At 41.6% G+C, this 57,623-nt stretch overlaps 1 protein-coding gene across 2 annotated transcripts; it reads left to right on the plus strand.

Annotated features, from left to right (window-relative positions):
• Positions 1–28,402: 28,402 nt before the first annotated feature.
• On the plus strand, positions 28,403–56,767 carry layna (layilin a). Of its 2 annotated transcripts, none has more exons than XM_052039954.1 (7): positions 28,403–28,620; positions 45,913–46,210; positions 47,247–47,404; positions 48,338–48,424; positions 51,546–51,623; positions 54,477–54,579; positions 55,504–56,767. In XM_052039954.1, exons 1-7 carry the CDS (start codon positions 28,548–28,550, stop codon positions 55,832–55,834), a joined length of 1,128 nt encoding a protein of 375 aa, XP_051895914.1. In that variant the 5' UTR covers positions 28,403–28,547; the 3' UTR covers positions 55,835–56,767. The 2 variants fall into 2 exon arrangements, with proteins under 2 accessions (XP_051895914.1, XP_051895915.1); XM_052039955.1 differs by having other exon boundaries at positions 55,508–55,769.
• Positions 56,768–57,623: the final 856 nt, after the last annotated feature.

Raw genomic sequence — 57,623 nt, forward strand, 5'->3', positions numbered from 1 at the left:
AAGTGCACGTGGGACTGTGAGACCAAGTCCCAGAAGAAATTTGTAGTTTCAAGAACTGAGGGGACAAAACTGAATGTGATAAATGTTGGAGTATCAATAATATGGAAAGGTATCTCATATTGACTGATTGAGATGAATGTGATAGGTTGATGCCTTCATATACCGATTATGTTCCAGTTTTGAAGTGGAATTTTATAGTCACGATAAATCAGATATATATTGAAAAAACAAATAAGATTAAATACATTGCAAGATTAGCTGTTTGGATCAAAATGATCACAAATTTATACACAAAATTTCTAAATATTTCAAAATTTTCAGGTTTGAACTGAATTACTTTCTGCATTAGCTGATCTCAGTAAAAATTAAAAATCAGCATAAATAAAGTGTTGACTGGAATCAGAAATAATTTAATTGAGGGATTTAGATTACATTATAAACCATAAAATGGGAATTTGTTATGAGGCCTTTTATTCACTTTCAACCATATATTGTTTAAAATAGTACATGCTTTTTGTTTATTATAGGGACAAGTATAATAGCTAAAAATGGGATGAAATTATCTGACTAGAGCAGTTTGAAAGGCTAAAAGGGTGAATTATGTATATGAAAGGAAATTACACAACATCTATCTACATTGAATATTCCTAGCAAAGTTTTATTTAATTTGACTTATTATTTCAATAATTTGAACAGTTTAAACACTATGAGCAGCACAGTGGCACAGCTAGTAGAGCTACTGCCTCACAGCTCCATGACCCGGGTTCATTCCCGACATTTGGTGCTGTCTGTGTGGAATTTGTATGTTCTATGTGTCACCATATAAGTTTCCTCTGGGTGCTCCAGCTTTCTCCCACATCCCAAAAGAATTTTGTTGATAGGTGAGTTGGTTACTGTAAATTGCACTTAGTTTGTGGGTATGCAGTAGAATCAGGGGAGAGTTGATGGAAAAATGGGGGAAAATAAAATGAGATTAGTATAGGATTAACGTAAAAGGGTGCTTGATGGTTGACACGGTCTCAGCCAGCTTTAGTACCTGTTTCTGTGCTGTTTGATCCTATGACTCTTTGACTGTTTATAATTATATGGCTTTATGTCACACATTACCAGCTCCCATTCCCAATTATGCCTTCGGAAATAAAGTAGAGATTAAATCAAACACATCTTAGAAATCTGATTGTGGAGGAAAGTGTGTTTATGCTATTGAATTTCTGGGCCCTTGACACTAGATGTAAAAGAGGAATTCCTGGTGATCATATTACAGAGTCAATCTGACTGATGTATGATGTAACGTACCTCTAGTCTGATAAATGTTTTGTGGCTTGCAGGTGATTAAGGGAAATTGTCATCATCTGGAACCCAAATCATTTCAATGAGAGTAAATAAGAATCTAATGTGTTAACTTGACTCCAGTGTTTTCAGTCTTGTATTACATCAGTAGATTGTAGTTTTGTAATCATAATCAGGTTGGCATCCCTGGGCACTACTAAAGATAAATTGACAGCCCTGCTCTCCTTTGGATAAGGTCTTAAACTGTGTTGTCTGACTGTGTGGATCATACATTTCCTAGTGTTTAGCTGAACCGTGATCTCTCAAACCACAACAAATTAATTGGTCATTCATCACTATGATTCTGGAATATGCCTCACCAACATCAGTCACTGATATTTGAAAGTTATCGATTGTGTGAAGTATTGAGCTAAGATGCTGAATGGATAGAAGGATTTATTAATTACCTCAGACTGCCAAAAACTGTAAGTGTTATTAATTATTGAGTAAGGGAGATAAAGATATTGCCTATGCAATTATTTCCTGACATAGGGGATAAAGACAGGAATGATCTTTCATATTGCTGTTTGTAATATATAGTAATGATTTGGACGTGGATGTAGGAGGCATGATCAGAAAGTTCGCAGATGACACGAAGATTGGTGGGGTTGTTGACAGTGTGGCAGGTAGTCTTAGGCTGCAGGGTGATATTGATGTGTGGTGAAATAGGCCAAGAAATGGCAGATGGAATTTAATCTTGATAAATGTGAGGTGATGTACTTTGGGAGCACTAATGCAGCTAGGACATACACCGTGGTAAGGTCCTAGGGAGTACTGAGGAACAGAGGGATCTTGGTGCAAGTCCAAAGATCGTTGAAGGTGGCAGCACAGGTAGATAACATGGTTAAGAAGGAATATGGGATACTGACCTTCATTAGTTGGGACATTGCATACAAGAGCAGAGAAGTTATGGTCTAACTTTATAAAACACTGTTCAGACCTCAGCAGGAGTACTGTGTGCAGTTCTGGTTACTGAACTATAGGAAGGATATGATCTCTGGAGAGGATGCAGAGGGGATTCACTGGGATGTTGCTGGGATGGTGCGTTTCTGTTATGGGAAGAGACTGGAGACGCTAGGTCTGTTTTCCCTTGAGTGGAGGAAGTTAAGAGGGAACATTATTGATGTATTTAAAGTTATGAGGAGTATAGATAGGGTAGTCTGCAGGAAACTTTTCCCTTTATCAGGGATGAATAAAACTAAAGGGGCAAGAGATTTTGAGGGGATCTGATTGGGACCTTTATCATCCAGACTATAGTGTATAACTGAAATGCACTGCTGGAGACATTGGTGGAAGTAGGATTGCTGGTTAAATCGCATAGGCATAGAAGGCTGTGGGCCAAGTACTGGTAGATGGGACTAATACAAATGGGTACCTACTGATTGCTGTGGATGTAGGGGTCGAATGGCCAGTTTCCATGCTAAATGACTCTAATATCCCTTCTTCTTGTAGGCAAAGAACGAAAGGAGATCTTAGAGTTAATCAAGAAACAAAGGGAGGAAAGAATACAGGTAAGAGAAATTACAGATTCTTCAGATGATGTAGTGTCTTTTTGGAATACATGAAATAGTATTCAAGATGCGGAAGCCAACCTACGTGTTGTACTGGACAGCTCTAGATAAATGCATGCTCACAGTATGTTGACCAAAATGGCATAAATGCACAACCATGAGTGCTGCTGCCTCACAGCTCCAGAGACCAGGGTTCATTTCTGACCTGGGATGGTCACTGTGCCGTGTTGGTACATCCTAAATTGTAAATTGGTTTAATATTGTCACATGTACCGAGGTACAGTGATAAACTTGTCTTGCATACCATTCATGCAGATAAATTCATTTATTGAGGTAGTACTCATTTGAGATCATCCCCTCTGTGATTATGTAGGTTTCCTCTAGGTGCTCCAATTTCTTTTCACATCGCAAAGACATGCTGGTAGCTTAATCACTTCAGTAAGTTAAACCCTTAGTTAATGGCAAAAAGACTTAAAGGAAATTGTTAGGTATGTGTGGGAGAGAATTAGTTGTGTGAATACAGCAAAATGAGAGGGGTAATGGAACTAATGGGGTCGCTTACCTGGGAACTAATGTGGACCTGATGGGCTGAATTACTTCCTGTGTTGTTATAAGCATAAGATAAGTATCCCAGTTTAATCACATCATCCCTATTTTGGAGATGCACAGGACTGCAGATGCTGGAATCAAAACAAAGTGCTGGAGGAACTCAGCAAGTCAAGCAGCATCTGCGGGGGAAGAGGAATTGTCGATGTTTTGGGTCAAGACCCTGCATTGGGACTGAGATTGGAGAGAGAAGATCGCTAGCATAAAGAGGAGAGGTTGAGGGGTGAGACAGGAGCCAGTAGCTGATAGGTGGACTGAGGAGGGATGAAGGATGACGGAAGATGAAGATGGAGATGGATGAGGGTGAGGGGTGGAGTTGGGAGACGGAGGCAGGTGGGACTCCTGTGAGTGACCTTTGACTTGTTGGAAGTGAAGGAATCACAAGAGAATTTCAGGATAAGAACAAGTTCTGCCAGGCAACTGAAAGTGTTGGTTGAGCGAAACTGGTTTGATCTTTGTTGCAGAGAGAATCGGAGGGCTTTAGGATCTTCCTGATGGGGGATGGAGGTGTAAAGACCGGACATCCATAGTAAAGATGAGGCACTGGGAGCCAGGGAATCAGAAGTTGTCACAATGGTGGCGGGCACGTGGGGTGTTCTGGATGTAAGTGAGAAAGGGAGACAGGACAGGGTCAAGGTATGAGGAGATGAATTCAGTGGGGCAAGAGCAGGCAGAAACCATGGGCCTACCAGGACAGATCTGTGACATTGCGGGATATGGTGACCTGCTGTTCGCTTGTGGGGTCATAGTCCAGGGGTAGGTACAAGGAGGTGTCCGAGAGCTACAGTCTGGTCCCTTCAAGCTAGTACAAGGTTTTTTATCCCTATTTTTGTTGACTTTTGCTGGATTTTAAAACTCTCCTCAATTTTTCTCTTGCTATGCATCAAAAGCAAAGAATTGAGAAGTCCATTCCTTCCTTTGCTGCACCCTGTTATTTAGTCATTTTTTCTGCCATCATTTGTTTGCACCAGAAGCAAAATATCCCATATTCACATATTCAGATAAACGATGGTGCAATCTGTTTTCATAATGTCAGCATTCTGTACAGGATCACTTACAATTAGAAGCAGCTAATATTAAAGTATACTTAAGAATTCTGAGCCCCTCCCTCCCCCAGTTTATCAGTACTCTTTGCAATTCAATTTTCAGTCTATTTGAAAATAATACACTGCTGGATTTAAAACCAATTCTTCTCTTGCTATTCATCAAAATCAAGGAAATAGCTAGAATGAGTGAATCCAGTATCTGTGACACAGATAAAGGGATTATTTAGCAACCATACCAGACTACATCAGTGAAATCAGGAGATTGCATGCATTATTATTTTATGATAAAAATATGTGGCAACATTCTAAAGTGGTCTTCGAACAAAATTCTGCTTGGATTGTGACTCATGACAACATGTCCATGTGAAATGGCATGGTAAAAGGTATCTTTTCTCAAGTTTGTACAGAGATAATAATCCTGGAGCTGATCTTGTCCATACATGGCCTGACAGTGCCTGGTACCATCACTTGGTGTTAATCAACCAAGCACCATATCTAATTTTTGGGTACGTTTTCATGGGAGGTTTTTGATTCAACAAAAACATAGTCATTCAGTTCAATAATCCTGATAAAAAGGTATACAACTAAGTCATAAAGATCTGAAGATACCACATGCAATCTCTGTCTATTTTGAATTGTCTGGTTTTATCCTGTATTCCAATAATTCTCTCAATACCTCTCGGGTAAACGAGGAAAAGAATAACCAGAGTGATTGCTCTTGAAGGCTGTTTAATAATTTGGTATTATTTGTAAAGGTGCAACCTATTATGTTGCCACTACAGTTGATTATCTGACAACTCATGCATGAGTGATAGTCATTTAAGAGCTGTTAGCTGCTCTAGACATTTACTCTATCATGAGTGGCAAATGCAGGTAAAAAAACTGAAGAAACAAAGATCCAAGTACTAATTTCTTGATCTGCGTGTTGGAATGAAAGATTAAATACAAGAGAGATAATCTTCAACAAAGAAGCAATTGCATTGAATTATGAGTTGCTCTGCAGGCACTGTCAGCACTTTTATTGAACACCAAGATTTAGTGGAGTGATTCAGAATCATGGTTTTAAAAAAATCCTGAGCAAAACAGTTACACTAGTGAAAAAATCAATGAATGTAATTTTCTTGAAGAAATGTTTGATTGTCTTTCTTAAAAATACAATTTTTCATTCAGCATTTACTTCATGTGTACCCTTTGCTGCTGCCTACAGCAAAATGTAGGCAATGTTGAAAATTTATACTATAGTCTACAGGAGTATTTTAACTCTCTCTCCTCTAAAGGCACTCATTGGCTAGAGAAAGCCCCTTCTGATTGAATATGAGGATACATAGCCCCTCCAGCTTGTTAAGTGCACTATCTACAGCCCATAAAGTTTATTTTTATGTTATGTAGCCCCATAACCAAGTAAATATTTTGGGATATACATAATACAACCCCAATAGCTGTAACAACATTGGGGTGCACACCTTACAGTCTACTCTGTTGTGAAAATTTTTCATATTTGACCTTCCTCAAAACTGCAAATGTTTAATGGATCCCTTTTGTTGTAAGTAGAAGAGGGTATACTCTATACCTTTCTTAAATCTGTATTAATATTTTGGGAGCTTGTCCTGTGACTGTAATTATATTCTGCAAACTATGACATCACCATTGCTGTGTGAATAGGTTTTAGTGATTTTCAACATAGTCCTTGTAGCCATGTGAATAAATTCAGTTTTTGTAATGCTTTCAATTAGATTGTCAGACAATCTGTTTCTGTAAAAGAGTTCATTTGTGAGTGCTTTGCTGGAAACCTTTCAGATGTAAACTTGACACACAGAAATGTTTTTAAAGCAAAATTCCATGTTTTCTCTTACTCCTGCTATTTTAGTTTTAAAGGCACTTTTTTACAGAAACATTTTGTTGTTTTCAGGATGAGCCCCCTCCCACCTTGGTCTCTTCCACCTCATTCAACACTAGTCCAAAACATCCTCACTCATACAATCTCATCACTTTTTCCAACTTTCAGTAGCTTCCTGTACCACAGTGCTCCTATTTGAAGATCTTCATCCTCACTTCTAATTGCTCTGTGAGCTCTCTCATGCAGATGGAGCCTTTTTCCTTCTTCCACCCTTTTGCTCTACCAGCTGTAATCTACTATGTATATCAGTCACAGTACATGCAGCCATCTTCAACTGAGCCAGCTTTTTTTCCCTGCACTATTCTGGATCTCTCCTTGCTTTCAAAAGCCTCTTAATGTCTGCAAATTTTCCAGTGCATTCTGGTAACTTTCCCTAATCAGCTTCCAACTTCTCTTCCAGTTTCACCTAATTATGAAGGACCTTTGAATATTTCTTTATAACTAAGAGAAAGCTAAAAATAGCAGGAGTGGGACATTTGGTCTTTCTGACCCCCTTGCTCATGAGTGAGCTACCTCAGAACTTTCTCTTCAGGCTTTACTATCTCAAAATCCATCCATCTCTGTCAGGAATAATATTCAATACCTACCTATCCACAGGGGTAGAAAATTCCAAATATTCACAACAATTTCAATGATGAAATTTCTCATTTTAGTCCTACAGGGTAAACGCCTTATTCTAGTTCTGAAGTCCCCTATCAGGATCAACATACTTCTGACAATCTCTGTTTTCAATAATTTTATATGGTTCCAATGAGGACATTACCTATCGTATTAAAATAAGCTGCATACCCTCAAGATTAGTAAGCACTTTTATCTAAAGTGCAACAAATCTCAGAACTCAAACCCCATCCTTTGATCTGTTAGTACCATTCTTTCTTGCACCATCCCTTTCTGTGCATTTTTTCCCATGTTTACTTATCAGTGTCTGTAAATGGGAAATGTGATCAACCTCCAAATAAAGTCACTTAAACTCCTATAGCTTGAATTTCATGTATCAGGATGCATCGTTCCATTTCTACATCCTGTGGGCCCATTTTGTCACATTGTCCCCATTCCCTAGGGCACAGGGGCACATCACCATATATCTTTGTGTCTATCTAGTTAAAATGAGTCTTTTCAAAAGCATCAGGTAATAAATTTAGCATCTTTTTCTTCAATCCTGATAATTAGTTTAGCATTAATAATTGTTTTACAAAATGTCCTCAAATGGAGTTAAAATGTGTATATATTTGAGTTGAGATGGCGTATATATTAGATACAAGCCAATTTTCAAGGTGATGCTGATTCCATCTCTGACATCAAGCCTCCAAACTTTTATTTTGAGTAACAATAATTTTTTTCTGTCTATCTTATTGATATTACAATGGTAGGTGTTCTTCTGAACTTTTTTTTTCTTCATCTTTACTGAATTGCTAATAGATTCTACTTCCTGTCATGCTGGCCTTCATCATTCAGGGCATTGAGTATAAAAGTTGGGTGTCATGGTATGGTTGTACAAGATGCTGGTGAGGTTACACTTGGAAATATTATGTTCCGTTTTGGTCATCCTGCCATAGGAAAGATGTTATTAAACTGGTAAGGATGTTGCCAGGACTTAAGGGAGAGGTTGGACAGGCTAGGACTTTATTCCTTGCAGCGTAGGAGGCTGAGAGGTGATCTTATAGAGGTGTATAAAATCATGAGGGGCATAGATAGGGTGAATGCACTCTGTTTTTTCTCAGGGTTGGGGAATCAAGAACTAGAGGGCATAGGTTTAAGGTGAGAGGGGAAAGTTTTAATAGGAACTTGAGGGGCAACTTTTTCTTTTACACAATGAGTGGTATGAATGTGGAATGAGCTGCCAGAGGAAGCAGTTGTGTTGTCGTGGATTACCAAGATTCAAGAAAGGCCAGGAGGCGCGGAGGATTCCTCAAGAATTTAAACTTCTATTTGCAAACAAAAGCTGTGACAGTCAGAGAGTCAGTCACCGATCGCGCTAGATTGCCCACCGACTGCCCGCTGAATTACAGCGCGCAGTCCCCCTTTATAGTACAAGAGTACGTGATTCCAAGCATCCAAGCCCAAATAGCAGAAAGTAAAAAACAGAACCAAATGGCCGCACAAAGTAAAATTAGATGCCTAGCGGACAAGACGTCAGATCTCACCATATCGAACGACATCACCCCATCGCCATATACGGTCAGCCTTAGTTATCGACAGAACATTACCATATTCGGATACAATAGGACATTAGTTACCCAGAAGAACATTCTCAATTAGCTTTTTAGTCTCTTGTATAGAGCCATTTTGAAAAACAGAACCAAAGTTATCTAGCCATTTTGTATCAATCAATTTAAGCATACTTTCCATTATACTTTCCAATAAATCTCCTATAGTGTTAGGTACAATAACAACTTTTAAAAGACAGTTGCATAGGTACACAGATAGGAAAGGTTTAGAAAGCTACAGGCCAAACACTGGCAAATGGGTCTAGTTTGGATGGGCATCTTGGTTGGCCTGACCAGTTAGGCTGAAGGGCCTGTTTCCATGCCCTATGTCTCCATGAAGATCCCTATCCATCATTTTGGTGAAACATCAACTTATTGGTATTTCTGTAAAAGGCTGGACATGAGTGACTCAAATCATTTAAATTTTCTCTTTCACAGAAAAGAACAGTTGGCTCTTCCATACAAGCCAAAGAAAATCATGCAAATGCTACTGTAAGTGTCTGTTGATGTTACAGTAAATATTTAATTAATTTTATTCCTTTGTCCTGTCATGTTATTAACAAATTAGAAACTTTCTCAATTCATTTTGCATCACATTTTACTTGAGAAGAAAGAGTGTAAGTGGAAGTTCATCCTTGATTGCTTGCACAAAGCATGTAATGTAGCAGCGTTTTCACATTGTTCACATCTGAAATTCAGATCTGTTAACCAGTGGAAGTGAAGTTCAGAAGTAGAATACAATGCACAGTCACAACAATATTGTGCATTCTGTGCTAACAAACGAGGATGAACTTCTTCACCATAATATTTTCCTTTCCCTCTATATTCCCAGAATATTTTCCTATCAGTTGATAATGGCCATCGTATAGAATCATATGTTTGCTGAGCTTTTGAGCATAGGTGGAACCTTGTACAAAATTGCTAGCTTCCCCTTTCATGCATTGTTTCTTCAGACTTCCAATAATGTTTTAATTTTCATTGAAATTGAATTGCATATCGCACAAAAATGTAGAGCTACTGATTCAGTTTCCAAGCATCTCTCTCTCTTTGTGCCAGTATGTACTGCCCTTTCTTTCTACGTCTGTCCATATTTCTGATTCTGTCAGTGTGAAGATCACCTTCTCAACCTCAATGCATCTCCCTCTGTGCATATTATTCTCCTTGTCTGAATCTCGCTGTCTGATTTTCTGTCCTCTTTATCCATCTCAAGATGCTACAGATTGTCACTGCTATGATGCTTTATTCGGACAATGACACTTTTGAATTGCCACCACCCAACCTGTAAACTGTTAATATCAGTTTGCCAGCCTGTCCTCTGCAGCTGTTTTCACTTGTTTGTACCAGTTTCTGAGGTCAGGCGGCCTTTCCTTGGGGCCCAGAGGAAGTGGCCAGTTTACTTCATGACCTTTCATCTGAACAGAAAATTATGACTGCCTAATCCTCTGCAAGCCTTCAGTGTTTGGAAGATGAGGAGAATGGCTAATTATGTTTCTTTGATGTTTCCTTCTCCTTTTCGGGAGGATGTATCAGAATTGCTTTATAGACCTACAGTTGCTTAATATTTCAAAAATCAGCTTTGCACATTCCATTAATTTAATTAATACGCTAAATAAGTTCTCAGTTCAACAATTTCACACAGAATGAGTCTCAGATGAACAATAGTATTTTCATCAGGTCCTATTGAAAGAGCAGCTTTGGGGATTCTCAACTCCCTCTCCAACACTATGCATCTTCAGTCAGATTTAGGAAGGCAGATTCACCAAAGCAGAACAAGTGCCTAATAGCAATAGCTTCTTCTGAAGCCCCAGTGGGTAAATGTAGCAATGTGTACTATGTGATGATCCAAAACAAAATTTCTCTTCTTGTTTCCTTGCCCTGTGCTTGCCTCAGTTGAAGTATCACTAGGAACACTATGATTAGCCTCAACATCTCTGCACTGGGCAGAGAACAAATCAGTTGACGTTCTTGATTGCTCTTGAATAACCCATAATGGAAAATTAATGGCTGGACATCAGACCACAGTTCAGAACACAACCATCATAAACTCTGGTGTCAGTCCAGGCACTATATATCTTCAAGTTCCTCGATAGCCACAGGCAGGACACAAAACTATAGCAGATTTTTATCCCCAAGAAGCCCACACCCCCCCAGGAATCCTATGTTGAAAAACAGAGACTCCTTTGAATGGATGTTTGATGGCAAAAGTCGGATTCCTGAATCATGCAAAATTATTTTTTAAGATTAAGGCTAAATTGAGAACTCACTAGAATCAGCATTTTGTAGCTAACAAGGTTTTGGATGGATTAATAGGAAAATTGTTTCAAGTGAGACTTGCTGACAGCTTATGAGTAAAGTATTTCATGATCTTTTATATCTTAACATTAAATATAAGTTATGTCAGCTTACCTTTCACTAACTCTGCACTGATCAGAAACCACAGTGAATTGACAGTGTGATACAGCTAGGGTGCTGGTGAGCTTCCTGGCTGTAATTCATTGCTGTGATTTGGCATCTGCGGCCCACCAATGGCATGCAGGGCCTGCAGCTTTAATCAGAACACTGTGGTGTTTATACATTGATTTAACAAGCATTGCTAAAATATGCCAGATCAGCAGCTCCATAGAAATGTTGAGTTGTCCTTTGCCATAAATAAACAAGACCATGTACGTTTGTTTCGGCTAGCTGTATCTCTCCGTCCCCCCACACCCCCACCTCGTTCTTTGAGTAGTGACAGTTTTAATCTGATCAAAATCAGAATACACAATGGTCCATGATTAGATATTTCTAAGTATTCACTGTAGATTCTCTCAGCAGCCTACAGCCATCATATAAATTGTTAACCTCATTTTGTTGCATTTCAATGTCTTCACTGAAATGTCTGGAACAATCCCTGGTGGCTCAAGGGTGAATGTTTCATATGGAGTATACAACCAGAGACGTGTTATAATTGAAGCATGAGCAGCTTAGACAAGCTATTTTAAACAGGGCACTACTCTAGACGAGACTGCAGGTGTGCCAGAATCTGGAGCAAAAAACAAACCTCTGGAGGAACTCAGCAGGTTGAGCAGCATCTGAGGAGGCAAGGGGCGGTTGGTATTTCAGTTCGAGATCCTATATCAGGACTATGGTGGAGAGGGAAGATCGCTGGTATAAAGAATAGAGGGGAAGGGGTGAGACATGGGCCAGTAGGTGATAGGTGGACTGAGAAGGATGAAGGATGACAGGCAGATGGAGCCAGGTGGGGAAGGGGGAAGGGGGGAGGGGTGGAGTTGGGAGTCAGAGGCAGGTGGGTGATCTGGTGGGTGAAATGAGGTGAGTAGTAGAATCAGATCAGATTTATTATCACTGCCTTAAATGGTGTGAAATGTATTGTTTTGCAGCAGCAGTACAACACAAAGACATAAATTACTATAAGTTATAAAAAGTACAAATAAACAAAAATAAAGGCTGATGGAACCAAGAGAGGGACAAAAATAGGTGATGAAAGTGGCTGGAGGAGGATATGGGAAGAGAACAAAATAGGAGGACCAGAGGTGGATTGGAAGGGTGGGTGGGGGGGGAATGCAGGAGGTAAGGGTTACCTGAAACTGGAAAAGTCAATGTTCATACCATTGGGTTGTAGACCATCCAAATTCAATGTTCATACCATCTACAATCCACCTGCCTCTGTTTACCAACCTCTCCCACCTGCTCTCTATCTGCCTGTTATCCTTTACCCCTCCTCAGTACACCCATCACCTACTGGTTCCTGTCTCACCCCTCCCCCTCTCCTTGTTATACCAGCTATCTTCCCTCTCCACTCACTGATGCAGGGTCTCGATCCAAAGCGTCAACAATTCCTTTCCTCCCAAAGATGCTGCCTGACCCACTGAGTTCCTCCAGCAGTTGCTTTTCGCTCCAATAATCTAGGCACCCCAATTAGTCTCTGCATACCTAATATAGGAGGTAAAAAAAAAGGACTCTCGCTCCTCAGCTGAGTATGTTTGTTTGTTGGATGAGACAGACAGTCATGGTTAAACAGCCTGCTGATACCCACTGAGTTAGTTCACGCGAAAAATGTTCGCTTGGACAAGGTAATCTGGAATTTAGTAACTCCAATCTGGTTACTTCTGTTCCGCCACAAGAGGGAATTTACAACCTATAACCCAGAGACTCTTTGCTATTTTAAAAATATACTTTAATATAAAACAAGTGGTGTCACATGAGGTTCCAAATCTGGTGGAGAGGCCATTGTGGTTTTGCGGGCCTTATAGGCATCTTCAAGAATGTTTCCATTTTTCAATTTCTATAAGGTATTGTGGTGAAGTTTACTGTTTAGAACTGTGTTGCATACAGTAGTGTATACACTAATACTTTCTAATATCAGTATGAGGGTCAAGAGATACGGAACTGCACATTAGATAGACAATGAGCCCAGGCAGGGAACCAATTCAGTGCAGAACCTGCTCAACTGTTTTATTATCCATATTTGCTTATTTCCAGAAAGCCTGCTCGCCCAGATTTCAGCAATGAGGCTCAGGAGACTTACCAAGCTCTGAGGCAGTTTGACTGAATGTTAAGAAAATCCTTTGGAGACAGATACCTCGAGGAAAAGACGAACAACTTAATTGGAGTTAATAAATTGTTGTTTCCTTAAGCAGTAACTAATTTGTCTTTTTAATTGTCTATGTTGTACCTTCTCTAATTTGCAGCTCCTCTCTTCAGTGCCTAGCTAGTGCAAGCCTGCAGTGATACTCACGTCTGAGCAACTGATACAATTTATTGAAGCCTACTGCTCCAAGAGGTAAGTCAACATAGCCTAGAAATTGGATCGCATTTCACGTACAAATTTTACATAGAAGTGGTTTACACAGGTTAGATCATGAACAGCTTGAGTCATGCATGTAGTGTCATCAGGGTCTTGCACCAAACATTTCCTCCATTGCTATTACAAATATGAGCTTTAGGGTGCAACCTATGACCATCGTTAATCACTCACAAAAAAGTTAGGAGCACATCAAGCAGATTACAGCAAGGAGTCTGAGGGCCTGCACCATGACATGGATGTCTTACCAAAGATATTACAAGTATGAATAGGCTATCGGCCCTTTGATCCTGCTCCGCCATTAAACAAAATCACAGCTCCATTTTCCATCACTATCCCTATATTCCTTAATCTCTTAATGTCCAGAAATTATCAATCTTTTTTGAATGAACACAATGGCTGACAGGTTTTGTGTAGCTCAGTCTCATTTTCAATATTCAGCATTGTGGTATCTGTATCAGTGATGGTCCCTTCAGTGCTTGCAGCCTTTCTTTGCAGATTATATCTGAGCCACGTGCTGTAATCACTTTCCCTTTGATCAGCCCTCAGCTCACAGGCCATTCACAGCACACGAGTCAATCAGGGCAGACCGTCACATGGATGGGTGTACAGACGCACAGGAGATTGTCTTTGCCCACACCAGCCTTTTCTGCAGCTCAGCTGTGGCTTCCACAGGGAGTGTTCTTTAGCTTTGTGCTTCCAAGTGGACAGCAATGACACAGCAGTTGTAAGATCTTTATGTAGCTCCTAATGGGGATCACACTGATCTCATTTTAGCACATGATTTTGTGTACAGGAACACTGCTTTTCATGGATTTTTATCTATTTTGTTTTTGTGGGGAACTAAGTGGGCATTTTGCACTTTGTTCAGCACATACATAGTGAACCAGAAGAGAGTGAAACTCAGTTTTGAGGCACTCTTCAGTGATTCCAGTGTAAGACTAGAGAGTGATGTCAGCAGCCTCATTTCAACTTTAAGGGAATCGCAGTGAAGCCAGATCCTTTCACCATCTGACTTATATATATAAGTTTACCTTCTAGAAATTGGTTAGTGGATAACAAAATGTCTAAAACAATATAATAAGCAGTATAATAATCTTACAGATGTATCACGAATGCAATATTTGGGAACGAAAAATTGATGCTATTTTGAACCTATGTAAATATTGTAAGCAATTATAACATGTCGGTATAGTGAATGATAATAGATGAATGATCACAAATCATTCACAAATGTTATGAATAAAGTGTATTTTTGGGGTAAAAAAAGTCAAAAATATATACTGCAGATGCTAAAGATCTGAAATACCAAGATCAAGCTACATCAGTGGAAATAGAAATAGGTTTCTTCTCCACAGATAAGAGGGCACTTGATCAGTAGGTTAGTTTAATTCACCACATGAAAACGGGTGGCACAGCAGGTGGTGCACTTATCTCACAGCTCCAACAATCTGGAATCGATTCTGACCTCGGTGCTGTCTGTTTGGAGTTTGCACGTTCACCCTGTGACAGCGTGGGTTTCCTCCATGTGCTCCAGTTTCTTCCCATAGCCCAAAGACTTGCTGGTTATTAATTGGCTACTGTAAATTGCCCCTAGTATAGGTGGGTAGTAGAAGAATTTTTCAGGAGGTGGGTGCAAAGTTGGTGGGTGGGGTGTTCATGATTGAGAGAATAGGTTACAAGGAATAAGTGATGGAATGGAATAGCTGTGAAAGCAAGCACAGAACTCAACAGTCTGAATACCCTCCTCCTATGTGGTAAGAAAATGTGGGGGGAAATATCAGTGCTGATGATGCTTGAAATACTCAGCAGGTCAGATAGGATCTGTGGAGAAGGAGAAACAGAGTTAATGCTCCAGGTTGATGGCCTTTCATCAGAAGTAGGAAGGGTTAGAATCAAAGATGTTTAAGTGTCGGAGAAATGGAGGGATGGGGAAAATTGAGGGAATGTGTGTGATACAGTGAAGACCAATAGAGACCCTGACCCAAATATTAGTGGGGCCAACTGAGAAAGGGTGACAAGGCTTGGTAATTTCAGATTTCCAGCTTCTGTTGTTTTCAGTCGTTCAAAGATTATAATAAAAAGATTTTAAATACATAATACTTGCAATGGATTTCTTAGGTATCCCATCAGCAGTTTGTTGCTGGACGTTTCTGTTTTTGTGTGGTGGGGACATACACACTTCAATCTCTTGTTTGCTTTCACACATAGGCATGCACACACATTATCAGCATTTTCTTTCAGAATATTTGTTTTATATACTGAAAAAATCTTTTATAACATGAGCTTATCTTCAGCAACACAATATATGATAATCAAAAACATCCCAACATTCAGTTAGTTCAAGCAGTGCATGATTGAGGCACACAAACCAGAAGATTACAATTTGATTTGTGCTGTTAGCTAATCTTAGAATTCTGTTGTACTTGAACAACCCTGGGTCAGGATAAGTATTCCTGATATTGTCCAAAACTCTGCATGGGTATTGCATGTTTGTGGGTTGGTTGAGAACAGAATTGGGTTTGCCTTTTTATGTTTCCAAGACTCGGTATCCTGTTGATCATTCTTTAAGCTGACACATCAAATGCAGGCCATCAAGACAAGGATATTGAAGGATAGTATGTTTCCATAAAACATTTTTGGCAGAAGAGCTGGTACTTTCAGACGTGGAGAGGTGGGGACTGGGAATATGGAGGGAAGCATTGGAATAAAAGTAAAGGAAAGATTAAGGGTAGCCATTATGAGAGGTAGCCATATGTTGAGGAATTGGTCAGCCTAAATGTGTAAGGTAAACACAATCCAGGTTGAATGAGGTGTCTCTGATGCCACAAGTAACAATCTCAATGTGGTGGGGAATGACATCATGTGTAGAATAATCCCACCATGTGTAGAATAACCCCAAGCTCTGAAAGAGATGTTGGTAAGAACCTGTTTGAGGCAGTTATGAAGATTCTACGAGTAATTTTATGCTTTTAATTGTGTAAAACAGGTAACAGCAAACTTGCATTCATTTTACATCACATCAATCCTGATTCTGATTTCCGTAGGTTTGCCATCTATATCCATGGAACTAGTGGCACTGTAATGCCCCTTAAGAGGGTGAAACATGCCAGTTTAATGTCTGGTCTGCACTGATGTCTTTTTAAAAGCGGAAATGTTGGTTGGACCTTCCTGCAATGTCTACTTTCTCTCAGGCTGTAAACAGTCCATGTATGTTTCCAGCTTGGGGTGGAAAACATTGTGGCATTTTCACTTCATTCCCGATCAAATGTGTCAAGGTCCAGTCAGTGAGGACTCTGAGAGTCATTTTCCAGTACAGACAATTTGAGACTGTGGAACTTTGGAGAAGTGTTTTACTTTAAGAGCCTTTCCTGCTTTCTGGGAAGGTACAAAGAAAAGCTCAGCTCTGTCAGTAGCCTTGCCTGGAGGGTACATTAATGACCCCAGGGAAAAAACCCAGACATTGATGGCAAACAACAGTTGAGATTTTAAATTAAAACTCCCAGAACTTGAAGGTCATGAATAACAAGAACTGGGAAACATGTAACTGAATCACAGAATACTTAAAAACATCTATACCCTTAATTGGATTTCAGTTTATAACTGACACCCCAGGCGTGTGCATATGATTCAGTGGTTCAACACCCACTTCTGAGGTGGAAAGTGGCAGGTCTGAGCCAGTTTTAAAACTTGATTCCATAATTTAGGCTCCCCTCAGTGCAAGCGCTGTGGGAATGTTAAATTATCAAAGATGCTAAAGGTCTGTCTGCGTGAAAGCCACTCAAACTTTAGTGTGTGCTGGCTCTCAGACCAAGCCCATTCTCTGCAAAGTGCTGAGGCTGTGTTGCACATTCAGAATAAAGTTGTTGAATGAAACATTAGGCTGAAGCCCCACCTTGCTCCCTCAAGATTAAATAAAATATCCTATTCAAAAATAGACATGGAATTCTCCTGGTATACTGGACAATTTAATTCCTCAACCAGAGGCACCAAAACCAGATCACCTGATCATCTATTTTGTTGTTTGTGGGAGCTAGTGTGCACAAGCAGTATGCCTTATTTTGTCTACAAGACTCTAATAACCACACTTCCAGAAAGCCTGTTGGTGTCTGGAATACATTTGGAATATCCTGAATATGCTCTTGATTACAATTCCACCCTTGCACCTCATGATGAATATATGTGAGCAGAATTCATTTCTCAACCAACACCAGCATTAAAACCAATTGCTATTATTACTGTAAGTTGGACAATCCTGTGTTCAAACTGACCAGTCATGTTCACCTATTTAACAATAGCTTTTGTTCTTAAAGGCAACTCACTATGTCATCATTGGGATATTCTGAAAGATGTCAATGGGACTGTATAAACATACATTCTCTCCCTTTCTGATCTACACAGAAATCACCCAGGAAATCTTATCAGTAAGACACTTTCAAGCACTCATTATTGATAGTGACATAACCTATGTCAGTTCCACAAAACAGATGTTCTCATGTGGCATGCATTAGTCATACAAAAACCAAGCCGTAATTACAGTTGTAATTACATACTAATTCACAGCTGGAACAAATGTTTGGGAAAAGGCTGCCAATCATGAAATGCACTGGAGATCAGTAAGAGTGCTCACATGGTTGTGAGCCTTGTTGGTGATGCCAACAATTATTGCCCTTCTCTAGTTGCCCTAAGCAGGTGGTGGTGGGCCTTATTCTCGAGCCACTACAGTTTAACAGAATACCTTATTAGTTAACAGTGAATTGTGTTGATGTGCTCTGGAAAAGACAGGCTAGACACAGAGTAGGGTGGCAGGTTTCCTTCCACAATTATGTTTGGACTATGCTTTGATAAACGTCCATTTTATTTCTGAATTTCTTAAACTGAATTAGCTTCAAAATGCCAGGGATTGAGATTTGATTTTAAATTCTCTGGATTACGAGTCCAGATTTCTGGATGACTATGTCAACCCAAATGAGTGGTGGAAAATGACTGCAGCATATTTGAAATCCCCGACATCAGAGATTTGCAAAACTCACACTAAATAGTCTCCTTTGTGTTATTACAATTTTGGTAAGATATTTCTGTTAGTCACATGTACATTGAAACACATAATGAAATAGATCTTTTGCGGGGAGTGTTCTGGGGGCAGCCCGCAAGTGTTGCCACGCTTCTGGCGCCAATATAGCATGCCCACAACTTCCTAACCTGTACGGCTTTGGAATGTGGGAGGAAACTGGAGCACCCGGAGGAAACCCATGCAGACACAAGGAGAATGTACAAACTCCCTACAGACAGTGGCTGGAATTGAACCCGGGTCACTGGTACTGTAATAGCGTTACACTAACTGCTACACCACCCTGTGTTATACCTGCCATTTTTCTGTACCATTCAGCTAAAACTAAATTCCTATCCCTACTTCACCTTGCAGAGCAACAGCACTTTTCATTTATGTTGCAGAAGCCACTCCTCATCAGTCATGCAACATAAATTATAATTGCTTACTGCTGTATCACTTTCTTGGGAAGTTGGGGAAGAACAATAAATGCTGGCCTTGCTAGAAGCACTCCCAGGCTGTGAATGAACAGAAAGAGTGTGAAGGCAAACAAAATAGCACTGTTCCAGGAGGGAACTTGCTAAATACATGAAGGAGCAAAATTTTCAAACTCTTGGTATAGAACAGAGGAACAGATCTAATAGCTCTAGTAACAAGCTGCCACAGGCACAATAAGCTGTATAGCTTCCTCCTGTACTGTAACATTCTAATTGAAGGGGTCTAGGTGCCTTTGTGTGCAATCTGGCTGTTACTACTCTGCATATAACATGAATCTAGTTATCAATCTGTAACACTCTAGGTTATCAGCTGTTATCAATCAACCCTGTATATAACATGCACTTTCCTATCAGCTGTTTTATATAGATAATGCACCTGATTATCAGTTATACTATCCAGTTAATGGTTTCTCTGTATATAATACACATCCAGTTATCGTTGTCTGTACATGATATGTATCTAGCTATTAGTTATCTTGGGATAAGCAGATTTAATAATTGTTATCTCACACTTAATGCTCCCATTTCTGAACAAGATCCAGTGCAGAAACCTTTGATAAGGTCCCCCACAAATGCATATTCTCAGAAGTACATAGTGTAGATTACTAGGTAAACAATAACTGGGAAAGAAGAACACTTTATGAGCCCTTTTGGAGAGAACTTTGTGGAGTGATGGCAGTAACTAGGAATGAGGGAACAAAATAAATTGTGAGCACTACAGGGAGCAACTTTTTCAAACAGAAACCACAGCTTTGAGAGATGCACTTACCCACTACTTGCTGAAATGAGATGCTGCATCCTCCTGCTCTGGTACCAATACCAATCAAAGTGGAAACTAATAGCAAAATTAAGAGAGGATCCATAAACCTCTGGGCTACCAGGGGACGTCAGTAAGATTTCTTCCTATTCTCAGGGGAGGGTGTAAACCACAAAGCTTGTGGAAGCAGATAAAGCTTCAGTTGGCATCTTAATAATTAAATATTACACTCGTTCCATCAATGAAGTACAACAATTTAATTAGATTTTATCTACAGAGTTCCCAGGAGGAACTTTTAAAAACATCTTTCCAAAACATAAATGTATAAACATGCACACAATGTGAATTACCCACAAGACTCATTTACAGTATTTTAAAGGGAAGGTTTTCGAGCAATGTTTGCAAGCTATTTTGAGAATAACCAACAACTAGGATATAATCACTTGGAGATATCCAGGAGTTGCTGCTTATTATGACGCAGAAGGAGGCCGTTTGGCCCATTGGGTCCATGCCAGCACTCAGCAGAGCCAATCCCATCAGCCCCATTCCCTATCTTATTTCCCTGCATTTATCCTCTCTCACATGCCCTTTGATTCTTTGGTCACATATCTACACTAAGGGTTAACTTCCAATTGACCTACAAACACATTTTTGGGATGTGGGAGGCAACTCAGCAGAAACCCAGAGTCACATGTAGACCCCATGCAGACAGCAACCCAGGTCAGGATCAAACCCAAGTCCCTGGAGCTTTAAGGCAGCAACACCAACTGCTGTGCCACTGTGCCACAGTTATCTACAGACTGACCCAATACTAAGAAGTCACACATGGAATAAAAATCATAAATGTGTCACATTAGTCTGACTAATAACCATGAGAGAGCAAAACAGACTGAATAATCCACACCCAGAGTAAGTTGCTAATAGTCAGGAGTGTGTCACTTATACAGACAATGAAGTCACAGACTGAATAACCAATAACCAGGAAAGAGTCATGCACAGAAGAACTAATAACGAGAGATGGTTTTGGGACAGGGATTACACAGACTAACACAAATCGTGAGTGAGTCACACATGAAATAACCATAACTGGGAGATAGGTAATGATCAGCAGAATCAGTTAGAGGATAATTAATACTCAGGAGACTGCCACTCACACTATATATCCAAACCAATGGGATAGTGCATTGGAGCCTGAATCCAACAGAACAGTGGATGACCTAGTCTTGGATATGGAGGGATAAGTAATGGAAGAACAAGAATACAATGGGAGCAGGGCTCGAGCATATGAGCCTTCCACCCTGCTACATATTCAATAAGACCATCGCTGATCATCTGACACACCCTCTTTCCTATTTTATCTTAACATCTTAATTCAAAACTCTATTGTTTTCTGTTTTCAGTATAATGGTCTGGGCATCTGCAGATTTCTGGGGAAGAGAATCTCAAAGATGCACAGTTTTCTAATTTTCTCTCCATTTCAGTCCCTATATGGCCATCCCCCTTTTTCAGAGCTGTGATCCTTGAGAAACTGTTCCCTAGATTGTCCTTCTGGAGAAATTGTTCTTGGAAATAGATCAGGAAATATTACCAAAAACTTAATAAAAGAGGCAGGTTTTATGAAGGAACAAAAGGAGGAGAGGGATTCAGAGGGATAGTATTCTATGCTTGGGCCCCAGGTGGCTGTGATGTGAAAGGCTGAGACCTCAGAACCACAAGACCATAAAATAGAGCAGAATTAGGCCCATTCAGCCCATCGAGTCTGCTCTGCCATTCAATCATGGCTGTTTTTTTTTCTCATCCCCATTCTCCTGCCTTCTCCTTGTAAGCCTTAACCCCCTTACCAATCAAGAACCTATCAATCCCTGCCTTAAATACACCCAATGACTTGGCTTCCACAGCCTTCTGTGGCAAAAAATTCCACAGATTCACCACCCGCTGGCTGAAGAAATTCCTCCTCATCTCAGTCTAAAGGGACGTCCATTTAGTCTAAGGCTGTGCCCTTGGATCCTAGATTCTCCTACTAATGGAGACATCCTCTCCATGACCACTTTATCCAGGTCTACAGTATTCAGTAGCTTTCAGTAAGATTCGCCCTCATCCTTCTGAACTCCATCAAGTGCAGGCCCAGAGCTGAAGAAGTTTTGAAAACAAGGAGAAGAATTTTAGAATTAAGGTGTGCAAAGTTGGGGAGCCAGGAGTAGGATGGTGCAGCAGGAGTGACGGAATGCACAAAACTCCAATGCAGTTTAAGAAGAGAGCAGAACTTTGAAGTTATGAAGGGTGACAGATGGAAAGCCATTGAAAGAACATTGATATTCTTTCTCTTTCTGGTTATTGTCTGCCGTCACCTGGGGGGGTTATTTTGTATATTCCATCACCCACGCATTAATTATTCTCTGTTTTTCAATTTGCTTGGTCAGTGTATTATGATGTGAAATGTTCGCCAACATGGTTACCAATAATTTGACAACAAGGCCTAAGCAGGAATGATCGAGTCCAATATCTTTGTGTCATACTATCAAGGCTCATAAAGGAGATGGTAAATGATCCATATGAATTGAAATTAATGATTGAAGAAAATGGTGATAAATGGAAGGTGTTCTGTCTCAGATTAAATAATCAGTACTGCATCATTAAGATTCTGGGTCCGTTCCCCTGTTCAATGATGTTAGCAATACGGAGCATGCTGCCTGTAAGCACAGAATAAGTTAATGCAGACTTCCCTCAGACTTGCAGTAAAATCATTAACTTCACTGGTGACATGAAGCAATGTGGGTAGATAACAAATAAAGGAGATTCATTATCTTCAGAGATACTTGAACAAATTGCATTGATCGAATGAGGTATAGCAGACAGATTTTTACTGTGGATATACAGCACATTAGGTAATGCTTAAAGAAGAGTATTACTTAAAAGTTTAAGGGCTATATGTTTAAAATAAGAGTCCTATAGGTAAAGAAAGAAGATATTATGTTTATTTTAAACTTTTTTATATCCTTGGCACATTCTAATATGCTTCAAAGCCAATTTTCAAAGTAATTAATTCTAGTCTAGATATTGATTTGTAGGCAAGCACACCGCCAATTTTATGTACAGCAAGGCCCCACAAAGCAAGAGTAAGATTATAGAATCAAATAATCATTACAACACAAATGGAGGCCATTCAGCTTATTGAGTTTATGCAGTGTTTATAGGGAAATCTATTCAGTCCCATTCCTGCAGTCTTTGGATGCTGAGGTAGTGCTTCTGCACTTTGTATCTGCCTTCCTCAGAAAAGAAACTGTTTTCAAATTAATAGTGAAGGATGAGATGGTTGAGATACTACACATGTTAAAAATTGATGGAATGAAGTATTAAAAATGTTGGCTGATCACCCCAGGACTGGATAGGAAGCATCTGAGGAAAGTATAAGGGGACATCGTGGCGCATTGAGCATAATTGTTCATGGTTGTTATGGATACAACAGTCATGGCAAAGGCTGGAGAATGAGAAATGTTACTCCCTTGTTCACAAAAGGGAGTAAAGGTAAGACACGACAATTATATACATAAAGCGAGTAGAACAGTACAGCACAGGAATCAGGCCCTTCAGCACATGATGTCTGTGCCAGACATGACGCTAAATTAAACCAAATCTTTTCTGCCTGTACATGAGCCATATCCCTCCATTCCTGTGTATGCCAGTCAGGTTAATTTCATGCTGGGAAAGCTTTTTAGAAACATTGATCCAGGACAAGGTTAATAGTAATCCTGGAAGAAAATGAATTAAATAGGCAAGCCAGTGCAGATTTGTTAAGGGGAAAATAGTATTTAAACCAATCTGATAGAATTTTTTGAAGACGGTAACAGATAGAATTGATGAGGGTTAATGCAAGTCAATGTGGTGTAGGCTTTTGATGAGGGGCCACATTAAAGGGATAGCATGGGTACAGAGTTGGCTGAGTAGTAGACAACCAGAGGGTCATGATGAATGGTTGTTTCTCACACTGGAGGAAGGTGAATTGTGGCATTCTCCAGGAATCAGTGTTAAGGCCATCGCGTTTTTTAATCTTTATTAATGACCTGCTACAAGCCATAATTTCTAACTTTGTGAACTGCAAAGATGATACTGTTGTAGCAGGATGTAAATGAACTGGTGAAGTAGGCTGAAGGGTGGCAGATGAAGTTTAATGTGGAGAAATGTTTTTGTAGGAAGAATGAGGAAAGGCAATATGGAATAAAGAATACTGTTCTAAAAGGGGTTGCAGAAGCAGATTAGGACCTGGGGTATGGGGTGTACATGTCATTGAAAGGGGCAGAGCAGGTTGAGAAAATAATTAATAGGACCTACGCAGTTCTGGGCTTTATCAATTGAGGCACAGAGTATAAAATCAGGGAGGGTCACACTGACCCTTAGAAAAGACGGGTGCTGGCCATGGTGTTCCAATCACCTCTTTTAGAAGGAGGATGTGAAGGTGTTAGAGAGCTCCATAAATGTTCTACAAGGACGGTTTCCAGGATAAGGGACTACACACTTACAAGAAAGGATAGAGATACTGGGACTGTTTTCTTTGCAGAAGACAAAAGGGAGATTTGAAAGCATATAAAATAATGAGGCGTTCTGGACAGATGTGGACATGAGGAAGCAGTTCCCTTTAGTGTAGGGGTTTGAAGTCTAGGGGATTCATGTATAAATAAAGTGGAAGAGAAATAAGAGTGATACAAGGAAGAACCTTTTTACTTACTGTGTGGCAGGAATCTAGAATGCACTGCCTTCAGATGTGGTGGAGGCAGGTTCCATTGTGCCTAAGAGAGAATGAGATAAATAGATGGTAAAATAATGTTGCACAGCTACAGAAGTAGGGCCTAGATTGAAACAGGTCAGCTGCTCTTGTAGAGAACAGGTACAATCACGATGGGCTGAATAACCTCCTTCTTGGAGTAATCATTCTACAGTTCCATGATTCTTTTGCCCTTAGTCTTCAATTGCCTACCTAATTCCATTTTAATGGCCAAGTAATCTGCATCAATGAAGATAGTTGAGCATTAAATATTAGAGGGAGAATGGAATTGCTTTGCAAGCTCGCATGAACTCGATGGCCAAATGGCCTCCTCTATGTCATAAGGATATTTGGATATTGGCCAGATATTGAGGAGAATTCCCTTTGTTCTTCTCTGAGTAGATCCATGGGATCATTTGCAGACTTGTCAATCCTTAATTGAACATCAATTGAAAGTATCATCAACAGTGTAGCACTTCAATACCGTAAGATCCTTAAGGGGTTTGAATCCAAGACCTGCTGACCCAAGGCAAGAGTGTTAACCACAACCCGCACAACCCCCCAGCAGAATACTGAAGCAGGACAAGCCTTTTCCCACAACCATTCCCTTAAAGAATTGCCTGTGAAAGCTAAAGAGTGTCTGACCCACCCAACCAACAAGGAGGCTTTATCCTGAAGGATGGTGGATGGTGTACAGGACTCAAAATGAAGGCAGCTGGTGGGCCATTTAGAAGTTTTGTAAAGGACTTGAACTAATATTTGTTCAGAAGTAGGGAAGGATTACAAAGATAATAACATAGAAGGCAAAGAAAGAAATTAGCTTCCATTTATATAATGGGTAATAAAATGGTGGGAAATCCTTGAGAAAAAGACAGGCAAGTTGTCTGGAGAGAACAAATTACTAATTCAAATAGTTTTTGCTTGCTATACACTTCCTTATTTTTCCAATGTTTTCAAGTTTTGCAGGAAGATTAAGAAACCATGAGACTGCTGAGCTTTGACACATGACTCTCAAGAGAGGGGTCTTGGAATTTCAACAAACCTCAAATTCTACTGTGGTTTATGGTACTCCTTGGGCATAGTTCAACTAAAAGTGGCATTCATGTAATGGCTCTCAGAACTCATCAAAGCTCTTTAAAATCAAAGCATTTTTGAATTGTAGTCACTGCTGTATGAAATTCAGCAGCCAATTTGTACATAGCAAGTACAAACTGCTGTCTACAAACGGCAATATGAGATTATGTTTTTTGTGATGTTGTTAGGAATAAATAATAGTTTGGAAATGGAGAATAATGATCTACTCTTCATTAAAATAGTGCCATGGGATTTTTTTTATGTCCAGTTGAAGGAAGTTGAATTTTTTTATTGCAACACATATGAATGAACCTCTTGACAGTGTCAGATCTGCTGATTATTCTCTCTTTCACTTCCTCCATGGGCCTGGTCTGGTCTGGAGACTGACAGCAAACAACAGATGCCTTGTTATGTGACTGGCAAGCCTGTACCTCAGCTCCTTAGGCATTTCTGTCTTCCTGCAGGAAAAAGCTTTGTTACTTTAGCCTTTGGCCAGAAGGAAATTAAACTCAAAGTGCATTCCAAGTGACGCAAAAATAAGAGAGAGAATGAAAATGAAACGTTGTGGGAAATAGAACAGGTAAATGCAGTTCAAACTACAGTTTGTACTCCATGTGGAGGGTAACTGAGAAATGTGGGCTGGTTAGCACAAGTGCCTGTTTCAAGTTATTCCTGCGTGTTGTAAAGGATCAGAGCGTATCTTTCAGAAACACACCAATTATTCACTTTGAAGAACAAGACTACCCACAGAAGTACATTGCAAGATCCCACCCACAACAATTAGATGAATTGTCAGCAAGTTATCTGGGGGGCTTTGGAAAACACATTGACCAGAGAAGTTCCCTGCTCACTGAATTGTGCCTGCAATCTGTAACAGCTGATTGAAGCCTTGATTTAACATGCAGTCCAAAGGATAAACCTGTTAATATAGCGCTACTGTGCTGGCTTGTCAGACCCTACATATCTTTATGGAAATAACTGATCTAGAAATTCTTTATCTGTTTAATGTTCCTCCGGTATCTGTCAGCACAAGAATGTAGAAGCTCGCTGACAAGATTTACATCAGATGTATGAATGCATCAAAAGATTGTATTCTGCTTTTTGCCAGAGTTAATGTTTGTGGAAAGATTTGTATCAAGAACTGGGTGTATTGATATTGTAACTATGAGAGAGAAATGAAGAAATGGTAGGGTCAGGACAGAGATGGGCAAAATGGTAAGGGAACAAGGGTGGCGGGAAAGAGAGGTAAGTGTCAGAGAGATAAGTGGTCCAAGGTACTAATCAGAGTCAAGGGACTAAAATATTCTGTACATCCAAAGAAAAGGAAATTTCCTGCAAACATCTTTCAACAGTGAACTTCAGACTCTTTCTCTGAACATCCACCAGCATCATACACTATAGACTTACACTAACCTTCCCATAGTCCCAACAGTTCAGGAACTTCAGACGTTCCTCAGCAGCATAGTGGCACAGTAGACAGTGCTGCTGCCTCACAAGCTCCGGTGATCCCAGATTCAATCATGACCTCCAGTGCTGTCTGCGTGGAGTTTGCACACTCTCCCTTTGACATCGTGGATTTCCTTGGGTCCTCAAGTTTCCTCCCATATTCCAAAGACCTGCTGGTTGCGTGGGTTAATTGATCCCTAGTGTGGGTGGCTGGTGGGAAAGTCACAGGGGAGTTGACAGGGATATGAGAGAGAATAGGTTACAAGGATATAAGTGGGGTGGGGGGCAATAGAATTGATGGGAATGCCCTGAGAGCCAGCACAGAGCTGAATGGCCTCCTTCCATGTCATAAGGAAATAGAAAAATAATACAAGATTCTCTCTGTGCTATTATTGAATCGCAGAGCACAGAGGAGCCTATTTGGCCATTTAGCTATGCCAAGCTCTGTGAATAACCTCATCTCCAGTTCTCTTTCCTATAGCCATGCAGAATTTATCTTTTCTAATGCATCTCCAATACTCTTTGAAAAAATACTATTGAATCCATTTCCATTGCCCTTTCGGGCAGTGCATTCCAGAATGTAACAAGTTGGTGTGTAAAACAATTCTTCAATCTCTCCTGTCTTCCCTCCCAATTATCATAAATCTTTTTGCTAATCCGATAACTAATCCTCTTGCCAGTGGAAATAATTTCTCCCTGGATTCTCACAGGCCAAAGGCTAAAATAAACAAGGCTCTTCCTGCAGGAAGACAAATGTTCAGGAGATGAGGTAAAGGGTTGCCAACCACATACAAGGTTTTGGATACTTCAGTGCTTGACACTTAATTTATTCTCTCCCCCTCTTTAAACCAGCAGGCAGGCTCGCAACCATTTTAATACTATCAATTTCTGGGCTGTACACTATATCTATTTATGTTTTTGCAGTTTTCTATTACAGTTCCAGTTACTGAATCTTTGCCTTTGCTGTCCTTTAACTATGTTTACAGGTCTGAACCTCTATAAATTAATAGATTTAATCTATAGGGATTGGATTTACATTTTTAGTGTTTTTTTGAACTGTTCTTTGGTTAATTGGTTTATTGATCAGACTCCCCTCTGCTGCTCCTTCTATAATGGTTAAAAAGTGCTGATGTTCAGGAACAGGCTGGCTTCCTGCAGTCCCACTGCACCAGAGAGAGACAGAGAGAGAGGGAGAGAGAGAGATTGATAGAGAGGGAAAGGACAGAGTAAACAGATAGAAAGTGAAATTTGTGGGGAGAGACATAAAGGAGATAGACGGGCAAACACGGGGGGGGGGGAGTGAGAGAGCGAAGTAGACGGGGTAAAGAGAGAGGGGGAAGTAAAGTGGAGAGAGGAGGGTAGTGGAGAGGAATCAGACCCTCAGAAACAGCAGGAGAAAGAGTGTGTGAGAGAGTGAGTCTCACCAGCCCTCTCATCTCCTCACGGCTTCCTGCTTGGATTTCTTTCACGGTGGAGGCGAGATGGAGACTCCGGGAGCACGGGTCTGTCCGAACTGCTGAGATGCTGTGTTGCCCCGGCGTTTTGCAGGCGATGTTCCGTGGACATGGAGCCCAAGGCAATCCTGACGGTGATGGTAATCTGTCTGCGCTGCAGCTTCGCCTTCAAACTCCTGAGCGGTGAGTTCAGGAAAACTGCGAAACCCTCGAGCAGATGGAACGCTATGTTTCTTAACATCTTAAATTATTTTTTAGATCCGAAAAACTTTTTATTCTGAGGGTTTACAGGAGCGGAGCTAAGTACATTTTCAGGCCAAAACTTGTCTGAGTTTGAGCTTTTTGCTCCATTTTCCTCTCAACGCCGCCTCAGTTCATTAGTGGATGGTAACTGGATGTTTGGCTTTAAAAAGGAAAGGGAAAGTTAAAAAGTTGTTGTTCGTAAATGAATGTGTTTGAATGATTATAATGACCACAGACTTGGTCCTTGACAGCGCTGAGAAAAAAATGGAAAACTATTGAGAGACAACAGAATACTTTCAGCGAGTTAAGTAACAGAATGTAATTTTGCTGCACTACTTTCTAAAACTAAACTGTTTAATATGACTGAGCATATTGAATACTAGAGGGTGCGAGGGGGGCTGAAATTATAGAATATAGTGATCCAGTTTCTGTAACATCCGTCACCGGTCAACCGCGAGCACAAACCAGTCAACATCACTTTGGTTAAACAGCAATCCACTTAAAACCTATGACTTATGGACGATGTCAAGGCGCTGCTGAGTGTGGACAATTTTATTGGTTATTGCTGTCTCTCAGCCTTACTCTCCCTCTCTCAGTCTCTCTCTCTCCCTCTCAGTCTCTCTCTCGCTCTCTCAGCCTCTCTCTCTCTCAGTCTCACCTCTCTCTCTCAGTCTCACCTTCTCTCTCTCAGTCTCACCCTCTCTCTCAGTCTCACTCTCTCTCTGTCTCTGACTCTCTCTGTCGCTCTCGCTCTCTGTCTCTCTGTCGCACGCACGCACACACACGCACCCTCCCTCTGTCTCCATCATCCATTCGTATCTAGGGCTAAATGGGTTAAATTTACCTGTCAGTCGCCATCAGCGAAGTGTTATAGTTAGCAGATAAACTTCTGAGAGCAGAGCATATTTTACTGAGGTGTTCAAAATCAAGAAGGATATAAATGTAGAAGATAAGGAGTTGTCAGTTAGATGATGTCGATCAGTACTATGTTATGATTCTCATGACCTGAAATTTTGACTCTGTTTTTCACTCTCTGGATGCTGCCTGACCTGCTGAGTACTTCCAGCAGTTTCTGTTTTATTACCCACGATTATAACCACGAGGTGATGTTGCAGCTCTGTAGAACTCTGGTTAGACCACACTTGGAGTATTGTGTTCAGTTCTGGTCACCTCATTATAGGATGGATATGGAAGCTTCAGAGAGAGTGCAGAGGAGATTTACCAGGATGCTGCCTGGATTGGAGAGCATGTCTTATGAGGATAGGTTGAGTGAGCTAGGGCTTTTCTCTTTGGAGAGAAGGAGGAAGAGAGGTGACTTGATAGAGGTGTACAAGATGATAAGAGGCATAGATCAAGTGGATAGTCAGAGACTTTTTCCCAGGGTGAAAATGGCTAACACGAAGGGGCATAATTTTAAAGTGATTGGAGGAAGATGTAAAGGGGATGTCAGAGGTAAGTTTTTTACACAGAGAGTGGTGGGTGCATGGAACGCACTGCCAGTAGAGGTTGTGGGGGGCAGATACATTAGGGACATTTAAGAGACTCTTAGATAGGCACATGAATGATAGAGAAATGGAGGGCTATGTGGGAGGGAAGGATTAGGTAGATCTTCGAGCAGGATAAATATCGGCACAACATCGTGGGCTGAAGGGCCTGTACTGTGCTGTAATGTTCTATGTTCTAATTTGGAGTACATGGATTTAATGATAGTCCAAAAATGTTTGATGGAGAAATGTTGCAAAGGAGCAGTGAAAGAATGGGGTAGTGGAACTAATTGAATATAACTTTGATGAGCTGATAGACCTCCTGTACTAACATAAAACAGAAACTGCTGGAAATACTCAGCAGGTCAGGCTGCAGCAGTGGAAAGAGCAACAGTCAATGTTTCAGGTTGTAGACCCTTCATCAGAACTGGAAAGGAGACCAAAGAAGCTCGTTAACATGCAGGGAGGGAGGGGTATGTCTCTGATAGGGTAAAACCAGGGCAACCATGGGGATAAGCTGTAAACAAGGTTATCTAGTGGAGTGAATGGGGGCTGTTCAGAGAGTGAGCACATAGACAAAAGAATAGGAGTTGTGAAGTGCAGAACAGGAAGACATGCCCAGGAAGTCAGGCTGGGCTTGTCCTCCACTCCCAGAGGAAACAAAGAAGAAAAGGAGGCAAAAAATAAACAAACTGAGTCAATATCATAGATGGATGACTGGTATAGACACCCAAATCAGGTCACCTGAAGTTGTAGAATTCAATATTGAGTCCAGAAGGCTGCAACATGCCCAGATAGAAGATGAGGTGTTGTTCCTCAAACTTGCATTGGGCCTCATTGTGACAGTACAGAAGGTCACAGACCAATAGATCAGAATGGGATGGAGACCTCCTTTACTCTTCTCCAGTTCTATTAAACTATATGAATGTTACGTAGACTAAGCTTGTATTTCCATGAGTATAGACCATTATGGGATGATCAAATTGAGGTGTCTGAAGATGACTAAAAGATTCGACAGAGTAGAGAAGTTATTTCCTTTGGAGATAGTTTCCAAGGTGCACCAGCTTGAACTAGCCTGCTTGGAAGGGTCAGAAAATACTTCTTCATACAAAGGAAACTGGAAATTTGAAAACATTGTTGAGGCTAGGATCAGCTTAATGTCAATCATAAGAATGATAGTTTTTTGTTAGGTAAGAGTTATGGAATCCTGTTCATCCCTGGAACCTGATAGTTTTTATCCCATGATAGGTGAGGAAATGGCAGATACTTCAAAGTGCTCCTGATTTTGAAACTATGCCTTAGGGTGGTAACTCACAAATATAACTTTGTTATTAAAGAATGAGGAGAGAAAGCAGGAAAAAAACAGGGAATTACACGTCTAATCATCTCCCATACACTGTGGAGCTCGTCTTGAAATATAACAACTGTGATTTAGCCTGATTAGGCCAACATTGCTGATGTACAATAAATATAATTTAATTTTTTGAGGATAAAATAAATTAGTAGATGGGGGAATGTCAGTAGATTAGTATATATGGACCAGGAAGGCATTTGATAAGTTTCCATTCTACAGGTTTAACAATAATTAAGATTCATGAAATGGTGGGAAATTAATGATTATTATGTTAAACAGTAGAAGACAGAGTGTAAGGGTAATGGGTATGTCCTCAAAGTGGGATAAAAGAAACCATTTGTGCCTCAGTTATAACGGGGCCTCAATTATTACATATTTTCTTGATTTAAGTAATATAATAAAGAGGCAAATATCCAAGTTTACGTGTAACACCAAGATTGGCGGTTGGGTAGAGAATGTAGTTGGGAGCATAAGATTACAGGAAGACTGATCATTTAAGTTGGCAAAATGTGACAGATTGATGTCAATGCAGGTAATTGTGAGGTCAGCCATCTTAGGCAAAAGAAAAAGAAAATTGAACCAAGCATTATTCAAATACTGAATGGCTGGAGAATCTATATTTTATCTTCAGCTGTTGAAACTAATGTAAAGCCGAGACATCCAAACATGTACTGGTCTGGGAATTACTGACACATCCTGAATTGGTCAGTTTGGTGTACTGCTGGACCCCCTTTGGATCCAATGGTGAGGTCCAGTCTGGTTGGGATTCTGCACCATTGTGCCAGAAAGTCACTTCCCAGATCCTGTGCTGGATCAGACCAACACAGATTCAATATTACATTGATTTCACAGGGGATTGTTGGGCACAGATTTAGGAAGCAAAAGGGAAGGTAATTTACTTTTTAAGTTATTTTGCTTTAGTTTAATTTTTTTATACTAAGTGTTTAATGCTATTCATTTTATAATCTTTAATTATTTATTATAATTTTGATAGTTTTGAACGTGTCTAAACATGAAAGACATTTAAAATTGTTAAGATTAATGACAACATTTAGAGCTGGCAATAGTTCACATCCAGCTTTGCCAGTTGTTGAAGGCTGTCAAGAATGTTTTAGAAGTGGGGCCTCCTCTTTACTGCGTGAGGCCATTCTGCCACCTAGACCACAGCACAGATACTGAGATGTTGGGTGGGGGGGGGGGGGCGGCAAGAGAGGCTCTGTGAATCCACCCTAAGTCCAGGCATGTGAGTAGGCAGTGATTCTGTGTGGGGGAGTGGGGCAGGGGCTTGGAAATTAGATCAGTATGATCCATTTGTTCCCAACAACAGCATTTGTTGGGAACACTGGAGGTCCAAAGGGAATTAGTCATCTGTGACATCACCTTCCAGGCTGGCATTTATTTTCCATCCCTAATTGCCCCAGGAAGGTGATGGTGAGCCACATACTTGAACTGCTGTAGTCTGTCGAGTGAAGATACTTCCTTAGTGTTCCTTTGTGCTTACCATCCTTATCCTTTTTGGTAATAAAGGTTGTGGTTTTGGGAGATACTTTGGAATAGACGAGGTAATTAATTGCAGTGCATTTTGTAGTTTGTATACACTGCAGCCACAGCGCACCCGCAGTGGATCTCGTAAGTCCACAGAAACAGCTTAACTAGAAGTGCAGCTAGTTCTGGAATTCATACCTTCATGCAATACAGCCAGGATGTTATCTGGTCCCACAGCCTTTGCTATATCCAGTACTCTCAGCCATTTCTTGATGTATCATATGGAGTGAATTAGATTCATAGCATCCTATAGCACAGAAATGGGCCCTTTCAGCCCACCTCGTCCACCCCGACTGATGTCTTTCTACAGTAATCCTATTTGCCTGCATTAAGCCCGTATCACTCTATATCTTTCCCATCCGATTGAACTGAATGAAACTGGCTCTGTTATGGTGGGAACCCCTGGACAAAATCAGGAGGGAACATCCACTCAACGCTTTGAGTTGCAAATGCCTCTGCCTTTTCTTTGACAACCACAGGCTGGGCTGCACCATTTTTGAGGATTGGGATATTTTTGGAGCCATCTTCTACCGTTGACTGTTTAATTGTCTGCTACAATTCACAAGACTACAGAGTTTTGATCTAATGTGTTGTATGTTGGCTTAATTAGATCTATCTGTTTCACATTGTTTTTACTATTTAGCACAGTTGTAGCACTATATTGCAGCTTTACTAGAGTGAGACCTCATTTTGGGTAAACCTGCTGCTGTCCTTAGCATGACCTTCAGCTCTCCTTAGTGAACCAGTGTTGACCCTCTGGCTTGATAACATTGGTAGAGTGCCACAAGGTTACAGATTATGGTGCTGTGTTTTTCTGCTGTAAGGGATAGTCTACACCATCTCAAGCTGCCCAGTTTTGAGCTGCCAGTTCAGCTCTGTATATATCTTGCTTAACATTTTAGTAGTGCCACGTGTCATGATGAAGGGCTTCCTCATCGTGAGGACTTCGTCTCCACATTGACTGTGTAGTGATCACTCCTGCCAATACTGTCATGTACAAGTGCATCAGCAATAGGAAGCCTGAGTGAGGATAGGTCAAGTAGGTTTTCTGCTTGTGTTGCTTCACCTACCACCTGCCAGGAATCGGCCAACTTGATCAGTGATGAAGCTGTTTGCAATGTTTCCCATCAAATCTTTGCCAGCTCACAGGCAATCCCATTCTCTCACTACTTTTCCCTGTAAACTCTCCTCCCCATATTTCCACCAACTCCAAATTCTACCACACACTTCCATATTAGGGGCAATTTACAGCGGTCAGTTAACCTACCACCCTGCCTGCCTTTGGGACATTGGAAGAAATTGGAGCATTCTGGGGAAAACCATACAGTTACAGGGAGAATGTGCAAACTCCACACAGGCAGTATCAGAGGTCAGGATTGAACCTGGGTCACTGGACCTGTGAGGCAGTCACACTTCGAACTTCTCCCAAAGTTTCTTCCAAGTGTTGTTCATTGAGGACGAGTACTGATTCAACATCTATGGAACACACTAGGAAGTAATCAGGATGAGGTTTCTTGCCCATGTTTGACCCAATGCCATTAGATTTCTTTGGGTCCATGAAGTACAGATCAGAACTCATTCCTTGTTATTGCCCATTATTTAGCCAGCTCCATTACTTGCACTCATATTCAGTGGGTGTACTCTGAAGCTGGGCCTCTGTGCCTGGTCCTGATCAGGATCATCCTCCTCAGCCTCCTGCAACCTCCTCCACTCAGGCAGCAGCCCATCAACTGCTCTGCTGCAGCTGATGGTGGAGCACTGTGTGGACAGACAAAATTGTATGGAAGTCAGGTACTGTGGGATTGGTTAGTTTATTGCTTGTATGTACAAGTATGTTGATTTAATATTAGATTTTTATTTTGTCATTGTGGTCAAGTAGATGCTGTGATGATCAGCAGTAGAGACAAGGTAAGATGAGAACCATTGTGGAATGGGAGATCAGGACTGTGTTCATTGAAAGCAAACCTGACCAGTTCTACTCTGACTGCCTGACCAAAGAGTAGCCTTGTGGAGTGCCCCCTTCAACTTCCTCCCTCCTTTTCCTGTTTCTTCACGATATCAGCAAAGTCTGGGCCTGTGTGGTTGTGAGGTTGTGTAGCTTACAGGAGATGAAAATGTATATTGTTTGAGATTATATTATTGGGCAATCAATATTAGATATTTAATTTTTTAGATACAAGATTCAGATGTAATTCAACGCCCCAAATGGGTACACCTTGAGTCCCAATCAGTACTTGAATTTTCATTAGTTTCTATTTTAGGAGCTCCACTCCCTTTTGCACTTACCAAATTAAGTAAACATATGATTAACCCAATTGTTAAACGTACAATACGAATATGGTTTCAATTTCGTAAATTTTTTGGATTGAATAAATTTAATCTATCAAGGCCCATTCGATCTAATTTTTTCTTTCATCCATCCAGAGTTGGCTCAGCTTTTTCCATATGGAAAAGGAAGGGAATAGTATGTTTTTGTGATTTATTCATTGATAACTGTTTTTCATCTTTTGAACAATTGTCTAACAAATATAATTTGCCTGGATCACACTTTTTTCGATATTTGCAAATTAGAAATTTTTTAAAAGCTACTATACCCTCTTTTCCCACACTTTACAAAACTGAAATTACGGAAAAAAGTTTTTGGTTTTAATCCTTGTCAGAAGGGCTTTATAGCAATAATTTATGATTTAATTATGAAAATTCAATCAGAACCACTGGACAAAATTAAGAATGAATGGGCAAGTGAACTCCAGACATCTTTACCTGCAGAGACTTGGAAGAAAATTCTTCATTTAGTTAATACATCTTCAATGTGTGCCAGACATTCTTTGATACAGTTTAAGGTAGTTCACAGGACCCATATGTCAAAAGATAAGCTAGCTCGTTTTTATCAACATATAAATCCTATATGTGACAGATGTAAATCGAATGTGGCTTCTTTGACACATATGTTTTGGTCCTATCCTCTTTTGGAAAAATATTGGAAAGATATTTTTAACATTATTTCAAATGTATTAAAGATTGATTTACAACCTCATCCTATCACTGCAATTTTTGGTTTACCAAGGATAGAATCTGGCCATCTATCTGCCTCCGCTAACCGTATGATTGCCTTTGTTACATTAATGGCCAAACAATCCATTTTGCTTAAATGGAAGGATCCAATACCCCATACTACTTTTCAATGGTTGTCTCAAACTATATCATGTTTAAACTTGGAAAAAATTAGGAGTGGTACTGTTGATCCTTTGCTTAAATTTGAGGAAGTTTGGAGTCCATTTATTCAATATTTTCAAATGATATAGATCCCCTTATAATAACTTTTCAATTTAGAGGAACGGAGTTGACGACATAATATTGCTCTGTTTCTATTGAGAAATTTTAGTCCAGTTTTTTTTTCTGTTTTATCTTGAATTTTTTTTCTTTCGCTTAGTTTGGTTTGATATATTATTTATAATTTGTCTTATTGTTTTGGGTTTTTTTTCTTTCTTTTATATTTTATAATAAATCTTTTTCTTTTACATTATATTCATTCACTAACAGATCATTGGATCTACAGATTTTTTTATACTTTATTGTTCTTTATGATTGTCCATGTCATGATTGTTCTCCTGATCTCTTTGTATTACATGTATAAACATTGATATATTAATCTGTATTAATTCGAAAACTAATAAAAAGATTGAAAAAGAAAGAAAGAAAATGATTGTTGAAAATTTGCTTTGCTCCACTCTGCAAAGTTGCTCCAGAGCGATCTAAGCAGTGAAAGCATTGTCTGACAACAATAATGGTCTTTGCTATGTTGATGGCAGCGAGGTTTTCATAAGAGGGGTGATGATGCCAGGCAGCAGAGGCTTTTGAATGGACCCACTGTCGGTCAGCAGGTTGATCACCATCTGTAACCAGTTTGAATCAAGCTCAGAAACCAGTCAATTGCCCCAAAATAGAGGCCACATTCTTTGGCAACTGGTCCAAATGATCCTCTGTACCTCTCACCGTCGGGTCTGACTACCTGAAGGTGCTGGGAATGTGGTTCTGAGGAGCAGGGGCAGGGACCAAGAACTGGGTGGAGCACGTAGGCAAGGTGAAACAGAAACTGGGAATGTGGGATTGGTGTTCCCTCTTGATCCCGTGAAAGAATCTGGTCATCCAGTGGGACATACTTTTGGTGTTACTGTGCATGCTGCAGATATGGCCCATGTACTGCTCATGCACTGTGGCAGTCACTCAAGGTGTCTTCCATATCATTTGGAGGTCCAAAATGGATCGTGCCCACAGGAGTGCCATGTACAAATCTTTGGGAGATGGGAATGTGGCCCTCATCCTTTATGGCTGCATCAAGCTGTGTGTAGACCCTGTATACACATACTCCGAGTGTCACTTTGTGCTGAAGTTCTGCCTGTCCCCGATGTTGTGAAGGATGAGCCACGTTACTGAAGAATGTTCCCTTCAGTTGGACCATGACACCTGTCCCTCACAGAAAATTTGTGCCAAAAACAACTGTGACCACAAATCAATCTAGCAAATACAGAATATATATATAAGGCTCTGCAGAAGCAGGAGATAGTGGATCCTGTCAGATGGTTCTCTGAGCAGACTGTCAAATTATGTGGGGAATGCCACACTTTCAATCACACCAAAGCCTTGCTTGGCTGCAGACAAGAAGGGACCTCCCTGTCAGATCGTTCAAGCACAGAGTCCCAATCCTACTGCACACTGTCCTCAAGGATGCTGCAGTGTGGATAAGACAATCGTTCATCTCCTCATGGACTGTGTGTTTGCTAAGGACTGGAAATGGATGCAATGTCTTGTTTTGCCGAGGTCCATCCCGAGCAGCTGCATAACACAGGACTGTTCTCTAGGCTGTTCCCATGCACACTGAGACCAACAACAACTGTTTCTGGAAGATTATCAACTCAGTGAAAGACACACTTTGGTCTGCCTGAAACTTGCTGGTCTTCCAGTGCAAGGAGCTGTCTCAACCAAATTCTTCAGAGTGGTACATTTCAAGCTGTAGCCATAGGTGCTAAAGTTCAGAGTAGCACTGCAAGGACTTTGTGGGGAAGGACCACAGTTTAGGGTCCTCCTTCCATTACCTCTAATGGAAACATTCCATTACAGGTAAGTTATTGCACAAGGGGCCTTGTGCAATAATTTACCTCTAATGGAATGTTTGGGAATGAAAAATAACATCATGTTGACATATTGTAAGCAAATGTAATGATCTGCCTGGTACAGAGAATGACGACAAGAGATGAATGTCCTGTATTGTTTAAATTTTATTAATAAGGTATATTTTGGAGGAAACACACACTTTGCTCCTCTTGAGGTGCACATAGAATTGCTTCCTGAAAGACTCTGGCTGGATAAAATCATCTTTGGGGGGGGGGGGGCGCCCCCTTCTGTTCTAGCAGGTTTCCCTGCATGTTCTCACCTTATCCTCCCTATCGCACTCATTTCCTAAGGAATGAGTAACCAGTGCAGCCACATCTGAAAGCTAGAGTTTTTCAGATGTCTTCAACCGAAGGTACAATTCTTCCACCCACCACACCTCTCCCTGCAGACATTATAATATCTACGAGGTCCGGAAAATCTGTAAGTGGTACCTCATTCCAACCAACACAGTAAATTAATCTGTTACAAGTCGACAAGTAATTGATGTTCCTTTAAACAGCACAGGCAAAGGAAGGGGAGATGGTATCTTCCTTGCTGCTAGATGCTGGACCTTCTGTGCATATTCAACATATGTCACTACTTGCATGTTGAATACATAAGAGTCTGACCTACACTGCCTGCTACATCTTTGCAACAACATAGGATGTGCTAATACGTATTCTACCCAATATAATGACCTGTGTAACTTGTCCAAGCAAGGGAGGCTGTGCAGTTGAATATTGGAGTCAGAGGAATGGCATTAGGACCAGTTTCACAGAAGAGTTGGATGTGGATATCAATGTCCCACAGAGTTTGTTCCAAAACTGCTCCTCTTCACAATTGAACATCATTTATTTTGAAATGGGGCCAGAAAGAGTAGTGTTAAACTTTACAGACAAACCTAAAACATTATCAATGATTTTCAGGATCCAACACCATTGCCAGGAGTTTTTGATAAAATGACAGAGTAGGCAAAAAGGTGGCGGATGAAATTATGTCTTGCGTATGAGGTGGCTCATTCTGATAAAACCAAAAGTAAGAATTTTATTTTGGGGGATAACTAAGTGAATAGAAAAGCAGACAGATTTGAGGGTTTGGGTTTCCAATGCATTAAATGCAGAATTTGGCCCATCAGAATTAAAACTAATGGAAAACTGAGTGAAATGTAGAAGTGAAGATAAAATGATGAACCCACGTCAAATTGCTATGGTTACAGTTAGAGAACCATATGCAATTAGAAGGTTTTGAGGTGTGAGACAGTGTAAACTGCACACTCACTTGGCCGCATCAGAATCAGGTTTATTATTGCTGACATATGTTGTGAAATTTGTTGTTTTGCGGCAGCAGTACAGTGCAAGACATAAAAACATAAAAATTACTATAAGTTACAAAAATAAATAAGTAGTACAAAAGAGGAATATTGAGGAGTGTTCATGGACTGAAATGATGGCGGAGGGGAAGAAGCTGTTCCTGAGACATTGAGGGTGGGCCTTCAGACTCCTGTCCCTCCTCTCCGATGGTAGAAATGTGAAGAGGGCATGTCCCGGTAGGTGAGGGTCCTTAATGATGGATGCTGCCTTCTTGAGGCACCTCCTCTTGAGAATATCCTCGATGGTGGGGAGGGATGTGCCCATGATGGAGCTGGCTGAGTATACAACCCTCTGCAGCCTCTTGCGATCCTGCACATTGGAGCCTCCATACCAGGTGGGGATGCAACTAGTCAGAATGCTCTCCACCGTACATCTGTGAGGAAATTTAAATGTAAAGAAAGATTTTTTGTTTCACTAGATGAGATTATGGAGGGTTTTTTTTTAGATGTGTTTACCTCTATGGAAGTATTGGACAAACTGGTTGAACTTAGGCCACTATTCCAGTGACAGAATTATAAGGTTAAAAGTCATTTAGGACAGAGAACAAGAGATATGTGGAATTCAACAACTATAGCAGAGCTCATGTCAATATTAAAGGATAGCTTGGTAGGATTAGGATACTGTCTGTGTGGAGGCAAACTCTTACTAATTGGCCTGGATGGTTTGTGTTGCAATTCCTGAGTAGGTCTTTTATGTCTTAATCTCATCCTCCCTGAAACAAGTAAAGCTTTAATCGAATGGAGTATGTGCCCTGTTACCCTTTGGTGACACTGAACAAAGATTGAAAGACTTTTAAAACACTAAAATTAATATTGTGACCGTGATCCCATTGTCTTCCCACTGGGGATGCTGCCAAACATTATTCCATTTACTCATTCACAGAGCCACCAACAGGTGAGCACTGGCACTGCAGCCATGCGCAAATATTCCTGAAGGCTAAATAAAAACAGAAAATGCTGGAAATGCTTTGCAGGTCAAGTCACGTCTCTGGGAAGATTAACAGAGTTAATGTTTCAGGTTGAAGACCCTTCATTTGATGTGGCCTAACCTGTTGATTTCCAGCATCTTCTGTTTTTATCTTAGATTTCCAGCGTCTTCAGTTTTATTGATTTTCAAACTGCTGAAGGCATTAGGCTCAAACATCCGACACACTGGCCAGGAGTTACTTGAGATCGGGAAGGCAGTGGATCGACTTTGGTAGTTGGTGATGGGTGGTAACTAAGCTACAAGGCCTGGTATGTTATGACAACCTAACAGTAAGTGCCACATGTTTAAAAATGAAAGGGAAATAAAGCAGGTGTTTCCTGCTACTTCACTCAGTCGTTTCAGTTCCGATTCAGAGTAGTTTATTGTCATAAACATCAAGGTGCAATGAAATTCATTGCTTGCATTGTTCACAGAGTAGATGGTATACATGGTAATAATAAATATAGCAACGTGCATGAAAACAACAGATTGGTGCATAGTAGTGCAAACTGAGGTGGTGCAAAAAGAAATGCTAAAGTGACAATAACTGAAGAGGTAGAATTAAGGGTTTGTGAACATGGCAGTACTACCGGGAGGGGGATGTGGAAAGGTGATGAGTTCAGAATTCTGAATTCAAAGGAAGGATTACTTTTAAAGGCTGACTCTAAACTGGAGAATAAATTTCCCTAAACATAATGATCCTATAAGTTTGGATACTCTGGGACAGAGTGATCATAGCATGGTAGAATTTTAAATTCAGTTTGAGAGTGCAAAACTTGGGTCATAAACTTGTATTCTAAATTTAAATAAAGGCAATTATAATGAGGACAGAGTTGGCTAAAATAAATTGGGGAAATAGATTAAAGCCCAGGATGATACCAGCTGTGGCACACGTTTTGAGGAGATGTTTTTTAATTCTGAGCAAAGGTAAATTCCGGTGAGAAAGTAAAGCTTTACGAGAAGGATGCATCATCTGTGGCTGACTAATGAAGTTAAGGATGGTGTCAGATTGAAAGAAAAAGCATATAATGTTGTCAAGGTCAGTATAAACCAGAAAATTGGAGATTGTTTTAGAAAGCAGCAAAAAATAGTTTAAAAATTACAAAAAGGGAGAAGATAGAATATGAAATTAAGTGGGGGTGGAGGCTGATATGTTGGTCAAGTTCAAGAGATTGTTAGATAAGCATATGGAAGAATTTAAAATAGAGGGATATGTGGGAGGAAGGGGTTAGATAGTCTTAGGCGTGGTTTAAAGGTCAGCACAACATGGTGCGCTGAAGGGCCTGTATTGTGCTGTACTGTTCTATGGTTCTATGAAAGTAAGCTAGCAAATAATATAAAAGCAATTAATTCCAAATGACTTCGGTATGTAACTCGCGACTCTCCAAAGTAGAGAAGATGGACAGACAGCAAAAGGTTTCAGCTGTGGTTCTCTTAATAGTCCAGTCACATCGAATACATCTCTGCCTTAGTAGGTTTCCTTTCTGTTGCATCAGATGCATCAAAGAGAGGAAAAATAGGCAGGAAGGATCCTAAATCATTAAGATATTTGCCTGAATTCCTCAGTGGTGCAGCTAGTAGATCCGCTGCCTCACAGCTCCAGTGACCTGGGTTCAACCCTGACTTCAGGTGCTGTAAGTGTGGAGCTTGCACACTCTCTATGTGCTTGTGTGGGTTTCCTCCAGCTGTTCCAGTTTTCTCCCACAGCCCAAAGATGTGGGGGTTGGTAGGTTAATTGTAGGTGAGTGATATAATCTGGGGAAGAGAACTCAAGAGGGACCAATGTCCTTGTGAGCAGGTTTGCTAGAGCTGTTGGGGAGGGTTTAAACTAGGTAGGCAGGGGGATGGGAACCGGAGTGTTAGATCAGATGATGGAGCAGTTGGTGTAAAGGTAGAAGTGATGTGCAGAGAGACTATGAGGAAGGATAGACAGTGGATCGAGCATAAATGCAGTCAGTTGGATGGGTTGAAACGTGTTTAATGTGAGAAGTATTAAGAATAAGGGTGATGAACTTAGAGCTTGGATCAGCATGTGGAATTATGATATTGTGGCCATTACAAAGACTTGGCTGTCACAAGGGCGGGATTGGCTGCTTGATGTTCTGGGTTTAGATTTTCAAAAGGGATAGGAAGGGAGGTGAAGGGCGGGGAGTGGCATTGCTAATCAGGGATAGTATCACAGCTGCAGAAAGGGAGGACACCGTGGAGGGATCATCTACTGAGTCAGTGTGGGTGGAAGTCAGAAACAGGAAAGGAGCAATCACTCTATTGGGGTATTCTATAGCACCCCCCCCCCCCCCGTAGCCACCGGGACACTGAGGAGCAGATAAGTAGGCAGATTTTGGAAAGGTGCAAAAATAACTGGGTTGTTGTCATGGGTGACTTCAACTTCCCTAATATTGATTGGCACCTCTTTAGTGCAAAAGGTTTAGATGGGGTAGAATTTGTTAGGTGCGTCCAGGAAGGATTCCTGACACAGTGTGTGGACAGGCCGACTAGAGGAGAGGTCATACTGGATCTAGTACTAGGCAATGAACCTGATCAGGTGACAGACCTTTCGGTGGGTGAGCATTTCAGAAATGGTGACCACAACTCCCTGACCTTTAGCATAGCCATGGACAAGGATAGGAGCAGACGATATGGGAAAGTTTGTAATTGGGGGAGGGCTAATTATGCCGGTATTAGGCAGGAACTTGGGAGTGTAAATTGGGAACAGATGCTCTCAGGGAAACGCACAGCAGAAATGTGGATGCTGTTTAGGAAACACTTGCTTGGGGTTCTGGATAGGTTTGTCCCACTGAGACAGGGAAAGGATGGTAGAGTAAAGGGACCATCGTTGACAAGAGAGGTGAAACATTTAGTCAAGAGGAAAAAGGAAGCACATTTAAGGTTTAGGAAGCAAAAATCAGGCAGGGCTGTTGAGAATTTATTTTAATGTGAGAAGTATTAAGTCAGGAAGGAGCTTAAGCAGGGACTTAGGAGAGCTAAAAGAGGACATGAGAAGGCCTTGGAGAGTAGATTTAAGGAAGACCCCAACACATTCTACACGTACGTGAAGAACAGGAGGATGACGTGAGGGTAGGACCGCTCAGGGATAAAGGGGGAAACATGTGCCTGGAGGCGGAGGAGATAGGGGACGTCCTTAATGAATACTTTGCTTCAGTGTTCCCTAGGGAGAGGGACTTTGACGAACGTGAGGTCAGCGTAGGACAGGCTAATGTGCTGGAGCATGTTGAGGTTAAGAAAGAGGCAGTGTTGGAGCTTCTGAAAAACATTAGGATAGATAAGTTCCCCGCCCGGACCGGATATACCCCAGGTTACTATGGGAAGCGAGGGAAGAGGTTGCTGGGGCATTGCATCCTCCCTGGCCACAGGAGTGGTACCAGATGTTTGGAGGATGGCAAATGTTCTTCCCTTGTTCAAGAAAGGTAATAGAGATAGTCCTGGGAATTATAGACCAGTGAGTCTTACATCAGTGGTGGGCAAGCTATTGGGAAGGATTCTTAGGGACAGGATTTATGAGCATTTGGAGAAGTATAGTCTTCTTAGGGATAGTCAGCATGGCTTTGTGAGGGGCAGGTTGTGCCTCATGAGCCTAATTGAGTTTTTTGAGGAGGTGACAAAACAAATTGCTGAAGGTAGAGTGGTGGATGTGGTGTATATAGACTTTAGTAGTGTTTGACAAGGTTCCCCATCGTAGGTTCATCCAGAAAGTCATGAGGCATGGGATCCATGGAGACTTGGCTGCATGGATTCAGAATTGGCTTGCCCATATAGGCAGAGGGTGGTAGTAGATGGAGAGTATTCTGCCTGGAGGTCGGTGACCAGTGGTGTTCCACAGAGATCTCTGTGATTTTTATAAATGACTTGGATGAGGAAGTGGAGGGATGGGTTAGTAAGTTTGCAGATGATACGAAGGTTGGAGGTGTTGTGGATAGTGTAGAAGGTTGTTGTAGGTTACAACGGGATATAGACAGGATGCAGAGTTGGGCAGAGAAGTGGCAGATGGAGTTCAATCTGGAAAAGTGTGAAGTGATACACTTTGGAAGATCGAACTTGAAGGCAGAGTACAAGGTTAATGGCAGGATTTTTAGCACTGCGGAAGAACAGAAGGATCTTGGGGTCCAAGTCCATAGATCCCTCAAAGTTGCCACGCAAGTTGATAGGGTGGTTAAGAAGTCATATGTTGTGCTGGCCTTCATTAGTCAGGGAATTGAGTTCAAGAGCCGTGAGGTAATGTTGCAGCTCTATAAAACTCTGGTAAGATCACACTTGTAGTATTGTGTTCATTTCTGGTCACCTCATTATAGGAAGGATGTAGAAGCTTTAGCGAAGTTACAGAGGACATTTACCAGGATGCTGCCTGGATTAGAGAACACATCTTGTGAGGAAAGGTTGAGCAAGCTTGGGCTTTTCTCTCTGTAGCGACACAGGATGAGAGGCGACTTGATAGAGGTCTATAAGATTATGAGGGGCATAGAGTGAATAACCAGCACCTTTTCCCCAGGGCAGCAATGGCCAATACCAGAGGACATCAGTTAAAGGTCAGAGGAGGAATGTTCAGGGGAGATGTCAGAGGTAGGTTTTTTACACAGAGAGTGGTAGGTGCCTAGACCGCACTGCTGGGGGTGGTGATGGAGGCTGATACAACAGGGACATTTACAAGACTCTTAGATGGGAACATGGATGTAAGAAAAGTGGAGGGTTACAGGCTGTGTAGGAGGGAAGGGTTAGATTGATTATAGAGTAGGGTTATATAGGTCGGCACAACCTCATGGGCCAAAAGGCCTGTGCTGTTCTGTACTGTTCTATGTTCTATGTGGGGAGAATAAAATGGGATTAATGTTGGGTTAGTGTGAATGCTGCTTGATGGTCAGTGTGAACTAGATGGGTTGAAGAGCTTGTTTCCATGCTTATGACAGTCAAAGTCAAGTTCATTGTCATGTGCACAAGAACATGTGTGCGCAGGTGCAATGAAAACTTGCTTGCAGCAGTATCACAGGCACATAGCATCATATAAGCAGCATTCATGAGAAAAATATAAATTAAACATACATTATACACAACTTTTACAAGAAAGAACACAATTAGAAAAAAAAGTCCGTTTTAGTGCAAAGTGGTCAGTGTTGCTAAACTGTAGTGATTGTCTGTTTAAGTGGAGAGAAACTTGATGATTTGTTTAAGTTCAGGAGATCTACATGTTTCAAGAAAGAGAAGGCGCCAATCATATGGTTTGTGCACAGATTTTGTTTAATAGCTTCCCTGTGAGGTGCTTTGGAAAAAATTGCTATGTTGAAAGTGCTCCATAAATGCAAACTGTTATTTGGCCTACAAGCTGACTCTTTACTTCTCTGCACAGGTCAGGCAGTGTGTCGTAGAGGGGTTGAGCGCCCTTGTTACAAAATCGCCTACTTCAAAGATGTGTCGCGCAGGCTGGGGTTCAAGGAGGCACACAGCGCATGTCAAAGTGATGGCGGGGACCTGCTTAGCATCGAGTCAGAAAATGAGCAGCGGCTCATCGAGAAACTGATCCAGGGCTTGTCTGCGGGTGATGGAGATTTCTGGATTGGACTCTGGCGGAGAGTGAATGGGAACGAGAGTTCAGCAGACTGTCCAAGCCTGTACCAGTGGCTAGATGGGAGTAATGCAAAGTTTAGGTAGGCAACCCTGCTCCTGCTCATAGAAGGTACTGCAAATATTGAAATTATCATCAACCTATACTCTCCGATGCTCTCATTCACTGTCACATGATACTCCATCAACACACCTTATTCTTCTTCATTCATTCTTGGGATGTAAGTGTCACTGACAGTGCTGGCATTTATTGTTCATCCTCAGTTACCCTGAGAAGTTTGTGCTGGGTCTTAAACTGAGTGACTCTTGGCTGAAAGTTCCGATTTTAGTAAGCCCTTGCATTCAGTTTTCTTCAGTTTCGGGGTTTCACTTGCTCACTGAGTCCATCTTGGGATGGTGGGCAGGCATATTCTGAGCATTTTATAATTCTACCTCAGAATAGGTAAAGAACTCATCACAACACAACATAAAGCAAGCCCAGATCAAACTGTCAGTAGACCCAAGAACCGTTTGACTGGGAATTAACATCAGAGAGAGAGGGCCAGTGTTAAAAGCCCTAATGTGTGGGTAATTGATAATTGGTTTATTATTGTCACATGTACCGAGGTTCAGTGAAAAGCTTTGTTTTGCATGCTATCCATACAGATCATTTCAAAACAGAAGTACATTGAGGTAGTACAAAGGGTAAAGCAATAACAAAGTGCAGAATCTAGTGTTACAGTTACAGAGAAAGTGCAGTGCAGGTAGACAGTAAGGTGCAAGGGCCATGACGAGGTAGATTGTAAGGTCAAGAGTTCATCTTTACCATACAAGAGGTCCATTCAGGAGTCTTATAACAGCAGGACAGAAGCTGTCCTTGAGCCTGGTGGTGCATGTTATCAGGCTTTTGTATCTTTGGGTCAATGGAAGGGGGGAGGAGAGAGAACGTCTGGGGTGGGAGGGGTCTTTAATTATGTTGGTGCTTTCCCAAGGCAGTGGCAAGTGTAGACAGAGTCCATGGAAGGGAGGCTGGTTTCCATGAGCTATGTCCACAACTCTCTGCAATTTTGTGCGGTCCGGAGTTCTCAATCTGAGATTATATTTCAATTGTCATAAATTGACAACTGTTGTTTCCTTTAGAAACTGGTATGTGGATGAGCCATCCTGTGGCAGTGAGGTGTGCGTCGTGATGTATCACCAACCCTCTGCATCTTCAGGCATGGGAGGACCATACTTGTATCAATGGAATGATGATCGATGCAACATGAAAAACAACTTCATCTGCAAGTATGCTCCAGGTAATCTTGCACGGTGGGGGAAATATTCAGACAGGAACTCCACCAAGAGTTCCTGAACTCAGCCCTGCCTATCTGCCTCAGCCTGTGTGAGCAGTCAGGATGGTGGTGATAGAATCAGAAGGTCTTCTCTCCCACTCAGGAGTGACCAGGTTTAGCACTAGAGCTGGCCCTGTCCTGGAGGGACACTGGATCCGTGGTGGAAGAAGCTTATGGAGGGTCTACAGGAGGTGCTTGGCTGGGGTGTCATTGGCGCAAGAGTTGGGCTGGTGGAAGTGAAGGGTCTCGGCTTGGTGGTGGGGAGATGAAAGGGCAGGGTGGGGAAGGGTAGAGTCAGGCCTGGGAGTGCTACAGGGTTTGAAGGAACTGGACTGAGGAAGGGATTGAGCTCTGAGAGGCTGTGCTGGGGAAGAGAGGGTTTGCTGTGCCTTGGAGGGTCTCACAGAAGCAGTTATACTGGGGCTCAGAGGATTGGGTGGGTTTAGTCAAGGCAGAGGCTCGATGGAAGGAGGAGCTAAGCTCGGAGGGAATAGAACCTCCAATGGAAAGGGATTTTTAGCTGTTGACCTGACCCCAACCATATACTTATATTCACTTATGAGTTGAAAAGGCCAGCATTTATTACTCATCCTTAATTGCCCTTGAGACAGTATTGGTGAGCCACCTTCTTCATCCACTGCAGTCCTGCTGGTGAAATTACTCCCACAGTTCCCTCGGGAGTTCCAGGATTTAGACCTGGTGGTGATGAAGGATTGGCGATATAGTTCAGTCAGTTTGGAGGGGAAGCTGTAGGTGGTGGTGTTCCCATGTGCCTGCTGACCTCGGTTGCCTTCTTGGTGAATGAGTCTGAGGGTGGGGTGGGGAGGGGGGTTGTTGAGAGGTGCTGTTGGAATAGCTACAGCCCATAACTGCAGCCTTTGTGTGTTGTACTCCTAGTTCGAGGTTCTACAGTCCCAAGCCCAACACTGACACCATCCCCGAACCTGACCCTAATTCCCACCAGAGGGAATAGATCTGACGCAGGTAAGAGTCAATGTATTCACTCTCTGAGGGGAAGGATGGGTGGGTGTGTCTGTGTGAGGATCGAGGGGATGGCATGTGGTGAAAGGTTGTCAGGGAGGAGGTGGGTGATCTAACACCACCCAGAAAGATGGAACTTTTGTCCTATGAATAAATGGAGAGAGGTTAATGGATATTTGGGTAAATCTTGTTTAACATTTAATCTTGTAGATTTTGTGAATATTCAATGAGGCAAGTGTTTCCCAATTCTGACACCCAAGAGGCAATGCTAACTCACCTCCTATGGATGACATTATAATCTGGTTTAACTCCTCCATCTCCTTTCCACCTTCACAAATCGGTGAGATGTGACATAAACGTTGCTTCCAATTATAAATGGAGTCCTTAAGCCAAGAATGGTGAAAATGTTGAACTCACTATCACCTGACATGGGGGAACCGGTTAGCACCCGAAGGGGAGAGCATTAGAAGGAGAGGCTGATGGATCAGATTAGAAGGGACGGGAGTGGACTTGCACGGAGCATAATCATTGGCATCTGGGGGCAAATGGTCTGTTTTGTGTTGCAAATTCCTTGCCAAGGAATATCTGTCCAGTTCCTGACTGGAAACCTGCATTATTTCCATTGGGCACTGAGATGTCCCAGGATCAGGTGACCCTGAATGGAAACAATCCAGGTATCAGTAACCTCCATAGACTGACCCAGACTTTTGGTCAATGATGTCCCCAAATTTTTTCAAATTCATTATTGAAGAGTTTACCTGACTTTGGAAATTGTCTAAATTTATAAGATTATATGAAGTGCCAGCAAAGTTTACCAAACTGTTCAGCTCAGTGATGCATTGAAACACCAAGGCATACAAGTTGGCAGTAAAAACTGAAAACATTGGAAACACTCATCAGGTCAAACAGCATCTGTGGAAAGGGAAATAGTCAATGTATCAGGTCAAAAACCCTTCATCACAACAGGAAAAGTCTGAAAATATGTTACAAATAGAGATGTAAAAGCTGTGAAATACAAGTCACATCTGTGGCTGAGATCTGCCCAGCACAGTGTGTTGAGAGGGAAAACCCGAATTAATATTACAGAAGGATAAGCTTACAGTAGAATCAGGCAGTCCTAATACAAACAGAGAAAACAAGTTACCTGAAATTATTGAATTTGATGTTGAGTTCCAAAGGCCGCTACATTCGAAGATGGAAGATGAGGTGCTGTTCCTCAAGCTTATGCTGGGTCTTGGTGGAACGGTGCAGGGGGCTACGGATAGATAGGTCAGAGTGGGGTGGCACTGGAAACTTGGGGTCGTCCTTGTAAACCGAACAAAGACCCTCCACAAACCAGTCACCCGATCTGCATTTGGTTTCTTCAGTGCAGAGGACACCGCATCGTGAGCACCAAATGCTTTAAACTAGATTGGATGAAATGCAAGACAATGGCTATTTCACCTGGAAGGACTGCTTGGGACTCTGGATTTTGGGAAGGGACAAGGTAAAGGAGTGGTTGTTGCATCTCCAGCAGTTAAAAGGGAAAGTGCTGTGTGAGGAGCAGTGGTTAGGGGAGTTGGAAGAACAGACGGGGGAATCACAAGGGGAATGGTTGCTTCAGAAGCCTGAAAGAGGAGGGGAGGGGAAGGTGTGTCTGGTGGTAGAATCTCATTGAAGTGGCAGAAATTGCAAAGGATAATCCATCGAATGTGGAGGCTGTTGGGTTGCAAAGTGAGGATTAGTGGAACTCCATCCCTGCTCTGGCCAGGAGGAGCAGGGAATATGTAGAATGCAGCTGAGACAGGGTCAGCTGGTTAAGGGCAAATGAAGCTATCTTAGAGGTACCAGTACAAAACATCTCAGCATCAGAGCAGAAACAAAGAAACTGAAGGACTGGGAGAATGGAATGGAGTCCTTGCAGAAGGCAAGGTGGGAGAAAATATAGTCGAGATGGCTGTGGGAGTCTGTAATGGATGTTTGCTGTTAACCACCTCCTGAGACGGAGACAGAGATCCGAAAAGGGAAAGAGAGTCACAGATGAATTTAACCATCTGTAATATTAACTCATTTTTTTTCTCTAACCCAGACACTATCTGATCTGTTAGGTATTACAAATTCAAGTTCAAGTTATACTTTATTGTCATCCACCCATATGTTGCAAAACACATGGAGGAACGAAATGTTGTTTGCCCCAGACTCACACCACAGAGGACATACATAGAGCAGAGGACATACAATAAACGCAGACAGAAAAATTGTGCAAGCACAAATAGTGCAAAAATGCTATATACAGGATATAAAATTAGCACAAGGTGAGTGCAAAACCAAATTGGACAAAGAAAATACAGAACTCAGTGTATTGCACTAAGTGTATAAACATGTAAGCAGCAGCAGAAGTTCTTATGCGCTGTTGTGCAAACCAGGACTTTTGACGCGGCATTTGTCTGAGACTGCCCTTTTGGTTTCTGTTCTCTGCAAAAGCTCTGACCTACAATTTACACTGTTTGTTTCACTCTCTAGCTGCTCTCATCAATGTACCGACCAGAAGACTTTGTAATTGGAGCATTACCGCATCAGTCTTACCCTCACCATATCAGAGATACTTTACTTTCCTACCCGTCCCTCCTCCACCTTCTCTGCAACTTTAAACTAACTTGTCTTCTTTTCATGTTTTATTTTCAACCTAAAATGTTCACTCTTTCCACAGATGTTGCCCAAACTGCTGAGTGCTTCCAACATCTTGAGTTTTATTTTGGGTTTTCAGCATCTGTAGTATTTTGACATTGGAACAAGTTAGCAATCAACATATCAAGAAAAGGGGAAATCTTCCCAACCCTTTACACGTGAAGCAGTGAGAGAAAGGATTGAGTAACATAGCAAGAATAGTAGTTTATCAATTCCTCTAAGCTCCACTGTAAAATCCAGACCACAGACTGTTACCATCCCCTCCGAATGTGCCAGTCAGCATTCATGTTGCAACCAGCAAGCTCTCATGGTAGCAAATGCATGAAGGTTCTCGGGACTGAGACAGGAAGTGCTGTAGCAGAGAGAAAGACCAGGGCTCCTAATCTTCAAGTACTGAGCTGTAACCGACCAGGGACAATGGCAGAACTAACATTTCTTTGCATTTTAAATCTTCTAGAAGAACCATCAGTTCCAGTTACATCCTCATCTGTTGAGAATGAGAAGGATTCAGCTGTAATTATTGGCAAATCAGAAGGTAACTATGGAAATACCAGACAGCATGGGATACAAATCATCCACTAAATGTATGATATGGTTTGCTGAATTTCAGAAGCTGAGTTCAGTGCTCATTCATACCTTACTGCATATTAAACACATGTAGCTAGGGACATATTCCTGCCTCTTGTATTAATTTGTCCCCCCAATACCAAGTTTTGGTGCACCAATCCCTGCTCAGGGAACCTTTACCAAGTGACTTGTGGTCAAAGGACACTTGGCATCATCTGATTAGCAATTCATTTGTAAGTAATATTTTTATTAATAAACCATGTCATCAATGCTACTGTCTCTGTTGTTGGAAGGCATTGACCACTAAAAGGGGTTCAGATTGCTTCCTGGACTAAACGTTAGGATACAGGTCCATTCCTCTGCTAAAGGTGCTGAGTCTCACTGGACACATGAACTCTGCTGAACTTGGTGTTTCAATGGAGTGCAGGTCTTTTCCTCGTCTGAAGGTGCTGAATCTCATTGATTATTAGTGCCATCCTCTACCAAGGGTGAGAATTATCACTGGGATGCAGTTTCCATCTTGAATCCATCTCTGAGGTATAGGTCCTCTCTTGGGACTAATTTTCATTGGGATATGGGTTTCCCCTTTCCTCTCCTGAAGGTTCTGACTTTCACCTGAGATACTGGTCTCTTATTTCTCCAGAACTATTGAATCTTACCTGGACAGAGGACAGCTTTTGTCCTGAAGGTGCCGACTTCAGAAGAGTTTCAGCTCAGTTCTTACTGAAACGAACTGACCCATATTGAACTGTGGTTCTTCCTTCACCTCACACAAGTGCCCATGTAGACATCTAGAGGGGAGATGCTGGTCACAGTGGGAGGATTTCACAACTGATCTGAATCCTGTGATAACCTGGTCCAAACCTGAAGTTTTATCATGGAGTGTTACAGGAATCCTGATTTTTTTCTCTCTCTCTGCTCCATAATCTGCCTTTCCTGAAGCTAGTCCCAGAGACTTCTACAGCACCCCATCCTTGCCTGGGTTCATTTAACTTAGCAACAACCCAGAACCAATCTTGCAAATGCAATTTGGCATATTGATAATATGGGAAGCACTCTGCAGATGACACTAAAGTGGGTGGTATCATAGACAGTGAAGAAGGTTATCAAAAATTACAGTGGGATCTTGATCTGCTGGGTAAGTGGGCCGAGGAATGGCAAATGGCAGTCAATTCCAATAAGTGCAAAGTGTTGCATTTTGGGAAGTCAAAACAGGGTAGGACTTTCACAGTGAACGGTAGGGCCCCGGGGAGTGTTGTCAAACAGAAGGACGTAGGAGTAAAAGTACACGGTTCCCTGAAAGTAGCGTCACAGATAGGGTGGTGAAGAAAACATTTGGCACACTGGCCTTCATTAGTCAGGGCATTGAGTATAGGAGTTAGGACATTATGTTGTCGTTGTACGAAATGTTGGTGAGGCTGCACCTGGAGTATTGTGTATCATTTTGGTTACCCTGTTATAAGAAAGATATCATTAAGCTGAAAGGAGTGCAAAGAAGATTTACGAAAATGTTGCCAGGACTCGAGGGCCTAAGTTATAGGGAGAGGTTGGGCAGGCTAGGACTTTATTCCTTGGCGTGTGGGAGAATGAGAGGCGACCTTATAGAGGTGTTTAAAGTCTATGAGGGGCATAGACAGGGTGAATGCACACAGTCTTTTTCCAAGGGAAAGGGAACAAAAAAACTAGAGGGCATAGGTTTAGGGTGAGAGGGGAAAGATTTAAAAGCGACTGAGGCAACCTCTTCATGCAGAGCGTGGTATGTACATGGAATGAGCTGCTAGAGGAAGTGGTTGAGGCAGGTACAATAACAACATTTAAGAGACACTTTGACAGGTACATGGATAGGAAAGGTTTGGAGGGATATGGGCCAAACGCGGGCAAATGGGACTGGCTGAGATGGGCATTTTAGTCAGCATGAAGGAGTTGGGCTGAAGGACCTATTTCCATGCTGTGTTACTCTATGACTATGTTTTCCTTTATAGGCTGTGGCACAGTTGATAAGTGCAGAGAGGTAGTGCTAGAACAATATACAGTGATAGCTTAACCATGCTTGATTACTGTGTACAGTTCTGGTCACCACATTAGAGGAAAGATGTGATTGACCTGGAGGGGGTGCAAAGAAGTTTTATGAGGATATTACCAGGTCTGGAGAATTGCAACTTTGAGGAAAGACCGGATGGGTTTGGGTTCTGCTCATTGGGTTGGGGTTATGAATGCTGAGGAGAGACTGAAAATTGTACTGTTATTATACCTGCATCAACCACTTCCTCTAGCAGCTTGTTCCATATACACACCACCCTCTGCATGAAGAAGGTGCCACTCAGATCCCTTTTAAATCTTTCCCCTCTCACCATAAACCTATGCCCTCTTGTGCTTTATTCCCTTTCCCTACGTAAATGGGAAGGACCTATTTTCCTTAGCAGAGGGGTGAAAAACGGAAGGTCTTTTATGGGATAATTGGTAGAAGGATTAACTGGAAAATGAGGAAGTCTTTTTGTCCAGAGGGTGGTTGGGTCTGGAACTCACTGCCTGAAAGAGCGGTAGAGATGGAAAAGATCACAATTAAAAAGTACACAGATGTGTACTGGAAGACCTGTGTCCAACAGGGCCATGAATCAAGTACGAGAGGGTGGCATTAGCTTGGGGTAGCTCTTTTTGAACTATAACAGACACAATGGGCCAAATGCCCCCCAGTGTACTAACTTTTCTATGGTTCAGTTTCAATCTGACTATTTGAGAAAAGCTGCGTCTGGACTATGTTGCTCACTTGGTTTCTAAAGGTTAGACTTACCTTTATAATTGGAGCATTTATTTCCTGCAGGCAATTCTCTCAACATCATCTACATCATCATTCCAACCATCCCTCTTCTCCTCCTGCTGCTGGTCTCCACTGCAGTCTTTTGTTTCCGTTTCTTTATGAGAAGGTAAGTTGGAAATGGGTGAGACCAAACGCAGACTAGATGACCGTTTCGCAGATCACCTGCACTCTGTCCGTAACCGCGATCTGCATCTCCCCATTGCCAGTCGCTTCAACTCCCCCTCCCACTCCATCACGGATATGTCAGTCCTCGGCCTCCTCCACTGCCAGGAGAATTCCAAGTGCAAACTGGAGGAACAGCACCTCATTTTCTGTCTTGGAAGCTTGCAGCCCAACAGCATGAATATTGAATTCTCCCACTTTAGGTCATCCCCACCCCCCTTCCCCACACCACACCCCCACCACCATGCTTCTTCCCTTACCTAGCCTCCTTTTGTTCTACCTTTTTTTCCCTTTCTCTCCTTACCTTTGACCTCTCCCCCAGTGGATCTGCTCTCCGCACCTCCCCCGCACCTGCCTGTCACTACCTCTGACCTGCATCTACCTATCACTACCCTGTGCCCACCCCGCCTCCCCTGTTTTGTCCACCTATCACTGCTCTGCTTTTCCCTCCTATATATTGGGCTTCACCTTTTCCTACCTTCAGTCCTGAGGAAGGGTCCTGACCTGAAACGTTGACTGCCTCCTTTTCTCCACGGATGCTGCCTGGCCTGCTGAGTTCCTCCACCATGATCGTGTTTTTCATCTTTGACAGATAAACCCTGACCCTCACACTGACGGATCACCCAACCCCACACTGACAGACCACCCCTTATCCCAATCATGACAAACCACCCACTTCTCACTCACCCCACAGTAACAGACCATCCTCCTCTCTCCACAGTGAGAGACCACCCACAATACTCAATGTACTAACTCCCCCCTCCCCCCTCGACAACTGGGTGGGGCAATTGAGTGTGAGAGAGGGAGGCATGGTCCACATTTGTCCCAGTCTTGTTTGCGATTCAATTTAATGACTTTTCTTTTTAAGGAAGAAGGAACGAAGTGCGAATGTGGAGAAAGAGCACAGTTTCTGGATGGAGCCTGTCAGAAACCACTCGCCAAACCTGGAGGTTTACAATGTTATCAGAAAGCAGTCAGAGGCAGATTTGGCTGGAACTCGCCCTCACATAAACAACACATCCTTCCGCGTCTCTCCAGCTATTCGAGGCTTGCACAGTCTGTCTGGAGAGTATGATAACATGGATCGCCACTGCTCTGGGAGTGGATTTGTGACAAATGATATTTATGAGTCCTGCAGTGACCAAGCATCAAGAAGCAGAGAATCAGGATGGGTGGAAAATGAGATCTACGGCTACTAGGACTATGCAGGGTCCAGTTGTGAGGACCAAGTCGTCCAGGGACTGTTTCCCCTCATGGAGGTGATGCTTTCCTGACTGGACAAAATAGTCCATTCCTTTTGATTCAATGCAATAATACAGAGAGGTACAACTAATGACACAGGCATGATGAAAACTGACACTTCACAACTACCAGTGAACAATTGAACACTAGGGCTCTGACCAATTGGTACATCAAAAGGACCCTGGGGCTGCTCCAAAGATGCAGCTGAGTGAGTGAGAGAGATGCAGTTCAAATGTCTTCTAGTCATATTCATGTCAGCATGTAAACATTTTCTCCTTGTCTCCCCAGAATATCACTGAATGTGTTCTTGTTCCTTTAGCACACTGGAGAGAGCATGCTTCAAGTACATCTCCGCATATTGTCTGACACCAAAATACAAACTGCGTATTTAAGTCCTTATTTAATCAATGCAAGTGTTGACCAGAGTGCATGTGGCTCTCTGGACTTTGTACATATTAAATGCTAGAACTCTTAATAAATATACAGAACTTCTATAGCACCTCAGGACTGACCTTCAACCTGGGAGAGGACTTGTCAGAGCATGATGCTAATTCCTCCCAAACTCAAGTATTTTCCAGAGCTTTGATCAAACTTGCAATGCCTATTCCAGTTATAAATCATAGTCTTTACTTTTGCAAGTGTGTCAGTGATTTCTGCAGACACATATCTTGCAAAATAGAAAACTATTCTCAAAATCAGCTTGTCTAGAACCTTAGGGCTTGGTTGCAGTGTGTTACTGAGATATAAGTGCAGGAGCAGGAAGAAGATCAGAAAAGATCAAAAACAATTTACGTCTCCAATGCTCAACTTTCTAACATGTCAGGCAGATTTTGCCATGCATGGTTTGCACTGCTGATTAGTGTAAATGTCACCACATCCTCCACAGGGCATCTGAGACTTGTATGAGCTAGATAACCAATACTATGTCTCCTTTACCAATAACTGAAGGATCATTAAGGAGCAGCACAAAATCTGTAAGTATAAGAATATTTTACACACAGTCAAATCGGATACTTTTATTTTCTTGTGGGATATAGATGTTCCAAACAAGGCCAAATCTAATGCTCATCTCATAACTGCCCTTGAGGTGGTGATGAAGTGCCTCCTTTCATCTCTGCAGACTATGTGATGAATTTCACTACAACTGTGTAGCTTGCAAGACAATTTCAGAGAGCAGTTAAGAGTCACCCACATTGCCATTGGTCTGGAGTCACATATAGCCTAGACCAAGTCAGAAAGACAGATTCCTTTCCTGGTCATTAGAGAACCACAAGGGTTTTTATGACAATCCAGTGGTCTAATTCTTACCCTTACTGATATTATCTTCTAATTCCAGATTCTTCTATTAATTAAGTTCAAGTTCCCCAGCTGCCAGTGGGATTTGAACACATATCTACATCCAAGCACCTGGATTACAAGTCTAGTAATTTAACACAATATCACCAGATACTGAAAACAAAAAAATGATAAGGGGAAGAGAGTGTGAAGAAAATACACCAGAAGGAAAAAAGTAAAACTAAATAATCTTTATATAATTCTAAAGAAGTCTCTAATAATAATTAATATCTGAAAAGAATGAGACTCCAACATGCAGAAGTGAATTTTCACTCCCAAGAGAAATTATGGCTTCACATCATTCAAAACAATTTGTAGACTGGAATGGACGTTTAATTTGTATCTATGCCATCACACATCATGTACTTGAATAGTGAGTTGCCTAAGAAATAATTTCTGCATAATTTATGC

Source organism: Pristis pectinata, chromosome 27 (genome assembly GCF_009764475.1).
Source record: "Pristis pectinata isolate sPriPec2 chromosome 27, sPriPec2.1.pri, whole genome shotgun sequence".
In the NCBI taxonomy this organism is placed as follows: domain Eukaryota; kingdom Metazoa; phylum Chordata; class Chondrichthyes; order Rhinopristiformes; family Pristidae; genus Pristis; species Pristis pectinata.

What these genes read in the sequence shown, in the direction of transcription:
- layna (XM_052039954.1), top strand. Translation starts at nt 28,548, where the DNA reads ATGGAGCCCAAGGCAATCCTGACGGTGATGGTAATCTGTCTGCGCTGC. An exon ending in CGCCTTCAAACTCCTGAGCG is followed by an intron (nt 28,621 to 45,912) that starts GTGAGTTCAGGA and finishes TTCTCTGCACAG; the next exon opens with GTCAGGCAGTGTGTCGTAGA. An exon ending in CATCTGCAAGTATGCTCCAG is followed by an intron (nt 47,405 to 48,337) that starts GTAATCTTGCAC and finishes TTGTACTCCTAG; the next exon opens with TTCGAGGTTCTACAGTCCCA.